The sequence below is a fragment of the Brachyistius frenatus genome, unplaced genomic scaffold (assembly GCF_029030835.1).
Source record: "Brachyistius frenatus isolate BFR_SWC_R1_liver_20210118 unplaced genomic scaffold, ASM2903083v1 Contig_148, whole genome shotgun sequence".
NCBI classification, from domain to species: domain Eukaryota; kingdom Metazoa; phylum Chordata; class Actinopteri; family Embiotocidae; genus Brachyistius; species Brachyistius frenatus.
In genome coordinates this window covers 745804-817179 of record NW_027210747.1, presented here as the reverse complement: position 1 = coordinate 817179, position 71376 = coordinate 745804, and the positions used below count along the sequence as shown (strand labels likewise).

General features: G+C 42.2%; 4 protein-coding genes and 1 long non-coding RNA gene across 12 annotated transcripts in view; 3 read left to right on the top strand and 2 right to left on the bottom strand.

The window, feature by feature from the left end:
- The first annotated feature begins 5698 nt into the window (after positions 1 to 5698).
- Positions 5699 to 6385, top strand: LOC138631076 (leptin-B-like). Its single transcript, XM_069715803.1, has 2 exons — positions 5699 to 5854; positions 6068 to 6385. Exons 1-2 carry the CDS (start codon positions 5699 to 5701, stop codon positions 6383 to 6385), a joined length of 474 nt encoding a protein of 157 aa, XP_069571904.1.
- Positions 6386 to 7946: 1561 nt separating this feature from the next.
- Positions 7947 to 11236, bottom strand: LOC138631072 (transmembrane protein 53-like). Its single transcript, XM_069715799.1, has 3 exons — positions 11060 to 11236; positions 9516 to 10138; positions 7947 to 8625 (listed from the first exon to the last, which is right to left on the bottom strand). Exons 1-3 carry the CDS (start codon positions 11083 to 11085, stop codon positions 8264 to 8266), a joined length of 1011 nt encoding a protein of 336 aa, XP_069571900.1. The 5' UTR covers positions 11086 to 11236; the 3' UTR covers positions 7947 to 8263.
- A 10644-nt stretch (positions 11237 to 21880) lies between these two features.
- On the top strand, positions 21881 to 46435 carry LOC138631051 (proline-rich transmembrane protein 4-like). 2 transcript variants are annotated; one of them, XM_069715765.1, is made up of 4 exons: positions 21881 to 21974; positions 27922 to 29051; positions 34797 to 34934; positions 43665 to 46435. In XM_069715765.1, exons 2-4 carry the CDS (start codon positions 28013 to 28015, stop codon positions 45719 to 45721), a joined length of 3234 nt encoding a protein of 1077 aa, XP_069571866.1. In that variant the 5' UTR covers positions 21881 to 21974; positions 27922 to 28012; the 3' UTR covers positions 45722 to 46435. The 2 variants fall into 2 exon arrangements, with proteins under 2 accessions (XP_069571866.1, XP_069571865.1); XM_069715764.1 differs by lacking the exons at positions 21881 to 21974; positions 34797 to 34934 and having other exon boundaries at positions 27930 to 29051.
- An 87-nt stretch (positions 46436 to 46522) lies between these two features.
- On the bottom strand, positions 46523 to 64392 carry LOC138631053 (inosine-5'-monophosphate dehydrogenase 1b). Of its 7 annotated transcripts, none has more exons than XM_069715769.1 (17): positions 63899 to 64392; positions 58619 to 58717; positions 58368 to 58448; positions 55018 to 55066; positions 53408 to 53509; positions 53232 to 53306; positions 52559 to 52765; positions 52359 to 52446; positions 52061 to 52260; positions 51515 to 51605; positions 51205 to 51300; positions 50512 to 50655; positions 50163 to 50307; positions 49927 to 50070; positions 49662 to 49745; positions 48417 to 48963; positions 46523 to 48370 (listed from the first exon to the last, which is right to left on the bottom strand). In XM_069715769.1, exons 1-16 carry the CDS (start codon positions 64117 to 64119, stop codon positions 48942 to 48944), a joined length of 1848 nt encoding a protein of 615 aa, XP_069571870.1. In that variant the 5' UTR covers positions 64120 to 64392; the 3' UTR covers positions 46523 to 48370; positions 48417 to 48941. The 7 variants fall into 7 exon arrangements, with proteins under 7 accessions (XP_069571870.1, XP_069571871.1, XP_069571876.1 ...); XM_069715770.1 differs by having other exon boundaries at positions 58368 to 58445; XM_069715775.1 differs by lacking the exon at positions 63899 to 64392 and adding an exon at positions 61018 to 61140.
- A 6640-nt stretch (positions 64393 to 71032) lies between these two features.
- Positions 71033 to 71376, top strand: part of LOC138631049 (uncharacterized) — a 1299-nt gene continuing 955 nt past the window's right edge. The window contains exon 1 of the long non-coding RNA XR_011311695.1: positions 71033 to 71288. This is a non-coding gene — a long non-coding RNA (uncharacterized lncRNA). The remainder of the gene's footprint in view (positions 71289 to 71376) is intronic.

Sequence of the window (71376 nt, the reverse complement as noted above, 5' to 3'; positions counted from 1 at the left end):
TTATCCAAACCAATGAGCCTTCACGATGTCGTTTTTGTGCGTCAAAACCCGAGGCACTTTTGGTGCACTGACGAGGCCACTTCACTTACACTAACCATGTGACTGCGTCGCTCAGGGAGTGTTTCTGCTGTGTGTGTTCAATATGGGACACTCTTGCCAGTATTGTGGTCAAATACTATTAGGAGCACATGTTAAGTGATATTATTGCAGATGGGTTTGTCCCTCATTGCAACGACACCGGCCATCTCTTTCCTTCGCAGCATCCTTTTACTCTTTTTCATCTGTTCCCCTGACTACTTCTGTGCTTCCGCAGTCGTACATGTTCAGTTTTATTATGTTGTATTTAAATTCACTCTCTTCTCTCCCCTTCAAAGCACCTGCTGCCATTTACAGGATTTTTGTTTTAAGGTGGACATTTCTACTCAAGTATTGTGCGTTGTTGAATAAAACTGAAATAAAATGAATTGTTGTTTTTAGGGCACTGACTGCTTATTTCAGTACTTTGTGTACGCTTTTGTGAGATTCATAAACTAAATATTTCTAAATATTAAAACTATCAATATGTGAACAAATGAAGACACTGTGATTTTTAACTTCACTAGATTTATCACTGATGGTTCAAATTCAGCTCCTTAAATATTAAACACAAAAACACCTTTTGTTTTTCTCTGTCTATTTTTAATCCTAAAAGATCACAGACAACTAATCCCACACTCAATCATCGACTCTTCCTGCCTTGTGGGTGGTTACAGTTTGACACAGACTCATAGGAGTGACATGTTTTTCAGTCGACTGGGTCCCTGCATCCATTAATTGACCTAACAAACCTCAGACTGACCTTCAGATAGGAGCTAGAGTTCCCAGTGAAATCACGGCCGTGGCCCGCAATTTGTGTGTCACACACCGCCCTGGGAAATAGGGCAGTGCCTCATTCATGTCATCAGACAGGAATGTGGGTTGGTGGATGCACTTTTGCTCCTCTTCCACATGTAATAAAGTCAATTAAATTGGTGACCAAAGACAAAAGGCAGTAAAGAGGGGCTTTTTTTTTTATTGTACAATATCTATTTCCAATACCAGTTGCTTCCTATCATTTGATACAAATTCAAATGTTTGGGCAGTGAATATGGGGCTTTTTTTCATGCCTTCATTGAGGAAAGATACAACAATTTTGTCTAATATTCTTTTAGTGATACATATTCATTAATAAAAACCACAAGTGGTGTGTATGAATTTAAATTTGGGCCATTAAGGAGCATATCAGCCAACGGATGAGTTAATGATTATTACTAATGAGTAGGAAAATAAGCACATTAAGCAGTAAAAGAGGATGAGCAAAATCGGCCAAGTTGCTACAAGATATACACTGAAAACTCAAAAAGCAGAAGAGAACTGATTAAAAAGGCTAAAGGAGAATGTATTCAAAGAAACCATGAGAAACCTCTGAGAAACACCGTATACTTGTTAGAAATGGAGGAAAATTCTAAATAAAATTCCCTAATAATTCAAGGTCTTAAATGCATCTGATGCCAAAGATTCCTTAACATTTAAAAGGAAATGAATAAGAAAGGAAGCATGCCATACATCGCCGAGACACAAATGCGCCACTATATAAATCTGTGGGTGAGTATAGCCCTCCAGAGGATGTCTTTAGAACTGCAAACAAGAACACACTGTGCACCTCCATCACAAAGAATAAGCAAAATACGGTTAAAAAAAAAAAGCTCTGAATCAAATTTAAAGAATGTTCGTGTTAGGTTTTAACTAGTCCCAGCTGGAAACAGACTTGGTTTATAACAGGTTTTTTTCAGTTACATTATCAAATCCATACAGGTAGTCTCCTCCCTATGATGTATTCAATGTCAAAATTACGGTAAAAAGCAGTGAACGTGAATAATTCAGGGCCTTATTTGGTGTTACATAATATGCCCTCTGAGGAGAAGTTTGCTATTCTTAGTTTTTGGCCTTTCAAAGATCTTGTCCCTATTTACATTTTTAGTCTCATTGTTTTTGCCAAGCACTGACATGTGTATTTTTTCAACCCAATGATGTCATTGAACTTAATTGCCAAAAGCCATCATGAAAGAGATTTCAACGAATTTGAGTTGACTCAGCAGAAAAAAAAAAACACGTTATTACAGTCATTTGTGCTGCTGGTAAGACTGCCAACGATATTGTTGTTTTTATTCAGACTGCTGGAGATGACGCAAAAAAGGAAATAAAGCACATCTATTAGTTCTAGTTGGTGGGTTTCATTACTTCAAAGATAATCTGTGTCCTTATATCAACAATATATTTAAAACATCATCATCAGCTCTTTGCCGTTGTAGGCATTTGTCTGATATCATTGCGCCCATATAGAGTAAAGTCAAATATACATTATCCAGTAGGGTTAAGTCAATAATAACATGTGCGGATACAGCACAAGAACGTGGTCACAGTGACAAGAGAAAATTACACAACTGTCATGGATTATGACTATGTAGCTTTGCTTCAGCTCTCTATCTGCACCATAAAGTCAATAAAGTTTTTCCACAAGTTATGATGGTGTCATTCCCCTAATTCAGACCTTTTGATCAGTGTTCTGGCGGGCCTTCTGAAAATATATCTATCATTCAAAGAGAGGTCAGTAGTTATGCAGATGAATAGATCCCTAAACTAGACGAAATCCTTGGGGTTTGTTAGCCCGTCTGTACATAATCGCACAGCAATCTATCCATTGTTTTGGAGATATTGGACCTAAGCGGTAGACCGGCCGACCAACAGTCAGGCATCTGAGCCATTCTGGTAGTATGGCTAACGTAGGCGAGTGAATCTACTTCGGTTTGAAATTGTGGGGGAAAAGTGATTCATAAAGAGCAGTATTCTCACAGGTTGAAATTTGGCTAGTTACACACATACAAGATATATACCAGACCAGACACAATCATTCTCATTAAAACCACAACTATTTCCTGTGCGCATGAGTCAGTTGGTCGAAAAAAAAAAAGGGGTGGACAGGAGTCGAAGTGCGTGGGCCGTGTCAGCTTACTGGAATTGACCAAAGCAGACTTTCCAATAAACCCCAGTTCCCATTTTTTTACCTCCCCATATCATCTACTTCAGTAACAAAGTATTTCCATCTGCGTTACGCAGTTCCTACAAAATAAAGGAGCGACGTTTTTGTGTGCAGGAATCCCAACATGAAGGCCAAAACATGTTTTCTTGGCAATCTACATTGTGATTATTATTGTGTCAACAAAACTCTTGACGATAATTCAAGTTCTGGGAATCTTGTGCCAACGAGTTGCCAACTACAGAACTGGGCCACAATTCCCACTGATTTTAAAGAGACTGATGCATAACAGCAGAGAAAACAAAGAGTTTGTGAGAGGAACAAGAATTAACAAACCAATTTACTGGAATACTTTATGACTCACAACAAAGGAAAGTGTAAATACTTTTTTTTTTTTTTTCAATCACCATAAAAAAAACAAATTATTCACACTTTCCTTTGTTAAGTTAGCTTGATATTTATCAGTAAATAAGTTAGATAACTAAGACATTGTTTTTAATTAGAGCTTAAAAAGCCAGCCTAGAAATAGATCAGTGTTAAGTATAATTTTTAACAACTTTATGTATCTACGTCTGACTGAAAGAGATCCAACCTGAAGGTCAACTTGTCTGCCAGGTTTAAACTTGCAATCCAACTAAGAATGAGTTTTGCAATTCCTTCTGCACAATAACAACAAGCACATAACCACAGCAGGGATTCCCTTCAAACCTCCAGCAAGCATGTCATGTCATTGACATGTCATGTCAACTCTTCCAAATATATATATGAGTGTTTTGGAATTTCTGCAAAGCATGCGCTTTTCTTTGTTATCATATATCATCTCTAAAAGTCCAGACCAGCTTATAAATTCGAGTGTTTGCATCTGTGTGGCTCGTGTTTGCCTTCATGCTTCTTCCTGATCAATTTAAGTTCTTGCCTCTGATTATAATTCACAAATGTCCTGGCTTTTAAATTCCAGCATTTTCACGCTGTCAAAATTAATGTCACTATATCAGAGCTAATTTCATTTAATGATGGCTCAGTTCCATCAAGTCTTATTGCATAATCCAAACTTTTGTTGAACTATTTTTAGCACATATATATGCCTTCTGCTAGCTCAGAAGTTGTTGTAGTTGTTTTCAGAAGCAAACTGAAAAAATAACATCAGCCTAAAATGATATTGTATTAGTTACAATAATATTACTATTATTGCTATCATTAACAACAACATCAGCAATGTAAGCTTAGCTACGCCAGTAAAAAAAAAAAAAAAAGGGTAGGCTACTCCAAGCTCATTTAAATGTGGTCAAATTCTAGGCTGAGCCGACAGCAAAAATGCTCTTCTGTAAGAGAGTGTTCGCAAAATGTGCTAAGTATAAGAATACGTCTCTACTTGACAGCACTTTGTAAAGAAGAACTGAGGAAGACTTAAAGCCAGATACTGCTTTTAAAGAGACTGATGCGTAACAGCAGAGAAAACAAAGAGTTTGTGAGAGGAACAAGAATTAACAAACCAATTTACTGGAATACTTTATGACTCACAACAAAGGACAGTGTAAACACATTCCTGAAACAGTTTTTTCTGTGGATAGGCCGAAGGAGCTTTGGGATGTTTCCTGTCTGGGTGTGTTGAAGGCCTGAGGTGATCAACCTGGATTATTTCAAGGTGCCTGCGCACAGGCAGTTTGATTTTACTGTCACGGTGTCACTGGTATGATTGGAGATCCTGTTGTCATGCACAAAGAGGGAATTCACATTAGGCGAAACATCGACTTAAGATAGACAGACAGACATTCCTGCTGTACGCAGCAAAATGGAGAATGTACTCTCCTCCACACCCACAATAACAACACAAGTCACGCGCTCAAACTGTCAAAAGCTTCGTGGTAGGAAAATGCAAAAAAAAATGCACAACCATTATGTTTCAATTTTTTTTTTTTTTTTTTGGTCATCGCCTTCAACAGCAACAATTCAAATATTGTGATTCCCAGAGTCTTCATTTAAAGTATGTTTCAGAAATAACAAGAGAATCCAGAGAGAACTGCTAAAGATGACTCGCAGGCTTCACTTTGAATTACAAGATGGCAAATTCCAGATGGCCTACTCATAAAATGTCGCAATAAATTCAACCTGTGCATAAAATAGCAATTATTTAGATATACCGTATTTCACCACTCTGAGTCAGTGTGATCCGTCTCTTTATTGGAATTTACTGTGAATTTCTTCCATAATCCAAGCATGTTGAGAAGTCCCCCCCACCCACCCACCCACCCCCGCCCCCACCTCCCAAAGGTCAGGCTCAGGTTTGAGCCGGGGGAGGAGAGAGAAGGGAAATAGACCCAGACTCAAGTTCAGGGCAGACTATTTAAGAGAAATGTGTCATCTCTGTCATTCAGTGTTACAGGAGCACAGCCACAAGTCCAAAAACACAGGTAAGAGATATGAAATTTTACACTAACAGAAACAATTAGGCGAGAGGAAGAAATAATTCAGGTTATACTTTTCTTTTTAAAATCAAGCAGAAAATACTTAAGCAAAGAATTATACCTTTATAAATATATGCAAGAGCTTTAAGGTAATGCTGTTGGAAATTGTGCAGATTTTTTTTGTACGTTTGTTTGTCTTTTCATAAATTAATAACGTATTTTTAATTTTTTTTTTAGGATGCACGTCCTTTTGGCCCTTCTTTATGTCTCCCTTATTGCAGCTCCTGAGTGCACAAGTCTACCCACAAAGGGAGACTCCATCAGAAGTACCACACACAACATATTAAACATTGCTAAGATCACCCTGATCCACATTGAGAAACTCAGGACAACGGTATGCACAATACTTATGTTAAACATAGTTTGCCAATTTTTTCTTTTTTTTCTTTCCAAGAACAAGTTTAACTTCAGAAAAAAAAATTCCCAGAACATGTATGTTGTAATGTAAAAATGTTTTTAAAATAAAGCATCCAAAGGCTTCTTTCTTCAAGAATAATTCATCCCACATCATCTTGATATACAGCTAACATGATGCACTTTTCCTCAGCTGCCGGCTCAGCAGATAGAAGTTACCACTCCTTCCATCGAGGGACTAACTGGCATCAGCCGTGACCTTGGACTTTTGACTAATGAACTGCAGAGCCCTTTTACGGAGCTTCTCAGCCAGATCCAAGCCGACGTCTCCAGCTTGGAGGGAAGGATGCGCTTCCTCGCCCTAACAATGGACTGTCTCGTCCAAGCCAGACCAAGAGCAGAGACCGGGGACAACGTGTTCCCCCACAGTGGCCTTTACCTGACGCTGACGAAGGTGCAGCGCTACCTGGAGAACCTTCTTCTCAACAACGACAAACTCAAGGTCTGCTGACAAATCCACACTAATCACATCTATGCCAAGTCTCGTCATTAAAGGCAAATATACAGAGGCTTATTTGCGCAAATAGCTCAGTGCAGTCATGGTTTATTATTTGTCTTCGCACATATTTTCAATGGACTTCTGTCACTGATTAAAAAAAAAAAAAAAAGCTTGCAAAAAGTTTTTACATTCATTTGCAACACTTGAGCATTTTTATATGTAATGCAACTGGCTTTTGAAGCATATATTTTACTGTTTACACTACAAAGATTTTATAAAGGTTTAAAAAATATTTGAAATGAAGAGAAAAGAGTTATACTGATTATAACCGGAAGTATATTTCAATATCTTTAATACAAAAAAAAAAAAAAAAAAAAAAGCTAAATAGATATAACAAGAAATGTTTCTTCCAGAATAGTTTACAGTTTAAATTGTGTTTTGATGTGGTGCAGACTCCATCAGAGGTCACGGCGGGAAAACTGAGGGAGACAGGCTTCCTCCGATTGGTTAACACTAGCAAGATTCAGGAGTTGGGTGTCTGTAGTAAGCCGACATGGTTGTGCTGCAGCTGGCAGATACAAATTTTAACTAAATTTCTTACAAAGTAAGGCTAAACTTTTTGCATGGGAATGCAATAGTTTAGCAGGAGCATTCTAGGGTGTGCAAGATTTGTTAAGAAAAATATTATTATATAGTATTTCGACTTTTTTTTTATAATAAACTGTGTAATAAATATTTTCGTAAATATGTGTTGTGTCAAAGTGGTTTTCTTCAATTATACGAGAACATTTGATTTTTACCATGGGTGTGTTACTTTGAAAAGAAATCTTTCTTTGAAAATTAAACTTTCTGCCACATAAAACTACGCTCCTCAAAGAAATTAAAACAGTAGATTTGAATTAAAGCTATAATATTCACATTCTTTAACAAACTTAAATTGAAACTTTAAAAAAAACTATAAAGTTGATACACAACCAGGCCTTTATTAACACATGTAAACCAAATGTATAAAAACAAATCAAATTCACATTCCCCAAGTAATCTTTTTCATCTTGAGGACACTCATTTTATCTTGGACCATCCAAAATCCATAAAGTGAGTTGTAAGTTGTTTTTTTGTTTGTTTTGATTTGGTAAAAAAAAAAAAAAAAAGATTTGTTTTGTTTTGTTGTAAAGTCCTTTTTTTCAGTGGGTCATTGTATGTGTAATGTGATGTTATTTTTCTGCTTCTGTTCTATCCTGTGCTGCTTTTGCGTTGCTTCTAATGCTCCTTTGGAATTCAATTCTCACAGATTATTGTATTCAGTTGTATTGTTGATGTTGTCATTTGTCGGTTTCTCGAGTTCTTCGCTTTAAATTCCACCTTTATGTTCTGACCGGTCTACATCATGGTGTCGCATCGTGTCTGTTCAAAATTGTTGCTGCCCGACCTTTGCACCCTCATAAACAAACAATATCCCACCATTCACGATGTAAATCTGATATATACAATCTATAAACCTTAGCGGTTTTCCGCTTAAATAAATAGAAAAATAATTATAATAGATGTGCTGTTGAAAAGAATGCAATTCACATTTCAGCTCAATTTTGTATTTGTTTTATTTCACAAATTGTGAAAAAAAAAAAACAGAACTCTGGTAAGTTTAACCAGTTTATTAACCCAAAACTGGTTAATAAACTTATTCATGTGCAGAGAAGTCATAACATCACAAAGGTGCCGCAATAATATTAAACGTAGCTTTTGCTGAAATAGACCATCGTTAAGAGGAGAGAAGAAAAAAAAAAGCAGTTGTCAAAACAATACTATTGATAACTCCACAGCCTACAAGATAAAATAATCACAATGCATTCTCTTTAAAATAATAACAGATCATGCATTCTTTGCAAGAATTTATTTGTTTGCTTTCAGGGAGGAAATAGGCATCGAGTTCAAGAAACGCTGCAGCGTGGAGATGTATTCTTCTGGGTGGCATCGCATGTGGGCCGCATGAATCGACTCCTTCCACCTCCTGCTCTCTACGGACATGCCCCTCTCCTCCCAGAAGTCACACATTTTTTCCAAGGCAGCAGGGTCAGACAATGCGTCGTTCTCACAGGAAAAGAAGAGGGCCGGTACAGTGACAGGGTTGTTGCGGAACACTTGAACGCCTCTCTCGTAGAAGTCGGCCGTGTGGGTTTTGAAAAGCCAGAAGTAAAGCATGGCGGTGGTTTTGACGACGCCTTCTAAACGTGGCACCAGAGTCTTGCCGAGGCCTGAATAACGACAAAAGGTTCGGTAGTTACTTTATAACGCTTTTATATACTTTATAAAACAACGAGGAGGTTTAGTATTCTATGATCAGGAGTAGATTTACATGTGTACAGTATACATACAATGCAGCTCCGTACAGGATATTAAACATCAGTAGTTAATAAGGGCAGAGAGAAAAAAATGTCTTTAGAGCAGCCAGTCTAGGAATACTGTATGGACAAAGTGGGCAGCTGCCATTGGGCCCCAGACATACAGGGGCCCCCAGAACGCCACTATATTAAACATCAATGACAATAACCTTCAACCTCTATGACCTGCTCCGCAGTGTTTGTCTGAAAGAGGGGCCCCATATGTCAAAATGCTATCTTCATTATTTGAAATGCATAATAATTTTTTTAATCAAATTACTATACATTTTTTTTCTTCCCAGAAACAAGTTGTTCTAGTATTTACTAACCACAAGGGTTTTCACAGACAGGCGAGGTAAAACCACGACCCTGACAGGTCGTCCTCCGGTGGAAGAATCTGAATACTTGATAACTTTCGCGTGATTTTGTTTGTGTTCTGCATTTGGTCAGATAAAACTACCTTTGTGAACATCAGATAAACTGTAAGAATTTGAACACTATTTTGTGCCATTTTTTTAGACCAACACGTCTTAAATGTTGTTTTTGTTTTTGTTTTTTTTAAACTGTAAATGTGACTGTATTAATGTAAAGACTGCTTGTTGTTCTGAGGCAGCTGACAAACGAGCTGCCACGAAGTTTTCCTGGACTGACAATCTGGAGCAGTAGGTCAGCTGGCCCGTGAGTTATTTAAAGATCTGACTTGCATGTTCAGCACAAAGGTAACCTGAGCCCCAGTTGGACCACCGTGGATCACTCTCACTCACCTATTGCCATTTCCTCCAGTGTGCCGACCACCAAGCTGTCGTAGATTTGCCCAATCACCCTGCGGGCCACCTCTGCATGTGCATTTGGTGCCTGTGCAATGTGGGTGAGTATCTGGGTGAAAGTGTAGCCGCCGATGGAGGAGGCATGGACCAGCAACGGCCTCCCTGAGAACGGAGGCTCCTCCAGAATATTCAAAATTTCCAGCCCGTAGTCGAGCCCCCATCGAGGCCACAGAAAGTGCATTACGCTGCTCTGGATGACGAGCACATCCATGCCACGGTCCAGGTAAAGGTCCCTGTACTTGGCCACTGCCCCCAGATGGGCGCCGAGGCAGGCAAAGAAAAGAAGGAGCGGACGGGAAGTGGAGGCAGAGTATGGCTGGTTTTGGGAGGAGACGGGTGTGTGCGAAGGCGACACCGAGAGCAGTGGAGAGGAGGAAACCTCTGCAGGAGACGGGTCGCCGGGCGGCAGGGCTGAGGGGGGAAGCGACGAGTCGGAGGTTTGAGAGTCTTTGGCAGGATACACCGGGGTGTAATAATAAATGATGCCATTGCTGATCGTTTTGAATATAAACTTCCCGCTGCTGACTTTTGTGGGTGTGGCTTTTGCAGCCCCGAAGAAACTGAAACAAAAGACAAGTCGGATTTTAAAAATGAATTATTCCCAAGAGAAAAGTGAAATTACATCAAAGTTGTGAGACGTTGTTTTTGTAACTGAAGACGTCCTCCCGAGACCCATTAAAGAATGGATATTGCAGTTATTTTTCTACGAGTCATGTTTACTGTTGGCGACAGTCATTGTATCCGTAAAGAGTATTGCATTGCGGGTTCTCTGAAGAATCAAACGGATTCTTATTATACATTTCTAGGAAACCCCATTTCTGAAATTAACTCTCTCTTTCTACTACACTTTACAAAAGAAAAGTTGTTGTTTTTTTAATTCATGTTACAAGAAAATAAATGGCTAAAAACCTGTAGGGTCTCTGAACCAAATGCCAACTCTCTTCCAACCTCGCACAAAGGTTTCCTGCAGGAAAGGGTGCTTAGATGAGAGCATCTTCTATTTTAGGCATTGCAAAAAAAAAAAAATATATATATATATATATATATATAATTCTATACTGTATGTTTTACTATTGCACTACCGTGTCCTAGTTGTATTAACTTTAGACTTTCTGATCTCGGTCTTTGTCATCATTTAATGTCTTCATTTAACTCGATTTTTGTTTTGTGTACTTTACAGGTGTTCACGCAGGCTGCAGGCTGCATACTGACAAAATGGAAGTACTGATTTCTTCAATATTCTTGTGCGTGTATTCGGTGGAAAATTCAGAATGGAGCGGACCTGTGAGGCGCTTTAATGCGTCACTTTCACCCGTCGCACTGAAAGGTGGAGATATTTCAATACATTACCGGGTCTCATGAGGACACCGCAAACCATTAAGCCTACGTGTATTTTTAAATTTTTTTTTTTTTTTTTTATTCCTAATGCAAAGCAGGTCACACGCAAGGAATTTCAAAGCAACGTTGTCATATCGTGTTACCCGGTGAAGAGGCCCAGGTTCCCCATGCCGACAGGCTAAAAAAAAAAAAAAAAAAGTGCCCTTGTTGTCCTCCCGGTTGTGTGAAGAAAGGACTGCAGCCGGTCGCTCAGATCTGCCGCGGTGCCGACTCAGGCAAAAGGATAAACCTGGATGTTGGATGAAGTGACGACCGAGAGAGACCGCCCCTGCTCCACCAGCTCTCGCGGCCCCTTTAAATCCCGCAGTCCCTTTAAATCCCGCAGTTCCCCGTGAACGCGCACACGTGATACGACGCTCGCTCCCGTCACGTGAAATTGAAATACCGCCGGCGGAGATCGCTCATAAAAACCAATGGTGCATCCGAAATGTGAAAGCCAGGAAATGTACGATTAACTGTAAGACTATTATGTATTAAACATTGTATTTAGGACTGACCTCTGCAACAAAAAAAAAAACCTCCTCTGGATGAGTTATTTATAGATCAGTACAGCTCACATGAGTGTTGCAGTGGCGATAATGCTGTCACAGGATCCACCACACCATGGAGCTAAATTAAGCAACATTAAAAAGGTCATTAAGTCATGTTTTTTCCGACCCTCTCATCAAACAAACTGCAAGACATTTCAGTGCCACAAGAGGGAGCCACACGCCTGCATTACTTCAAGGTGTGGAGCACTTTGAATGTGGTCAATACAACTTGTCTGATTGAGGTATTACTTTAAAAAAAAGAAAAAAAAAAAAGTTATTTTAATGCATTTCAGAGGCTCTGATGTCTGTGTTTGTAACTCTACATTTTAATTCAAAAGAAATACATTTTATTAGATAGGCTATAATCATTTTGAAAATTGAATACAGCAGCAGTTGTTTTTTTTTAAGCTTTACTTCTCCTCAAACCAAACAAATCTATCCAAGTTGTGACCCTGTGGACCATTTGCAGAAAATGGAACCAAATTTACTTCATGACACACGTGGGTCTTCAAATTTCATCCAATTTCATCAGACCGAAGTGTCAACAGCACAAATCCTATCAAATCGTCCGGGGGCACTGTCTCCTTCTGTAAACCCACATTATTGAAATCCTTGAAGACGGCAGCAGCTCAGACAGACATCAAATCTGTTCAATTCTGTTTACTGCATCTTATATTTCAAAGACGGGACCTTGTCCATCTACCTGGAAACTGCTCATCCAAACACACTTTAATCCAAAAGTCAAAGAAGCACTCGTCTTTCTGGGGACTTTGTTGGGGCCAGACGGGCTGGTTTTGAGTATTTCACAAACTGTGGAACGACTGAGATTTTCCACTCACAACCATCTCTAATGTTTACAGCATGTTCTGAAAAAGAAAAAAACACAAATGCCTTGTTGGCAGCGGAGGTGAGAGAGTAATGGCCCGACTGGTTCGTGCTGATAGACAGAAAGGCAACAGGAACTCAGCAACCACACCTTACTCGCATTTCTGAACGCCCAACACGTCAAACCTTGACGCCGACGGGCTGCAGCAGCAGGCGAACACACCTGGTGTCACTTCTGTCGGCTACGTACAGGACACCGAGGCTACAGAGGACAAAGGCTCACCGCAACCGGACAATGGAAGACTGGAAATTTATGTCCTGGTCTCGTGAGTCTGGATTCTCGCCATTCAGGGGGGGGTCATAATAAGGCGACAACAACATGAAAGCATGACTCAGTCCTGCTCACACGGGGCCACTTAAACACCGCAGTCTACCCGAGTATTGTCGCTGACCATGTCCACCCCTTTACGACCACCGTGTACCCATCTTCTAACGGCTACTTGTGACAAGAAAAGTAAAAGGTAAAAAGGGCTCAGTCCGTGTTACATTCTCATCTGTTATGATATTGGATTGTTATTGATACGTTAACATTTAAGGACCATCTTAATATTGTAGCCAACTAAAGTACAGCTAATTCTACTCATTTTATATACTTTCATGTGGCTCAACTTACTGCATTACAATACCTCGCACTTTATAGGCTTAACATGCAATATTATCAGAGTAGCACGTGACATATTTCCCTTGGAAATGTTGTGAACTTGAAGTAGTGTCAAAATAAAATACTTAAGTAAAATGAAAATGCATCAGATTTGTAATTAAATACGGTACTTGAGTAAATGTACAAAGTCTTTATTTGTTTGTTTTTAATACTGTAAACTAGCTTCAGTTTTTTTTTAGTTTTTTTTTTAGACAGCTATATAAGTAAAGTTTATTGCATTATTATCACATTACATTCTTCTATTTGAGTTATTTATTTCAACATTATCAGTAGTGACTGATATCATATAAGCTGATATCGGATTGTTTACAGCTGGTTTAGAAAGCTGAGAAATGCTAACCATGACATTTCACCTTAGCTGCTGGAAACTACCACCTGTGTCACGTTGTCTACACTGACAACAACACAAGAAACAAGAACAAGAAACATCTACCAATCTGGCACAGAAATGCAAGGTGCATCGTAATCCTTTTCAAGACCGCTGAAGTATTTTATCCTCCTTTAACCTCCAATTTTCCACTTTGAATTTCCCTTTAGAAGCATTTGGATAGAAATCTTCTCATCCCACACTGTCTGAAATCATCACACATGTCTTACGTATCCACTTGCTCTTTGTCTAGATTGTAATTCAGCCTGATTCTGAGAAACTTTGTTTACAAGAATTTAAAATAACCTTTTTGGGAATAAGGTTTGGCTACACGAGCTCCCAAGACTGTCCAGCTCGTGGTTCAACGCCTTTTAAGACACAATATAAACTTAAATCGGATTTATGTTTTCTGCATTAAGTTGTGTTCAAGTTAAATGTAGCTTGCAGTAAAAGGGAGCCGTGGTTGTCGTGACAGTGTCGTGTGTAGGCAACTGTAAAATGGCTGTCACATTTGTGATCCGATCTTTCCATTCTTGCCCAAAAAGGCAGCCGAGGCAGTTTTAGGTCATCACATCCTCTCCTGCCTTTTTTTTTTTTCTCTCTTACCCTGGATCTATTTTCCGCAGTCATTCCCCCAACATCTTTCCCCCAACACACACACACACACACACACACACACACACACACACACACACACACACACACACACACACACACACACACACACACACACACACACACACACACAGAAATATGTTATTATAAAAAAACAAAACCTGGTGATGTTTTAAATATAATATCCTTCAAAAACCTGTTTAAGCCTTTAAACTGCCTTTTACAAAACTGCTCTGTACTCAGATAGAAACTGGGATCCTATGACATAATAAAACAGCTGATCCATCTGAACACCTGCTATCTGTGGAAGCGTCTCCACAAATCTAAAAAGCAGCAGGTAGTCAATAAGAGAAAAGCTGTGATAATAAATATATCAAAACAAAGCAATGAAAATCTCGGAAACTGTCAGCTTTGAAACATTTGCGGTGTTTCTTTTTTTTGTCACTTTTGTGATTTTTATTTTACTGGTAATAAGGGAATAAGTCAAATGCAGCGGAGTGGGAAATACAAGTAAATAGAAAGCAAAATCCGAATGACAGAAATGACAGATTTATATTTGACACATTATGCATGCAGTGATGCTGATGATGAGAAACCTGGATGCTATTAAAATCCTGCATACAAACACCAAAATAATGTGAAAATCATCTGGTGGAAGAATAACATTATTTGCTTTTGGCCACTTTTGGTCACAGCTCTTTGATTTTCGTCAAACAAGTGAGAAAACAGTTTCCTATTTACACATTCAGCAGACATGGAGCACCATTGGCCGTTATGTCGAGTCATGTCCAAGATTTACTCTCTTCTGGCCCTGTTTAACGGTTAAACGTTCAACCACGTTCACAAAAGTCACTAACTTTGTCAGTTCACCGTTTAGTAGCGTACAGCGGCTTTATTAGCAGCTTGTTTGTTGAAAATAAATGTACCTGCTGTGGCTCAAAACAAGGAGGTTGATGAGAACGGCGAAGGTGAACCAAAACCAAAAAGTTATACAGGCCATAAAAACAAAACAAATTAGCTGAAAGAACTGCAGAATTGATTAATAATTCTCTACTGCAGAGACTCCTTTCACAGTACAGGTAGTGATTTGATCCATTGTTAATATAAAAAATATTGATGACTGCAGCTTTAATTCCTTCTTTGTGTACAAACATGTGTCTGCGTGCAACAGAAAAAGCCCGAGTTGCTTTCCCTGGCTCAGCACGGTCACTTTCAGGCTCAGTCAGGCAGAAAAATGGGTCCCACAAAAACATGACTGTGTCTGTGGCACCGTCAACGTTAGCTCCCCCCTTTCCACCCTGCACCTCTTATTACAGTCTTATGTCATCCTGTTAAACAGCCCCCCTCGTCCTTGCTGATTTTCTATACATCTTCCCTTCTCAAAAGTCTCCCTCCCAGGAAAAGAGGCTGCAGGGACCAGCCCCCTACAGCTGCTGTACAAACCCCCGGCCTTTCCCTTTTAGCATTGTTTCATCTTGGCCTCTATTGTCCGAGCAAAGAGAGAAAGTTGGGAGGGGAGGGAGAGCAGAGAAGAAAAAGAGAGAAAAGAGGGAAAAGAGGGGAGAATGTGCCCTCTCTGTTCTTTGAGCAGGAGGCGTCCACCCACATCAGGGTGTGGAAATTCCGCTGCAGCTTCCTGCCTTCTCTTTGAGCCTTTCCCCTTTCAGTCCTCTCACTCAGTCATCGGTTATATTTTCTCCTCGCATCATGTGCCTTTCCAGACTTTTCGTGCTTAGAATGAAATTACACCGAGCACTATCCGGGGAATGAAAACGCCGTCCACTTCAGGCCTGAATTTCCTCTTGGGTTTGTATGAGGCTAAATAATAAAAGCGTAATAAAAAATCCAAACTACAGAGTTAGGAGGGGAAATATAACCAGAACCAAGGACAGGAACTATGTGGAAGTTGTACTCGTGCGTGGAAGGCAAAGCAAATCATAACAAGCAAAACTGTCAGGAGTTGTGGTTTTATCTATCATTTTTTTCTTTAGTGGCATTAACATGTTTAGATTAAGTCTAAAAGGTTTCATCAGTGTGTCTTTAGCTGTAAAACTGTGAACTTAAACATGAGTTACTTATGAGTCCCTGATTTGGTCTAGTAGTAACTGCACATTATAAAAAAAAACTGAGAACCATCAGCATTCATCAGAGCGTTTTGAAACATTTAACTCCGTTTTGGTCTCCACCAATTTTGTCTTACATTAGGTGGTGCTGGAAGCTATAGGTTGACGAGGGATGCGAGTGACCCAAACCATTAAAGCTGTGGGCTGTAGAACCAAAACAATATGCTTAAAGAAGCTAAAATACTCCATAAGCCTGAGGGGAACAGCATACTTACTTTATTTTCTTATTAATTACAATGTCACTACTTTCCATTTCTAGTTGCGTTACATAACTCAAGGTTTCTATAACATATCGATCACAAAATTCTTTAAACCTTTTACGACATACATCTTTCCAAAAGCAAGGAAGCAGCAACACTGAAGCATATTCACTGATCATTTCTTCTCTCTCTTTCTCTCTTCCATTAGCTTCAACCTCTCACCCGTCTTTAGAGGTGTGATTTGCATTCATAACCAGCTTAAAGGCTGTTGTAGTGGATGTGTAACACCTGTCGTCTGAGGGAGGAGTTTTTTTTGTTTTTTTTTTTTTTTTTTTATCCCATCAATCTTCCTAATGGGTATGGAAACCATGTGAAATCCCCAGCAGGTGCACAGCACTGATGTATTAAACATACCATCATTGATTACAGATGGCAGCCCACATCTCACCGGACCCACACACACGAGCACCAAAATCCCATTTGAAGCTTCGAGGTGTCATTTCAAGTTTGAAACAGTCTGCCGTATTATTAACTTACAGGTGGTGAACCACGGGCACAGAGAATATTTACTGCTGATTGGTTGGCAAGTATGAGATTTGTTTTTCCAATAGGGTATGCAAGGTACATTAAACTGCAGGTAAGTATGGTAAAAGGGTTGATCTGACAACAAATTTTGAAAAAAAAAAAGTCACAATTTGAACAACAAATGGCCATGGAATAAGTTACAAAACACCATGAGGTGTGCTCATGAGGTGTGTTGGAAACTTCACTCTGGCATTCTTTGTCTTTGCCTGGTTTATCACTTTTTGACAATTAGGCACCCTGTTGTATATTTTGCCTTACTTAAAGCAGCTCTAACCTTAAATATATATATATATATATTTTAATATATATTGACAGTATATTGGTTCATATGACTGAGGCCACATCTTTAAACTTTATTGTTTCGGTTGACATTATTACATTATACTGTGGTAAATGCTGATTGGTTAAAGGCTGCCAGAACCGTTTCAAAATTAACCCGACGTCTCCATCCACTAGGATGCAATGAATGGAAACAATCCCCAATGGATCATAGCCAGACCCATATATATAAATATATATTCACCCAGTGAATTTGGATTTAATATGAAAATAGCCACAAAGTCAAAAAGATGGAAAAATAGTGAACAGATGTGAGACGAAAGGCGTAAGACTCCATTTCATGAATGCGCATATACAGGAAGGAACAAAGAAAGTGTGTGGCGGCTAAAAGCATAAACAAGAGAAGACACACATAGCAGCTTTGCAGCAGATGACCACAGCCTGCCGCTATCAAATTCACTCTAATAAAGTCAGCTGGTGAGCCGCATCACAATAAGTCCGAATGCATCTTTTAAACCGAGCACTCACGGTTCACAAATGCTTCATAAAAAGCACGCTACACAGGCCCGTGAAGGTGAATACGGCACATTATTTATACCGAAGGCCTCCCCCTGCATGTCAAGTAAATCCAGATGATCTGTCCACCAAGGTCATCTCTGATCCTCATCTAACAGCACTAATCAACCGTATCAAATCTGGAGGGGAAACTGTCCGAGAGCACATTTATAGGAACACACACGAGAACCTGCACGCGCACAAGCAATAGATCCTTCCTCTAGCGTGAGACTCGAAACGTTGTGTTGCATGTTAAGATTTTTCCCCCGTCAGATAGTCACTATGGATTTTTTTTTTAAGATCATATTCACATGTCTGTCGCCCTTTTATATATATATTATACCTATAAATACATATACACACACACACACGTGTATGAATTACAGCCTGCAGTATGAAAACTGCGAAACATAATTAACAAATATCCATAGTGTGTCAACATATGGTGGCAGGAAGGCATGAAGCTACACCCTGCAGACAGACACGTGCATATGAAAACATGCTGTCAATAATGTCTTCTTTTGAGGAAATATGGGGCCTTGACCTTGGTATTACCATGAAAACACAGTGAAAGGGGCCTGGGCAGGATCCATATAGATGGCAGAGTCAATAAAGTATTGAGTGTGACCATTGTTTTTTCCTTTTATTTTTCCCAGACAAAGAAACTTTCTTTGACCCTCACAATTAATTAACCATTGTCTGGCACTTTCTGTGAGACGGAGCCAGCGGACTATTTCAAGGAGAGGACATCAGTCTGGAGTCGCACACATACACCGACAGCACTGAAATCCACTGCCATTGGTCGCACTGATAACACAGGAATATGTATGTGTGAAAGGGCATGACGGTGTTGACAGAGGTTGTCTTAAATTGAAAGTGGAAGTGTTTTCAGTATTGCAGCAGACTGCTTTAATGACCTGTAGTAGCTGAATCCCTTGGAAAGAGATAACCCGTTTTAATCAGAACTAATGATTATTTGCTCTATGAATAAAACTGATTTGTTTTCACTACAAGTTGGAGAGAGGTTAAATAAAACATTAAAAAAAATTCCAGGCTGCAAAAATAACATTTTCAGATGTCTTGTTTTTTTTTTCTTGTCAAAGCCAAGCCAAAACATTTTTAATTTACTATTGTATAAAACAGGACAGTAGGACATCATTATGTTTCAGAGAATGCTTGACTGTGAATAACCGATGAATCACTTCAGCTCTAATTGCCATACACTTGTGTTTTCAACAAGATCCATAATAGTTTCAACAAAAAGTTTCATTTGAGGAGATATTTAGCATTTTCTTAAAGAACTGCATATGTACAAGGAGCAGCCAAAAAGTTCAGAGACTGCTCATGTTGCGCGCCAACAGACTCGCACCGTGACGTACAGCAGTGGGAAGCTGTTACCTCACGAGTAAGTATTCCAAATTACATCACTTGTTTTGGTGAAAACTGGTACGTGCGCATTTGGATTTCAGCATGGACTTGAGCAGAGAGTCGCATTCTCCTTTCAAGGGGGGCAGAACATCACCGTCCAAGACTGAAAAAGGTGCATCGTGTCAGCCGCGCAACCAGGCGGGTTTTCTTTGACATTTATGGGGTGAGGTGCCGGAAATTTGTCCCCCCAGAGCCAGAATGTCCACGCCCAGTTCTACTGTGACAGTCTGAGGCGTACGACGGAAAACATTCGCTGCAAAATCCCTGTTGTCTTCCCTCAGTTATGTCTTTATTTATATATGAATAAATAAAGACAAAGCAGAGACTCTTTCATTAAAAGAGAGACATCTGCTGTTGAAGCTGTCCTCGGGCACAGTTTAAAGATCAGCTTACCCTGTCCAACATCCACAACGTCTTAAGGCTGACATATTTAAATCTCACTGCTGTGAAGAAAAGCCTAAAGGCTGGAAAGAAGTGCTCATGTCTTTAGTACACAGTGCCTGGCACAAAGCTTGGCTTTAAAACCTTCTGTCCACTGTCTCTAAAATGTGCTGCTTTTATTACACAACAGTACATTTTGTTCAGTTAAGTATCCTGCAAAGCCTGAGATTGTTCATTTTGAGTCCCATTTAGTGTGGAAGATACTCATCTAATTCCTTACACATGACAGTATTAGCACATGACCCTCCTGACTACTTTTGAAGGTCAGAATGATAGACTATGTGTAAATCCAATTATTTTATATGAAAACACGAGTGCAATACATTCAAAGAAGAAAAGAAGCAGCTATGTAAGAAAACCAGTCTTTCATCTCAAAGGTGGAAAGAATAGCAAGGAGAATCAAGGTCAAATATGTTATTAAGACGATCTTGTGCGAGCCGGCGGGACTGAGGCGAGCGGCGGGGCTTCATCACAGGCGGGACCGCTCAGCTGAGCCGCCGTTCAGGAAATTATGTGTCCTTACTCTGGGACTTCGCTAATTGTTTCTGTATTTGGCAGATCCCTGGGGATCATCGAGGCAAAGGTTGAAGCACAACAGTGACACCTTGGATGTTTTCAGAGATACAGTAAGTAAGCGACGTCAGTTTTCAAAACAATGCTCCAAACTGGGCTAAAGGTGAGCTTCTCCTGGCGGAAACTCGGTTGGAGCCTGGACATGATGTTTGGTGTTCTATATTTAGGCCGGGATGCAAACTCAAGACAGATGGTTGAAAGGAAGACTTAAACTTGAAAACAACATGGATTTGAATTTTGTAGTTTTGGCAGCCTTGTATTTTTCGTATCGGACAATTAATGTCTAATCGCAGCATAACAGTGCCATCACAGGAAATGTGCATGATATGTAGCAGGGCAGATTGTGAGGGTTCACAAGTTGGTGTGGCGGATGGATATTTAGCCACTTTAAAAGTAGCAGATCACAGTTCAAGTCCCGACAAAGACCTGCAATGAATTTGAATTAGCAGTAAGACAGCAGAGGTAATTTAGTTGTTTAGTTTCCATAAACACAATCGTTACGACTCCTTTTCTTCCATTGTTACCATGTGTACATATTGCAAAAGTTTTAAAAGCATTGGACATAGAAATGTTGAATGTACAAATTTTGTGTTCTTCTCTAGTGATCGGGCTGAATTCTGGCCAGTTATTATTTTTTTTATTGTATAAGCTAAAGTTGTAAACATCAAATTAACTGTTGAGGTTTGGAAATGTGGCAAAATCGGAAAGGAAAAAAAAGAAAAAAGTCCAACATAGCAAGAAACGCAACACAGGGATAAAAGATTTTAAATGAAATTCTCAGTTAATAATTTGGAGGCGGGAATAAAGGCAAATATAATAGTGTCACCAAAACGAAGTATCTTGCACAAAAAGTTATAATCTGGCCAATCCTTTTGTTTGTTATAGTCTGTTTTATCTTCTACTCGTGTTTCTCGTCCAGTTGGACTTTGTTAAAGCAAAGTCGCTGTATACCGAGATGAGACTGTCCGGCCGAGAAAAAGCACGGCATCAGGTAAAGCTCCATTAAAGTGTCTTGTCAGTTGGAAGCAAAGGAGGAATAAGTGGTATGTTGTTACGGAGGAGGTCAGGGTGGTCGGACGGGTCAACTAAACGTCAAACTTTGACAGAAGCTGCTGTTTGCTTCGCGTCAGTCTTTTGCTGCTGCAACGTGATCACGCTCCAGTCGTATTGAAGTCGGATCGGATGATGGTTCAGTTTGTGTCGTTTTTGAGGGCACTGACAACTTCACGATTTCAACATATGCTTCGATTCCGCAGTCAAAAAGTCAACATCAGCGTGTGAGCTCCATCAAGGTCTAAATCTAGTGCTTAAAAACAGCTGCATTCAAATTTGACCAGCTTTCAGCCAGTCTGTGCTGTAAAAGCTTTGCGTTTCATTTTCAACATGTGTGTTTGCATAAACCGCTGTCAGCAGCCTGACTCTTGTTTCCCGGTGTCCGCGGCCGTGGGTGATCTCCGCTAATGAACAATTTGTTCAGTGAGGTGTGACCACAGGCATTGTGATGGTTAGCCGCGCAGTGCACTACTGATGCAATGAGCGAGCGAGATAGAGAGCAACTGAGGAAGGGAGAGGGAGAGAGAGAGGGAGGGAGAGAGAGAGAGAGAGAGAGAGCAGTGGGAGGAGGGAGGACTGGAACTCTATTCCACACAGGCTCAGAAAAACGGTCTCGCCTGCAGCACTCACACACTCACTCACACACACACACTCACTCACACACACCACTGGCTGTGGATTCTCCATCTTATTCCATCCGCAGGTAAGCAGCTGACATGTTTTCGCCAGTCTTTCTCTGGGCGTGTGTTTTAATCAGCTGGTGTCCGTCTAGAAAGAAGGGATGCGAGGGTCTGATTCCCATGTTCATGCTGTTACGCGCCGAGACACGCGCTGGAGCTCCAGTTATAGGTAAACACGCTGACAGCCGCAAACGCACAAACAGATTTGTGGTTGATGTTGGTGTATTCATACTAATTAACATCAGGGTTAAGGAGATCAGAGGGGAACAATTCCGGGGCTAAATCTTCTTACGTAGTGGAGAGAGTGTGTCATCTGGATAAACCCGACATTTAAAGACGTTAACGTCTGTAATTTTCATTCATATCCAGCTTCGATTACATAATTATGCATGTATCCCTGTTTACTGGGTCCGTTTTTTGCATCGGGGTGTACAGAATATATGCATGCATGTGCGTCTGTTTTGGTGTTAACACAGCAGCAAATGCTCTTGCAGGGATGGATCGTGCGTGCGTGTGTGTGTGTGTGTGTGTGTGTGTGTGTGTGTGTGTGTGTGTGTGTGTGTGTGTGTGTGTGTGTGTGTGTGTGTGTCTGCCCATTTGCATGTGAGAGCAGCACACACTCCGAACAAGCGGAACAGCAGAATCCAAAAGGTGCTCAAATCCCCGGGATTAGCGAGACGTCTTTGGCTTCAGCTGTCACCATGGCGAAGGCAGCCGGCGGAACGCCTGCGTTTGAGAGCGTCCGTCGTAATAAGCAGGTTCACCGCATTCATCAGCTCTCAGGATAACACGAGTATTAAGCCGGCACAATTAAGAGTCAGTCTCAAGCGCGGTGAAAATGTTTCAGGAGTGGTCAAAGTGGGGTTTTAAAGAGGCGGCGTGTGAGGATGCTCCAGGACCAAACTAAGGAGAATAAATGAGAAACGGGGGGGGAGGGGGGGGAGATGATGATACACTCAAGAAGTTTTCCCACAAAAATACAACGCGAGAAGACGTCAATAACGGCCCCGCTGATGTTCTGAGAAGGATTCTGCATGCGAGAGTTGGATCAATAAAATGACCTGAGGAAACGCTGCAGATCACAGCAGCAGGGAATTCATCTCGTCTGGAAATAGAATGACTCGGGATGGTCGTAAAGCCACCAGGACAAACGTAACCTCCTCATTCTGCTCATTCAGACACACGACCACGGGTCTAGCTACTCTTGGACAGAGAGCAGCTCTCACTGCGGTCAATAATGAGCGGGGACTATTGACTGGAGCTGGTTGCACAAATCTATCTGTGGATACGCTGCAGCTCACAAGTTAGCTCACAAGTTAGTTACGGCACATCGGATGCAGAAGATAAACTTGAGAATGATCCAAACACTGGAATAATACATTTGAACAGGTGTGGATTAAACGTAAAGCAGTGAATGCACGGGTGAAGAATCAGTCGCTTAAGTGCAGTTTTCGAAAACACAACGGCTGGCAGGCAGTTCGCCGAGCTTAGCGCAGCCTGGAAACAGAGGGAAAGTGTCTCTGTCCAAAACCTGCTTAGCAGCTCCTCCCAAGCTCACTAATTACCACATTATATTGCTTTTTTTTTTAGTTTTTTATGTATTATTTAGGCACCAGACTAGTTTCTGCGGTCTCGTCGACACTGTAAAGTTTGTTCAAATTCAACCTAACACAGTGGGGAAATCAATATTACTGCACATCGTATGTTAACGTGTGTGTGATACGAAAACACGATCCTTTCGAAATGATTTCACTCACCAATTAGCCCATTGATTCTTTTTAATAGCAATACTTATGTGGCATGTAATATCTAATCAATATTCACAGTAACATCTGGACATAGAACATATTGCAGTGCTGGAGGACAGTAAATACGATCTCAAACAGGAAATGAGAATGTTTAATTATTGAGGGTCTAAAGCCCCCATGAGGCAAATTTGTTATTAGTGATGTGCTAGATTAATACAGTTAGTTTGACTTGACATAAATACATTCAGATTGTTATTTTCACCTTAGTTGTTCCTTTTTAACCTTCTCTGACAAATTAAAGAACTACCTAGATTGATATATGGGTGCCTGCTGGGTACATTACGCTCACTTACACTTTGTAAAGCCATTAAAATGGAGAATAAATCTCTGCTGGCCAGTCAGAATGAATGTGTGCAGTATTGACGTCTGTGCGGAGCATCAAAGTCAGGAGAGGATAACGAGAAAAAAGTCATGAGTTTGCTCTTTGTGTTAAAGAGCCGGTGTCACAAATACAACGACCCAAACAGCATATAGGAGGATGCACATGTACTCCCATGCAAGCGCAGCCACATATAATTATGGAAATACTACTCCAGCAAAAACTACTGCTTGTAAATACGCACACCCACACAGAAACAACAAAAAGAAAAGAACTATCACAAACAAGAGTCGCCATTTGCAGGGAGGTATATGACTCCGTTGTCGTAGATGGTGTCATTGATCCTCAGACCTCGCCGTGGTTACAGCGGGTTTGTTAAATAGTAATGACTTTGGCCACAGTCAATTCGTCTCCATTTGGTACTCCTCTCAGTGTACAGCTTCTCCATTTCAATCACTCAGGAGACACACGTCTCTAATTCAGTCTATGTTTCTATTTCACCTCTTCTTTTATTAGCCTTCTCTCTGCTCTCCCTCTCCTGACACCTCCATTCTCAGAGACTTTACTTCCCTCTTTTTCTGTCATTAGCTTTACCACCGAGTCCTTATAATGATCATCCACAGAGAAATATGGTCCAGCAGATTGAGAACAAGATGGCTGATGGTCCTGAGAGGAGAGATTAAGTGGGTGCTTCTTGTGAGAACACACACACACACACACACGCACGCACACACACACACACGCGCACACACGCACGCACACACACACACACACACACACACACTAAATTGAAAGACAGGAGTCTGTTTACAGAGTTAATGAAAGAGGCTCTGGCAACAAACTAAAATGAGCATCGAGGAGACTGCCGCAGAGTTTACTCTCCTGGACTAACAATGCCACAACTGAACGTCAATATGGTGGTTTTGTCTCTGCTGCCCTTGTCTTTTCCTCTCTGCCCTTCTCCTCTCCCTCCATCTGTGCTCCATTGAGCACACTATAGTCCCAGCCCCCCCCCCTCCCCACCCCTTGTCTTTGTCAGAGGCAGTGAGACAAAAACGGCAGCAGAAATAATAGGAGGGACTTGTAAATTCCCCACAGACACTTTTTATAGTTGCTTGCTCTACTGCCTGTCAAACCAGACAATTCCTTCAGCGGGTATTTGATGTGGTGACAAGAAAGTTGAAGGCCTGATCTGCAATGACAGTAAAGTACAAACTGTGTGTAATTAATTAGAGACTCGTAGCGAATCAGGAAGTCAGCTTGATTGTTAGTTTGTTATTATTGAAATTGATTCATGTATTTGTGATTCTAAGTAACTTACAAACCGTTTTGTCAACATGTTAAAGCCGCTATTATTGATATGTTTGAATCAATAATTGATCGCGCATCTTTGTGTACGTGTAGGGTGTCGCTCGTAGTGATGAACCTATAAAGAATTACGACCTGACTGTGCAGTTCCCCTCGGCTTTAAAAAGAGAGATATGGAGAATCGTTTATTGTTTTGGTTTTCCAGTCTGTAAATTTGATGTTTCTATTCACTCTCTCCGCTCTCATCAGCGATGTTTTTGGCTGCAGCTCTGCAGTTATGATAAACCCACTGTATGATACTCAGCACTAAATTGTAGATGGACAAGGTCAGTAACTAGCAGTTGGACATGGCGGAGCATTTAGCAGCTTGAAAGTTGGTCATTTCTTTCAGGAATTAAAAGATAACAAAAGAGGGCTAAAAGGGAAGTCAACGTTAGATTATACATTTATTTATAACCCCAAATGTATGCTAATGTCGCTCGGTCGCTGCTGCATGTGCAAAAAGGCGAGGGATCGACAACAACTTCATCGCATTCACTTGAAAGGCGATGACACAGTCATGTGATTGAGCCAAAAACAAAGTCAGTAACTTGGGTTTAACAAAAGTGGATCAATATTTATGTTCGTTGGGAGATGCAGTGGGGATTGAGGAATATCACTTATTCTATAATAGTCTTTACCTTGCAGAGTGTACATGTATGGTTCAACAAATGATCGGCTAAAGAAAAATCCATTCGTAGGGGAATGTAATATTACAATCAAATCAGAGTCGCAGTCACTTCAACTAGTTTTCTGCAAGTGGAAGAATGAGGATTAATTAAGTAATCATTTTGCCCTCCATGAGCTTCCTCTTACCACATGACATGGTACTAAACGAAAGTGATACTGAAGTGAAATGTGAGAATGTTAACCAAACTAAATTATGCATATCCCCTGCTGCCTAAATAATTGATCATTTATGCATCAACTCAACAAAAGGGCAAACAGGGTTAAAACAAAAATTGCCCCAAGCTTCAACAAAACATGTTTCCCTTTTGCATTTATGATTACAGGCCTATCTGAAAGATTCTCCTGGCACAATATCTTGAAGAACCCAAGAGAGTGCGTATGCGTGGGTGTGTGTATCTCCGACAGAAAACTACATGTAGGCGAACAAGTACATAGCTGCGCTAACATGCAGAGTAGGGTCCAAACTCATCTACAATCATATCTCTGCACACGTGAAATGCGACTGTGTGCTGGTTGGACGGTGCGAGCTCGAGCAAACAGGCATCTAAAAACAACCTCTTTAGAAGCTGATTTTTATGGTGTTCAGTCAAAATGCTAAAACTGGGGAGTGTGTGGGAAGCGCTATGTTCGACCCCCTGGAAGTCAGTCTTCATATTATGTGAGCATCTGAACTGTGTATCCGGGAAGGTTTCATCCCTGCAGGCGGGAACATATTGGGAGATGGCTGGTCGAGTCTCGGATCTCCTGATTAGGGAAAACAAGCCTGAGACTCTCATAGCAGTTCATTATTGATCTCAAGTGTGAGTGTGCAAAACTAAATAGCAAGAACTTGAGAAAGTAAAGAGAGAGCTGGCACAGACTAGGAAGAAAGTGACTTGTAAATTAACTTGTCGGAGACGAGAAGAGATGCTGACAATGAAGATGAAGAGTGAAAGAACAGAATGAGGGCACGATAGAGAAGCTGGAGAGAGCTTCACTGTGGTGGCAGTTTTTCTGTGAATATTGATTCCTTTTTTCTTTTTTTTTCTGACTCCCACACAAACAGATTCTTCTCCATCCGCTTTAAAGAACAAATAAATCTGAGATTGAAAGAGAGCAAGGCCAAAGCTGGGAGTTGTTTGAGGGGAGGAGGGTGGGAGGGGGGGTGGGGTTAAGTACAGCTAAAGCATACAGGTTGTTGTTCTCACAGGGGAAAATTCCTTTGGTGCTCCAGCCTTTTCACTGAGGCAACAGGCTACTGACTTTGAACCATTCGGCGCTCAACAAAAGAATAAGAGGTCCCTCTATTCTTAGGCTGGCAAGCCGGACCCTAATTCTTCACCAACCTCCCCCAACCCAACTCTCACATTATTTCTTGACCACTCCTTGCTGAATAGGATACATATGGACGGAAGCTCTTTCTCTAATTGGTCAGTCTGTGCAGCAGCCCAACTGCAGCGACACAGTATGCATGTGAGCAACAGCATGACATAAATACTGACCACCACATCTAACAGAACACCACTAATTGTGGGGTGTCCATAATACTTAAGTTCTTGTTGTGATTTGTGGTGGCTGCCATTTTTTTTAGCCTGCTAACTTCAGCAGTCGCTTGTGATGGGTGGCACAGTTTCTATACTTGATTTACTTCACAGCTGAAAAGCAGGTCGCGCTCCGAGAAACTGAAGCTCGGCCTTCCAAAAATGTTTCGGCGAAAATAAAAATTAAACAGATGTAAATTCAATCAAGTTTTCATCGACTCAAATTTAGCTGTCCGAGGGTGGATGAAAAGTGTCACCAAGTGTCCTGTTTGTTCTTGTCTTCTAGGCCATTGAGCAGGCGAGCCGGACAAACCCGCCTCGGGGAGCAGGAGAATGGAGAAAAACATGTGACTGATCCATGCACCACTGTCGACAGCATGCTTCGCCTTCACCGGACCTTGGCTCTGTTCTTCTGGTATTTTCTGCTACTTAACAGGCAGGCTCTGGCTGATGAGGAGGCCCTCTGGGGAGTGACGCAGCTGAGTGAAAAATCACCTGAAAATAAAGCCAGCTTTTATCGGTGGACCCCTTCTCTGCCAAAGCTCCCTTCCCTTCCCTCGCTGCCGTTCCATATCCCTTTTTATTGGGGTTCGGAGAGTAAAGAGGAGGCTGCGTTGACCACAGCTGCCAAAGGCCTGGTAGAACCAATCGATCACTCGGGATCAGGAGAAGGGAGCGTTTCTGAAGCATCTCAACCACCCACCGCTTCGACTCAGGGGACCCTAAGCAGCGTGACAAAGATAAGAACTGAATCACTTCCCACAGGGACATCAGATTCTCCACACAGCAGCGAAGTCCAGAGCGACAATGATACTCTTGTGTCAGACTCCTACTCTCCCACAAGCAGCTCTATCAGAAACACTGTGTTCACCAGCACTGGTGCTCCGGAACAAAATGCAACACATACCCACCCACCACGGGGCACCACGCGAGCGGATGAATCCACGACGGGTGCCACCGCACGACACCTCCCAGAGGAACACAGCGTTTATCAGGAGGCTGAAGCTTTTTCAGAAATGATCTCCTCTACGATAGCACCAGAAACTACAGTTCCCACTGCCTTGACATGGGCATCAGCCCAAACCACGACAACAAACCCAGGACTAGTGGAGACCACAATGACCAGCAGGCTTCCCCCAGGGCCTGTTCCTAATCCTACCTCCTTTGAAACCACATTTGTTAGAGGACCACAAGACTTTGTTAGCACTACCCTCCATGCTGGAGAGGCCACAACGTCAGAAGCTCATCCCACTCAGAGCGAGGCTGACCTGGGCTTCTCGGAGGCCAGGTCGTCGGCGGCCGTGGAGGAGCAGCCGTGGGTGCACTCCACTGCCCAAGGGATCGATCATAAACTAGTCCTGGAATCCATAACGAGCACAACTCAGCGCCAAAGGGTTAACTTCCCAATAGCAGGAGGTAAGCAAAGTTAAACAAATCAATAATGCCTGAGCTCAATCAATAGATCAATAGATGTGATCAATCATGTGTAGGCAGGTCTTTAGTGCTCAATAGACAGTTGTCAAAGGGGTGCAGACAGTCTGGCTTGATCAATGACATTTCTGACACGGTAAGCAGTCAAAGGTCGATGATTTGCATAAAATCCTCATCCTGTCTAAACCCTGTCAAACAGTCACAAAGTACAAGTCTGGAATCAACATTAAAATAATTACACTGATGGGTTTTACAATCAAAATTTAGTTTACCGAGCTTGGAGTGAAGATGTTAAAGGTGCAGTTGATATTTTCTAAACTTACATGGCATTATTCAGGAGTCTAAGTGCCTCAGGAAGATGAATCCATGGACACATAAATCGAGCAACTCGGCCGCTGTCAGGAAAAAAAAAAAAAAAAAAATGGAACCATCTACAACAGAATGACAAATCTTTATTGTATTTCTAAGGTGGCTTCAAAGAAAGGAGAATAAATCACAAGCATCTGTTGAGCAAGATGTTGTGGGTGGTTAAAATGAGTTTTCCAGTGTTGTTATTTACTGGTCCAATTCATACCATAAGTAAATTATGAGTTTCACAGTTGCTACTAATAAGCAATTTGTACCACCCTATTTAAAAGAAATCTTTATATCCCACCAGCTTTGCCTTTAACCATCTATGATGAGTTTCCAATCAGCAGTTCCACTTCAACTTTAGTCATTACCTCAGAGAATGGAAGGAAAGAGTATTTCATTGAAATCTACTCGACGGGCGTTTTGTTCTCCGTCAGCCCGACAAGATAAAGAAGAGCTAAAGCAGCTACTGGTAGCCAGTAAGTTTCAAAAGACCCCGATACGACATTGAGGCGATACCTTCACATCCCGAACCCTTCCCCCAACACTGGTGTTTGGTGTCTGTATGCTTGATGAGTGTTCAGGGGGAGCTCCTCCTCCATGTACAGACACATTCATCATCTCGGGTCAAAGGTTTGCCCGGCAAATGATGGGTCGATTACTCTCGACCAGGGAGATTCAGCATCCATCTGCTAAAACCGTCACCGTTCGGTGGACGTATGCACGCACTGGTGTGCAAGCATCTATCGGTCATAATAATATTCTGCTGGAGCATATTGATGACAGTTTTTAACCAAGAAATGAAAATGTATTTTAGGCCGTAAATGATACACCGACAATAAGGCAAAGGGATATTAAAGCAAATAATCAAAACAAAACCCTGTTAATTGATATTCTTATTGAATTTTTTTTTTTTTTCAATCACATGTCGAGGCCTTCTGCAGTATCCTTTCTGCAGCTTTCTGAACATATAGCACAATATTCTGCTGCAGACATTCGCCGGGTTGTCACAGAATTGTGACCATGTGTAACTGCGAAATTCAAGGACTCTTCGTCCACGTTCAGAAGCTATATAGGAGCAATATATTCTGACAATATGTTGAAATTACAGTTATTTCGCGAGTTTGACAGTATTTTTTTCACGTTGGAAGGCAACCGTTCATGCTCTTGAATCTCGTATCTCCGAAACCGGTGGTTGTTATGTCTTGTCTGCAGCGATCAGTGTTGTGTCTGCACTTGTTTTCAGCTGTGCACTGTGTGCTGGCATACAGAAAAGAAAGGAGGGGGTTTCTGCTGAGTGGAGGAGGCGGGGCGGAGATATGGAGGGGGTGGGGGGAGTGTTCATGTATCAGTATTCTGAGCGCACACTCAGCGAAACACCGCCTCTCCTGTGGGACCGGCCGCTCGCCAGCCGCTGCTGCTCGTGGATGCTGAACATGCTTCTTGCCATTTAGCCTCCTCCCTCCCTCCCTCCCTCCCCCTTTTGCAATCTTTTCGTCTATGTCCAAACACAAATCCCTGTCACTTTGTTCCCATTGACAGACACCTCAACTACGGCTGCCATGAAGCCTGAAAGTGTCCCGACAGGGATGAGAGGAGCTTCTGGTCACTGGTGGAGGAATGGAAACCAATAGAAACGTTGCTTTTATGCCCCCTAGTAGTCCGCTTGGTGTCGTGTCAAACTGGAGTCTTGCCGTGTTTAATCGGGCACACCTTGCCAAAGGACACAGGTGGAGCACGACATGAAAATGAAAAGCGCGGCACCCCAGCATTATCATGCATTATCCCGATGTGAACACTCTATCCGTGTGCCGTGATTTTATTTTAAAGCCACACGGCGTGAATCATTTCACTGCTGGAGGTGTGGAACATCACCACCGAGAGGAACAAAAAAAAAAAGTGGGTGGGTCTTCATTGATCGAAACAGCATTTGCTACGTAGCATTGCCCTTGAGGAAACTGTCAGGAGTAAAAAAAATAAAAATAAATGACGCAGCGATGCTTTGCATCCGCGTCGAATCTTCTACCGAGAGACACGCCAACACGCGACTGCAAGGGCAATTATGGAAAGAGGGAGTAGAAAAAAAAGGGAGAGGAAATGTAGCTTTTCTTCAACCAGCTGTACATTTTCTTCCAAAAAGCTTTCCTTTATCCTTCTCATTCCTTCCCCTCCTCCCACCGCCTCCATTACTGTATGCAGCACTAATAGACAGCGGCGAGACGAGACCCTGAGCACACTCCATTAATACCTGCAAGGATATATTGTCTCTGTGACCCGAGCACTGTGCCAAACAGCTAAAGCGTGGCCAGCGACAGATTAATCGATTATGGAAATGGATTTACACACACACACACACACACACACACACACACACACACACACACACACACACACACACACACACACACACACACACACACACACACACACACACACACAGAGCATGTGACGTGCATATCTGATGCCTCTTTATCGATTTTACATGGAAAATGGGCTTTAATGCAAATAGAGGACACTGCTGTTGCTTTAATATTATGCTAAACTTCTCATCATAAGTCCTTTTACCAGACTGGTTTGTTTGCAGAAAAATAAACTGATATATGGAAATATCATACAACAATGAGGATTATTTCATACCGTAATTCAGACTGACTTTAAAAGTAGGTCTGTCAAATAAAATAAAAGCTCTGACGTCCTTAGTAACGATCTCGAACATGGACCAAATTGGCAACAACATGATGCAATTTTCTGCAAGTAGAGGCAAAATGAAATATGAGCGACTGGATTTCAGTCATGATATTCCTACACATCTAATTATGAGTATCTGATGCGCCTCTGCACTGCAACTCCGTCCCAACCCTATTCTCGCTATCACGCTCAGCTCAGTGTATTTGTTACAAACCCCACGCGGATATTCTTTTCATAAACTCACTAAGGACTGACACAGATTAGCGGTGTCATGAAACCCAACGTCATCTTTTGTTTATCATTTCTGGAAGCTGAAGATAATGGGAGGCTTCTGAAAAATCATACACTGCGTGATCAGAGCCACATCAGTAGGGGGCGGCAATTCATCTCTGGGTGAAATCTAAGTTCTATGATCCGGGTGCACGTAAAGATAACGATCAATTCACAGCTTGTGGTTAAGAAGACAAGTTCTTGTCTTTTCTCCGGCTTTGGAACGATTGATCAGACTTGAAGGTCACGAACACCAAAGTAAATTATACATGTACTAATTAGGTAGATGCTAAAATAATAATTCAGCATTAATGTAGAAGGCTGAGCTGCAAACGTGGATGGAGTCTATTTATCGCTCGCCTTCCTCTCTCTCATCCTTTCGTGTGTATTTTGCTCTTTCAGCAGTCTCTGTAAGTAACTCGTCATCAGTAATTTTGCTGAAGTGATGAGTTCCACTGAGTGAGTGAGTGAGTGAGTGAGTGAGTGAGTGAGTGAGTGAGTGAGTGAGTGAGTGAGTGAGTGAGTGAGTGAGTGAGTGAGTGAGTGAGTGAGTGAGTGAGTGAGTGAGTGAGTGGAGTGGAGTGGAGTGAGTGAGTGAGTGAGTGAGCGACTGTTTTCCCTCCTTATCTCATTTGCAGAAGATCATATTAAGTGTTGTAATTTGATCTTTTGCTCCAGGCACCTTCAGCGCTGTGTGCAGTGATCTGTGTACAAACAGGCTGAAAGTTTCTCCTTATAAACAGCTGACCTTAAGCCACATTTTTAACTAAACTATAGAAAGTTCCAGGATAAAAGGAATAATAAGCAAAAATTACACCTAGCAGATCAGCATTGGGATACATTGGGATATTGCACCATTGAAAGAACCCACGCTGGAAAGAGGGGTACTAAGAAGAACACATTAAGATAGAAGCTCATGAAGGTCAAATATATCAGTGCTGTAAACTCAGTTGTTTTTATATTTTATTTTAAGTGCCCTGCCTGGAGTTTTTCACGCTTCATACTCCGTCACCTGACTTCATCCATTGCTACCGTCATTATTACTACAAACACAAGACGTCACAATAAACATAAATACAGGTCGTTTTAACACCCTCCAGCAATCAAGTAATGCTGTCGTTTCCGTTATGGCAATGGCTGAAGTAACACATGGAAGAAAGTTTAGTCACATGTCAATATTTTAAATGAAATTGTTCCGATACAGATGGACAGCAGAGTATCAACAGTCAGTCACTGCAGATGTGCATTCTCGTGTTCATGCCATCAGAAACAATTGAAAGCAAAATATTACTCCCCAAAACAGCGGACTTCATTTTTGATTTACCAAGAGATCTGACGTTCAAGTGGAAGACTTGACTCGACTTTGAATGGACTCAGACGTGCTCCAAATAACATTTGTGGCGCGTCACACTGGATGTGCAGGTACGTTAATCCCCGCTCCTCATTACTCTCCGTCTCCTTTGGCTAAGAGCGCTCTCGCTGTGCGCAAGTCAACAGTTCAAGAAAGTGAAGAGAGCAGATTTGTCTTTGGAGGCTGTTAAAACCTACAATTGACTCAAGTGCTGTGAACATGACCTAGATTATTTTCTAAGATAGTAGCTAACATTGCCTCGTGGCCTTTATGAATTTTTTTTACCCCACTCATTACTACCCTCCTCACTATTCTTACGTCTTGGTATCTTTATTAATATTGATTCTGAAGTCACAATCTCAAGCAGTATCTGGTGTCTCTCGCTCCATCACAGACTCAACTCATCAGTGTGTGCCCCCCCCCCCCCCCGCCCAACAGATTCATTTAGACAACCCTGTCATTAACGACTTCTGTACTGTGTTGTAAACAGAATTCCTGTGTGGTGGCTGACAGTGAAAACATATTTTGTGAGTGAACTAAGCCGAAGGGAAAAGAGAATGAGATGCTCCTGTCACGTAGCTATTAATTCATTATTCTCTCCATCTCTTGCCATCTGTGTTGCATCGCTTTTTTCTCTCTTTGAGCTCTTTATGAAATGTTTTCTTTTTTTTTATTTATTTTTTTAACTCCACTAAGAAGTCATCTGTATATGCGATGGAGCAGGATGTCCACACCCATGCACATACACACAAGGATGCCAATGTAATTAGACCACAGAGGTCCGGTCTACTGTTCTATGGATGACTGGCTACAACTAAGTGGATGATGGGACACTCAATGACAGAACTGGGTTAAGAAATATAGTCCTTCCGTTTACGACACTGTTGAGCCTCAGATGCGCTGTGAACAGAGAACAGCCAGGGTCAAACTTTCTTTTGGCCAGTTCCAGATTTCCTAATCTGTTTTTTTTTCCCTCGGACCACTGTGGAGCTACGGCGTTGCGCAAAATTAAATTGTTATCCTGAACGCTTTGAGATCACTCGGAGGTTAAACTGCGTGCGTCTTTTCAGAGCTGCCAGGAATAGAGGATCGCGAGGATGAGGAAGGTGCGGCCCCTTCGTCTGCAGACGGGGACTCCGACACGAGTCCGGCAGACATTTCCACGCCACCCGCCGAGCTGCTAACAACACCCCTGCCACATAGCACAGGTGAGCAAACACATCCCTCCAGATGTAAGCAAACGCCACAACTTACTTCAAAATCCAATCCCTTTTAAGCATCCACACTGCCACACTGTTAGTGATAACGAAAAAAAGACTACGTGCTGTTTGTTTCATAAGCCGTCCTGTAGCCGTTTCAATATCTGTAAATCTGTCAGAGAAACAATTACCCTGCATCCTTTGCCTGAAGCTGCTAATTGCTTCCAATGGGAGGAGAAAAACTGCTCTTTCAAAGCTGTGATTTTAGAGAACTCCTGAGAACAGAAGACGGGGAACAATGCCCACACATTAAACAAATATTTCTCTGTGCTGACTCTCAGACAAATAATCACAGATAAAATAACAACAGCTCTCATCAAACAAAACTGAAAACACACAGAAGCACTGATTCTGGTTGCCAGTGACTGCAGAGCACTCAAACATGAAGAGATGCTGCTGCTTTAGTAACTAAAGAGTACCTTTATTTATTCTGTTTAGCCATCTATTCACGCCTGGGTGTCATACGGGTCTTATTATCCATGGGACTTATTTCCTAGTTAGAAATGAAACAAACAAACGCATCGAGTAAAAAAGAATGTAGATAGTAAAATGAAAAGTAATCAAGACCAGCAATATTTTATATTTTTTCGTCCCATCCACCAGTTTGTTTTTTTTAATGCACTTTTTCAGTTTGTGGAAACAGTGAAAATGAAATAAAGACCTTGTATACGTGCTTAGGCTTGATGAGATAGAAAGGTTGGCGTCATCGATGTCAATTCAATCAGACTCTGCGGATAAATCATGATGTAGAAAGCGTGTGATGAAACGTTCACTGAGGCTTCTGCTTTAATATGGGATAAAAAAAAAATTTAAATTTAAAAAAAAATGCAGCAGATGAAAAATTAAACCGTTACATCGTTTTAAGTTGCTCTTTAAATTACGTGGCTCGTCTTCTGCAGCGGTTTATTGGCACCGTGCTGGAAAATGTATACAACCAGCTGTTTATCCTGACGAATCAACACCTAATGGTACATAAAAATACGCTTTAACTTCCATTTTCTTTTGCGGGAATTCAGTTATAATATTTTGCTACGTTTGGAAACCTTCTGTCAAATCCGATGAGACGACAACACCGCCTAACTTCAAACCCATCCTGTCTGTGCGGGGGCTATTTTCAGCACTGGATTATGGTCTAGTGATCGTTCACGGCAACAGGAAGGAGTATGTGGAACAGGCTCAAAATTTATTTTAGTGCTCATCATCCCTGCGAGGAAAGAACATGTCACCCAAGGCAACAGTGTTGGTCTTTGAAGTACTTTACGGCACAGAAGAAAAGGAGAAGAATACACGTTAGTGGCATCTATTTACTGTTGATCGTTTTATGGCAACTGTTGACAAGATTAAAAAAATATATATATACGATATCACAGGTCTTACGTTTTGATTAAATCACTAAAGACTCTCATAATCCAACGGATAAATATGGTACGAAAAATAAATATAAAATCCTCTACGATGTGTACAAGTCCATCATGAAGAAGCTGAATCTGGTCAAACGCGTTTTAACAGATCCACGCTCGGCCCAGTTCACAGGGGCAGATGTAACCCACATTACCTCGCCCAGAATAGCAGATGTTTTCAAGTGGTTTTCAAAAATAGACCCGTCAAAATGTGCCACGCGCTGATGGTGGGACGCTACGGGGCAGTTTAGTTTGGCGTGTCACGAGTAAGTAAGTCAAACAATAATGTTACTAGCGCGCGTGTGTGTGTGTGTGTGTGTGTGTGTGTGTGTGTGTGTGTGTGTGTGTGTGTGTGTGTGTGTGTGTGTGTGTGTGTGTGTGATCTCCCGAAAGCAAAAATCTGTCGCTGAACATAAAGGCTGCACATAAACACATTTACAGATATCATACAAACTATAACAGTTGCTTTAATGGATCCAGAGCAGGTGTCCTATCAAACTGTTCAAGAAGTAGGTAAAAACCTCCCAACACACACACACACACACACACACACACACACACACACACACACACACACACACACACACACACACACACACAACGGGCTCCTCCTCATCAGTTTGCGCAATCTCACTTCTCCAAGGGCGCTCACTAAATTGCTTTTTCTGAGCTGAGCCAAACAGAAAATGAAGGCCATCAGATGAAAACGACACGGAGCTCCTCGGTTTCGCGATGCAGAAACAACCTGCAGCCAATTAAAGACGAGGGCGAGGTTGTTTTAGTCAACGTAACGTCAGACAAATCATTCAGCCTCATCACCTCGGCCGGTTCACCATGTTAGGTGCCTCTAGGTGAGACCTTTCAAGATGTATTTGCATGACTGACAGAAATGAGGACATATATGTGCATTAACAGCGTTTGCTTACCGATTTCTTTTTGGCTATCGGCACTTATCACCTGACTGTAATGTCTTAAGGCAGCTCTGAGATCTTGATTTCTCTTAAAGTAATGTTAATAACTAGGCTACATATTATCTGCCGCCACGCAAGGCCAGGCCAGGCAAGTTTTATTTTTTTTATAGCACATTTCAACAACAAGGCCATTCAAAGTGCTTCACATAAAACCATTAAAAGCGTCAAAACATCAGGCAAAAGAAAAGGACATTTAAAAACCCATTACGGGAGAGTTTTAATGTGTCGATCAAATGAAGCCCTGATGCGCTTTTTCTTTTTCCAGCTGTGCAGGTGTGATTTGGCTACAGAGTCAGTCGCGTGTGGGATATCCCACCACTTTAGTTCAGACTTGAATATCCCCAAAAACTACAGGATGACGTCTGACAAATACATCCCGAGTCCACAGAGAATGAATCCTATAAAAAAAAAAATCTCCATCACGGGCTAGATTTTCTTAACACGGAGCAAAAGAGGAAGCGCACAAGTCTCGTGTTCTCTCGGTCAACTTGGAGCACCTTTCCAAACCTTCGCTTTTCCTACTGTCACAATTTATATATATATATATATATCCACCGTGAAAAACGATTCACAAGCAACAAGGCAAAGTCGTAAAAACAGCCTGAAGAAACCACGCACCTGCAGAAAGCTGCGCAAACAGCAGCAAACAACTTAAGTGCACAAAAACAGGCAGCACAGTCGGGACCACGCGTGTAAACAACATCTTACCCGTGATGTTTGTTATCCACGTTGGCCGGTTATCTTTCAGTGAGCGCGTGGAGCCTTGCATGCTAATGAGGTGTCAAACCATCCAGCCGACTGCCGTCAAAACGCCTCACCGGCACCTACTGGAGCACGCCAACAATTGGTGCGTCTGAATAGTCCAATTTGCTCAGGAAGGTTCCTAAAGTGAGTGACGTGACCCGGAAGTAAATAAGTGGCAGCCATATTATTATAAGAGCTGTTTGAATTCTCAAAGTGCTTAGGAAAGGAGCTCCAACGCTTCCTTTCCTATCTCCTTTTGACATAGGATATACCGGGCCGTCCTACATGAAAGGATAGGAGACCACGGAGTCCCACGATTCCAGGACTGAATATCAGGATATTCACACATTTCAGCACCAGCTTGGTTCATAAAGCTGACCAAGAGCAAAAAATATATATATATATCAGTTTGCTTCCTTCAGTTGTGGAAGGTTCACGCAGATCATCCTGAAATCACGGAACACATTTCATGTATAGTTTAGCCTGTTTCACGTCGCTCTCTTGGCGCTTTGTTGCTCTACAATTTTAAATTTTTACGAACAGAAATCTCCATAAAAACAAAACTTTACGAAGTTTAATTTGTTGCGTCCAGCCATTGGTAGGAGTCTTTCCTCTGAGATCCGCTGTTGTGCCCCGTGCGTAAATGCGCACAACTCTGGCTGCGGACTCGCTTGTATGGATCCTGCTGCTGAAGCTATGCAGTTTTAGGTCGTTCTTGTCTAATGTAATTGTATTCATGAATCTGCCCGACACGGAGAGCAGATGGATCTAAAAGGAGGCTTAATGACAATATGAATCAACTTTCTTCACGTCGGACAGGTGAGCTGTCTCGCAGACTCAGTTTATCAGCTGCAGGTAAATTATTGATCCTCAGCGAGGCTGAGTATTAATAACAGCTGTTGGGAATATTTTTGTTACCGTTTGTAAAAGTCGGATCTGTTTACTAAACTCCGACATATTTTCCAGTCACGTCAAATGTTTTATTACGTAGAGATTCCGGTTTCAGTCTCACAGCGGGAGATTTGCAGTATTATTGTGCGTATAGAGGCGCTCCCGTAACTAACGTGACCTATCTGATCAATAAGGTAGACTAACCACCCAAAATGTGGAAATAAGTATCACAGCAACAATAAAAACATGTTATTGTGATATTGTGCTCCGTGACTTTATGAGTGAAGATGTCCATGTTTGAAACAACACGGTGATACACACTGGACAAAGTGTCCAAGGTGCGCTTTTTGCAATTCATCTTCTGAAAGTTGTAGTTTCACCGGTCATTAACATCCGCCGTGGCATAATTAGGTAGCCTAGTGTAAATGGAGTCGGATTGTCTGAGCACGGCGGTTCTCTTCTCCTAAATCCTTTATGAATTCTCCCTCTCATCTTTCCTTGATCTCATGACGTTTTCCACTTAGCTGCAGATCAAGCAATCAGAGCAAAATTATAGTCCCTTCAGATGATCCAATCTAGCGCCACCACATTGTAGTGTAGCATTCAGCTCACATCACCCCCCCCCCCCTCCTCCAGCTCCAGTTAGTACAGTCTCAGAGCTACTGGCTTGTTTCAACATGTCATTTCAACAGACAGCAACCGTTCTCATCTTTGTTCAATGTTAAATTCAAACTGAAATTTATTTTAAAGATAATATTTTGTAGTCTTTGTTAGTTATGACCTCTCCGTTGGTGTCCACAGAATATCTTTCTCAGTCTGTGTCGGTCTGCAGCAGATGTGTCAACTGTCCCTAACACGAGAGACTCGTTCCCACAGGAATGCTTCAGATGACCGAGCAGCACGCAGTGGAACGTAACGCTCTGATCCTTCCTTGCACTGCAGCCACCACCACATACCGAACCCCGTGCAGGCCGCTCAGCGGGCCCGGCAGCTCGAATGTGACGCTTATTGACATGAGCGAGGCCACAATACATATGGCACTAATCCAACACAGGTCACGTTTTCCACTCGCCACTGACTCTTTGGCATCCAAGTCCATCGCCCTGGAAAGTCCACAAATGGACAGACAAGTCATCAACGTAACGCCATCCTGAACCCCACCTACTTTATCAGTGGCCCCCACATTTAAAATGCCTGCTGCTGTGTGTTTGTTTTACACTCGAGCCACATTTCCCATGCAGCTGCTGTCTGTTATGATAAGAGGATTTCACGCATTTTGTACTGATTCAGTTTGAACAAACAAAGGCTCCATCATTATCAGTACAGTGCTGCAAGTAATGATTATTGTTGTCATTGATTTATCTGTACATTTTTTCGCCGTGTAGCGAGGGATTGTAATGAAGGTCAGGAGGTCCGTCTACCACTTTGGCCCAGACTGAAATGACTCTTGAATGGATTTCCATGAAATGTGTTGTGGCAGCCCTATTCGGGGCCTGTTGGCTTGCACCTTCTTTGTTCTGGCCCACCGTGACTTTCAACAAGCTCGTGCTCACTCTCCTTGAAGTGCTGTAAAATCATAAAGGTAATGACCACGAAGCGCTAACTCTGTGCAGCTAAAAAGTACATCCTATGAGTTTTACGATAAATGTGAAGCATAGTGCTGTTAAGCTTCCCTATTAAATTACTTTGGCCTCATTAAGGGTATTCTCGCTCTCTCTCCTGCTTACGTTCATCTGCTGCGCTGCCGGCCAAGATGAGAGATAAACGCAGCGGCACACCGACAAGAGACAACTTACGATAAGCAAATTGGCAAGATGACTGTTTTTGACAATAATTTCTGCAAAATAATACAATTATTGTTGTAATTATTATGCAATGTTGGTTTTTTTTGGATTGAGAAAGATAATTTTCTGTAAAATATATTAGGGCTGCATTTAAATTAAAAGTACTTTTACGTAAAAGAAACATTTATTTAACTGTGGAGCTAATAAATACGTAATCATTTTTCTTTCACTCATGACTTAAGCGGTTAATTTTCTCTCATTTATCCACTTGATTAATATTGTTTGGGGAGTATTTCAATTAAAAACAATATACTGGACGCTGCAGTTCGGTCTCTCCTTTCTGGCAAATTAAATGTCAGCGTGGAACACGATGTTTAGTCCATTTGCTTAACTGACTAAATGGCTGCACAGCGTGTTCTTTCCTGGCAGAGCAGAATGGTTGGATGAGCGCGTGGCACCTATCTGATGCTCACACGTCTATCTAACTTCTCTTCTATGCCACATCTGCACGTAACAATACAGTACAATAAAAAGCTGACAGGTTCATTATGAGGAAAGAGGCATAAAGGAGCTGTCTCGGCAGCATTTGCTATTTGAGAGTCATCGGGCCTGAATTAAAAAACAGTGCCTCAGCGCAAAAACAAAGCCTGACAAAATATCGATTCTCGGTTTGTTTGTTTTTAGTCCTGTTGAGGAAATGATTAAGCTTCGTGTAAAACCGCTGCATCACACCGACAAATGCACGGGCGGCAGGCGGAGGCCGTATTTCCTCGAGCTCGACGTTTTCATTACAACCTGGGACTGTGATTCAGCTCTGAGGTCAGAGGGCAAGTGAGCGAAATGATGAAGACCAACAGCAAGTTGAAGGCAGAGAGGAGCTGAAGCTGATGTTAAAGCACTCGTGGAAATCTTCTCCAGCTGGTGAGGATCTGGGGCAGAAAGAGAGCGTGGCTTTCTTCACGAGGGAAACTTTAAAAACGCGAGTAAACGCACAAATACGCGCTCCAAAATGGGCACACAGACACCGACTGTACGAGAAACACAATCAAACCGATCTGAGTGAGAGGGTTTAGACATCTCGGCGTCATTACAATAATATCGGAGCTGTAAAACCATTCCCCCCCCCCAAAAAAAAAACTGGACATACAGTATTAAATGTGATAGAAATATCAGCTGGAAACATGAACTTGAAAAAGACCAGCAAAAGCAGGAACCTTAAGACATGGGAAGAGACTTGTAAAATTCAGGGCAGCCAAAGAGAACAGCAGCGTCCGCTCAAGAAAACTGTCCCAGTTTAAAAATAACAAACCCACCTATGGGAGTTTCCATCGTTTTTGAAGGCAGCTGTTGGAGGGACATCATAAACAAAAGAGCGAATTAGGGGACCAGGACAGGGTGGGATGGGAAACACAAGAACACAACCTACAAAAGACACGCGGGAACGTCTTGAAACAAAAACGCTAAACCACACAAACTCCGCTTTTAGTTTTATTTCAGACACAAACTCGACGTCTTTAATGTAGAAGATTTAGGGGTTTTGTGGCACTGATGTGTGCACATTTATGTTTTTAAACTGGCACATAACATGACCACCAGATATAAAGTATTGTCCGGGTATCGCTGGGTGCATTTTAACCTCCGTGCTTCACTGTTTTAAGACAAAAGTTACGGCAGCGCTTTGCGTCTGCACAAAAACAAATTTCCAATCAATAAAAGCGTCATTAAAATGATTGTAAAATGTATTTCCACGTGTACACTTCACTAAACCTGCCTGCCATGTGATTTAGTGCGCTGTCAGTTCATCCCGCTTGTCTGTCCCGGTCCCTGCGGTCCTTTATAGCACCTGGCTCTTTATGGACGAGTTATTGTCTCTGATAAGCCTGCAGCGAAGTGACTGATGAGCCTGTGTGTATGTAAATCACTGAGATGCAGCGAGAAGCTGCGTCTCCTCTGTTGCACTGGAATACCTTTTCTTTGTAAGGCCGCTTAAGCTGCCGTTGTCAGTGAAGGTCTCGCTCTGGTGTTTTGTTTTCTGCGGTGAAAAGCCAGCGTGCACGAGGTGACGTTGACGTTTAATTCAAAAAGAAAGACGCTCCAGGACGAGAAGTTTAGAGATGCGGAGACCGGGAGATTGAAAAGTGTTTTGTCTTCTTGCCCATCTGTGAGGCGTTACGCTATTTTCAGTGAACTGCGAACGTCCCATTCAAGTCGTTCTCCAGTAACTTAACCACATGAACACGCACGGCGTTGATGGGCTTTGCAGGCGTGTCTGTGAATTTCACACAGACGCGTATACACACGGTTACTCCTTAATATCCGAAGCTGAACTCACTTCCTTTGTAGTGCTAAAACATGTCTGACACAATCATAATTAACTACACTTGCATGGAAACTCCAGATGGCTTACGTAATGCAAGAGAAACTCTGTGGTTGTGAGTGGGCTGATCTCACCCACACACACGCACACACACACACACACACACACACACACACACACACACACACACACACACACACACACACACACACACACACACACACACACACACACAAGCCTCTTTTAGTCCTAGCTCAGTTTGAAGTTGCCTTCTTACAAGTTTTTAAATAAGGATTTGCCCATTAGAGAGAGAACAGCACTCTCTCCCCATCCTGGATCAGAGAAAATGTGTTTTCCAGCTTGGATAGTTTGAACATTGATTTAATTATTCTGTCTATTCTCATGAGTGGAAGATGAGCATGCTGTTAAGTAATATAAAAGTAAATCTTTTGCCATCTCCAGGCTGTTCTTGTTCTATTCCTTTACAATGACTCATTCATTATTAATCTTGTTTATCCCACCAGCTATTCAAAGCCAGTTTGATCAAAAATGATGTTCTACTTTCTTTCCAGACGTCCCCCCAGAAACTTCACACATTCCTCCGTACACCGAGGACTGGATGTCCAACCCGGAGGACAGCGAGGGCACCTTCCTGCCAGACTGCAACAAAGAACGCACCGGGATCTGCAACCTCTCCGACACCTGGGACTCCCCGATGTCCTCGGTCGTCAAGACCACGCAAAACACCACTGCCACGAACCAGTCAAACGACCTCTTCCTGAACCCGGCTCCACCCATGCTGGTGCCCCTGTACACGGACTGGAACAGTGCCATGGCAGCCTGGGGCCTGGCCTGGGAGGCGCATGTTTACGGCGCTGGCTGCGTCTTCGCCATGCTGACAATAGCCTCGGCGCTCAACCTGCTCTGCTTGCCCCTGCGATGCCCGTCTGGTTGTGGTTACTTCGCTCTGGTCAGCCTGTTTCTTCTCGCCGCTGGTGGTACCAGATCCTTCTCACTCCTGTACGATGCCTACGGCCACCAGGACCTCCTACCCTCCACGGAGGCCTCGCTGATGCTCTACGAAGCACCTTTTCCGTGCCTCACCGCAGCGTTCGGTCTGGTCTTCCTTCTCCTCTCCATGCGCTCCCGGATGCAGCTGTCCTACTCGGCCTTCCAGAGACCGTGTTTCCTGGCCTGCCTGGTTGTCCTGCACTTTGCTGCCGCGTTTGGTCCGGTGACATTACTGAAGTCCTATCAGCGAAAGCCTCCCCTGTGCCTCTCTCTTTCGCTGATCTCCCGCGGAGCCTTCGTTGCCCTGGCAACCTTTCTCTCCTCTGCCTACTTTGTGTTCTACATCTACGTGCGGGCAGACTCAAAGCACATCTACCACCTGAACAACACGTCTCCAACACCTGCTGAGCGCTACAACCGCTGCCCTTTTGCCGAGAGCCGGGACTGGGACCGCGCAGCCGTCACCGTCTGTGTTTCAGCACTGTTTTGTTTAGCGTGCGCAGGACTTCAGTTGTATGCAATGCTGAATGCTCTGGGTGTCGCGGGTGGAGAGGAGGTGTTCCACCCGTGGCCGTGGTGGATTTTTCAGTTTAGCTGCAGGCTTTGTGAGCTCGGGGTTTGTCTCACCTTGGCCTTGGTGGTTGCACAACCAGTCTACTGTTCTGACCACCTTCCAGCCGCTGGAAGCTGCTGGACTGAGCTGTTGGCGTCCAAGTCGCCCATCCTGCCGGGGAGCTACCAGTGGACGCTGAGCCAGCACGAGAAGCTCGCCATCGTTGACACCGTCGGGCTCGGAGAGACAGAGAGCCTTCCTCTCTACACCCTGATGGACGAGAGGCTCGGCAGCAGCCTGAACGGCCTGGACCTCCTCTACCACAGCAACCGGGCCCTGGCGTACCGAGACCTGGACTTAGATTTGGACTTACGGGGTTCCGAAAAACCCGAGGATGCAGGAGATAGAGAGCAGTCGGGTGGATCCTCGTTTACCAGCGACTCCACCGCAGACCTACGACCGCCGTCGCCCATTAACCTGCGTCGCAGCATCGACGAGGCGCTCTTCAGCGACGCCCTCTTTCCCATGAGCCTCTTCAGCCCAGCTAGGCTTATTCGCTGCAGTGACATATCCGTAAACAACCACTGGACTCTTCCCATCACCGGCCACTGTGATCCTCTCTCAGCTGACCCCGGCCTTTATCGAACCTCTTCCTGCGTGGAGATGGCCTCCCAACCCCAGCCGCCGTGCGCCCAGCCTCAAGGGGACGTTGCTGAAGGTGCGCCGCGATCTCCCTCCCCGTGCTCTTCCTCCAGCTGTTCGTCACCCGAACAGTGGCGGGAAAGCTCTTCCTCCTGCTCCCTCTACCGAACCTCTCTCGGAAGCTCGTCGTTGGTCCTCTGCCCGAGCCCGGAGAGACACGCGAGGCAGCTCCAAGGGAGCGCGGGCTACGCGGCGTCTTCTGGCCACAGCGACCCACACAGGCACTATCAAACACTGGGGGCGGCCTCACAGGAGAGCCTGGACATGTCAACTGAGACAGACCGATCCGTGCAGGACGAATTCATCAGTGTTTGCAGACAAATCGATGCTTTGAGCATCTGCAGCGAGACTATTGATCTATAAAGGGGAGTCTGGTCAGACGAGCGGTATGCTGAGGACTCGAGAAGGTCGTCCGCTTCACGCGGCGAGTTGACCGTCGAGGATTTTTACGGACTATTTGATAGTGCATGGTAGCTTTGCATACACCATACAGGACTAATAGCTGCCAATGTCAAGTTTTTGGAAGTTTCATGAGCTTTCTTATGTGGTCATTAGTGAATGTCGGTGAGGTCGAAGTGCCAAGAATGTCAAAAGCCAAAAGGTAATTTGTAACTTTTACATGTTTGATAACGGCTGGTGAGGTTTGATACAGTCAGATTAATAGTAACATTTTACTGAGTGGTGACTTAACAAAAACTGATTTGTACAAATGTTTTTGTTTTTTTATTGCATTCCAACATTCCAATAGCTAGTACTGTGACCTACTTAAGCACTTATTAAACACTACTGAAGTCGTACCCTTTTAAATGCTGAATATCATTATTAAATCTCACATTGACTGACTGGGATTCAAATGCAGTTTGTCAAACTATAAACTCTCCATGTCAATATGCCACACGTCTTTACTTGCAGTTATGGTGCAGCAGTGCCCTCCTCTGGTGAAAAAAGCACACTACATTTATCACGTGCTTCTATATATAACAATCCAGACAGCATCTTCTATGACCGGCTTACTAATTTATTTATGGTTAAATATAACTTTGATCAACAAAATGTTTAATAAAGTTTGTTTTATAATATTTGGCTTCTTTTTCTTGAGGTTCAAAGTGACGTGCGACGATATGACTCCAACTCGTGGTCAAAAAAAACAAAACAGTAGTCCGTAGTTTTATTTATTTATTATTCTTCTTTACCATATTGAACAGCAAAAGCAATGTTCCTCTGTTGAGTGTTTAACTGTAAACATGTTCTGAAGTGATATTCCTCAAAAATCCCCTCATGGATTCACTAAATACTGAGTCTTTTCTGTCCATCTAAAAAAGGCCTTTCTCACTGTTTTGGTTGTTGGGTTGCAGAAGTTACCGCTGCGTTATGGCAACTGCAGTGAAGCTGAAATTATACAAAAGAGCAACACTTAAAAAAAATAAAAGTCATGTATCAATATATTTGTGCTTCTTAGATGGACTAACAGGACTCAGTACTTGACAAGCAAGACATTTTAAAAACCTGAATTACCTTTAAAGGTGGAAAACTGACGGCAAGCATCAATCACTTCCAACTGAATATAGGTATATATTTCTCCATATAATTTCATGTACATTTTTTCTTGCAATTTCAATCAAGTTGCAAAAATATTCGTCAGTCAAGTGAACCCTGTGCCGGGTAATGTATGATAGCGTGTTAAGAGAAAGCAACCGAATTCTTACAATCTGGGACATTTTATTTAAAAAATAAAGAAAAGAAAGAAAAAAAAAACCATCTGGCAAAAAGGACATCCAGTATGAAAATGTTGGAAAAACCTACTCCTACATAAGCTGAATGATAACAAACACAGTGATACAAAGTAAGAAAAAGGAGGCGAGGAGGTGTGTAGCAGTATTTGAATGTATTTTCACTGAGCTGTCATGTGCAGCCTTCATCTATCCCTGTTTCAAGGCATACCTCTGGTGAACCATAAAAAAAAAAGAAGTCCGAAACAAAATAAACTCATTACAGAGAACCTATGCCACAATAAGAAAGCGCAGGAAGGAACAAGTGAAAAAGTAACAAGCAACCTGTTGCACCAATTTTGGTTTGTAAGTTACAAAAGAAGAGAGTCAAAAGGAAGTGTAAATACACCTGGCAGTATGTATGCAATTAAAGCAGAATATAAATACAGCCGTGTCTGGCTTAGTGAAAAAACAAACATGCATATAAAAAAAAAAAAAAAACTTCATGCTCCATTTAAAGCACCCAAGACTATACAGGTTTATTATTATAAAGTTGTTTTATCTAAAACTATTCAAATTACGGGCAAATAAAAGGTCATTCTCATAATTAGGAATTCTTTTTCATTTGAGACATTTGAGTTGGTTTCTCTTCGAAACATACCTGATCTTCATCGTTTGGTCCCTTGCATGCTCAACATCAACATCGGATCAATACGCGCCACGATGGGACTCTGGATATTTGGCTCAGTATGTCTTCGAGGGGGTAAATGAATGTGCACTGATTGCAGGCGACACTGGAGGATCCGAAGCTGACGGGATAACTGCCGTGGCCAATAACTCGTACGTTAGATTCCACGATACACCGAGTAAACGTGATGTACTATAACGGAAGCAGCTACTCTTCCAAGTAGCATATGTCGGTGTTGAGTAGGTAATGCAAACAAACCAAAAAAGAAATAAGAAATAAAAGACATTAAATAAAAAAAAAAAGGGGTTGCTGTGATTGACTGGCACACTGCACATAGAGAAACAAGTTCATGTTTGTACTAGTGTGTGTAACAACTGGGTTGTGTGAGACTTCCGACAGCGATCTTGCTGGTAAGCGTGGATTTTCCCCCCCCCCAACAAAAAACCAAAAAGTTACTGATGGGATCTGAACCCTGGCTGATTTAGACTCTCTAATATTAACAGGGCAAATAAACACAGCGCACCTTCACTTTGTCCCAATGCACATATTAACCTACGTCACACACTTGGACACGCACACACACTCACTCACTACTATCAACACGCACACTCACTACTATCAACACGCACACACATTCACACACACTCACACACATTCACACACACACTCACTACTATCAACACGCACACGCGCGCGCACACACACACACACTTACACACACACACGCACACTCACAACTATCAACACGCACACTCACTCACTCACTACTACCAACACGTGCACACTCTCACTACTATCAACTTGCGCGCGCACACACACACACGCACTACTATCAACGCGTGCGCACACACACACACACGGGATTGGGCTGCATACTAAAGATACAGGTGTGTATGTCATTCCAAAAACCCTGATGCGCCACATCTTGAGTGCAAAAAAAAAATCCAAGGTGTTCAGAGAGTCGGGTGTCAAGTTTGAAGGTTCTCACTTCGCTACGATGCCCCCCCCCCCCCCGTCCTCCACAAAATCAGAGCGAGACTAAACCGTGGATACGACACAGGGGGAGGGCAGAGAGGGTGTAGAGGGTGGTGCGTGCTTTAGCAGAAGTGTCGATTGAACATTTGGTCACTGTTAGATTGGGTAATGTCGCGGGCACCGCCGGTCTGCCGATTCTCCACCCACCTTTTCAGTAAAGCCGCTTCTCGTAACTGTGGAGGCAAAAAAATAAATAATATGAAAAGCAAAATCACCAGTTGGTCGAATATGAAGCAAGCTTGATGCTAAAACGTCACTAATTCAGTTTTAAATGAGGACGTTTCTCAACTGGTCTCATCGTTTCCACTCGTCACCCAGCTGAAACCAACCGGCAGGTCTCATCAAATGTTAAGAATCTAAAATGAGCCCGAAATATGAAACAAGAAAAGGAGACTTATCTTGAATTAAATAGACTTATTAAGTAGACTTATCTAATCCTAAACCCATTTACAGGTGCTCCACAAGTTTTGGACGTTATTGTCATGACAACGCTGGCAGCAAACGGCTACAGCATCGGTGCTGCCTCAGGTAGCGGCAGAGATTCTGTAGACGGCAAAATAACAGTTTGACTTTTTTTTTTTAAATAAAACTTGACAGGTATTCCACTCTTGCTGCTAGCTGGGCTAACGCGGGTGGAAATTGAATGAGCCGGTATTTATTGCTGCGTTGTCCTCTTCTGTGTTGCAGCTCTAAAGCTGGAAGCATTTTCACTGCACGGTCTGGCTTGCTAATGTCGGCACATAAACGGGGAGTGCAGTAATACACTGGAGCCGAGCTGATTCTCGCAGCGTGACGATTAAAAAAAACAAAAAAAACAAACATCTGCGAGTCAACAAAAGGAAGCAAACTGCTGTGTGACGAGTGTACGTACGAGTGGAGTCCATGAACGCCTCCCTCCACCTGTGCGGACATGGTCCGCTTCTCAAACTTGAGCTCTCCGGAGTACATCATGGATCTGAGAATCACAGACACACTGTCAAAATACGGTGCGTGTAAAAGTTAACATCTGGATTATAATCACTGACACACACACACACACACACACACACACACACACACACACACACACACACACACACACACACACACACACACACACACACACACACACACACACACACACACACACCACTCACCGGAGGACAGAGAGACTCTTTGCCCCGATGTCCTGGCAGCCATGTTGGATACCTGCTATCAGGTAAGGTACAAACTTGTGGATGGAGCCTTTGTCCTGGACTGAGCCCGACACTCCCTGGGCTACCTTCACCTTGTCGCCCTCACTGCGGATAAGACATCGCCCCGTTAATATTCAACCAAACTCAATCACAGCATTGTAATAGCTGCATGCGGCTTTTCACGGACTCCCACGTACCTAAAATAGCGCTTCTGGCTGCTCGTGCTTTTCTCCATGGCGTCCAGGGAGCCCATGCCACGGTATTTCTTCAGCCGCACACCGTCTGAGAAGAAGTACTCTCCGGGAGCTTCGGTGGTTGCCGCTAGCAACGAGCCCATCATAACTGGAGAGGGAGATGGGAGTGAATTAAACTCTTGTGTTCTTGTATTTCCCAACCTGACCTCCGCACTGCTGTGATAAGGAGCTTTTGTTGTGATGTTTGGATATCTCTGAGGGTAACAAGCCGTATGAAACCCTAAGAAGAAGATAAGCACCCCTCCACATCACAATGCTACAACATTCGGTGTCACAATCGCTCCAATCTCACCAGTCGATGCTCCGAGGGACAGAGCCTTCACCACATGGCCCACAGTCTGAATGCCACCGTCAGCGATGACTGGCACCCCGAAGCGCCTGGCGTACTCTGCTACCTTGTACACGGAGGTCCCCTGGGGCCGCCCACATGCCATGACTAGAAGGTGAGAACAAATATGTGACACGACTGCCGTGGGGGAAAAAAATATATATATATATAATATATATATATTAAAAAAAATGCAGGTGATGCAGAGCAGAACGTGTGACAGAAGTGATCTGCCAAAACGATTCACCGACAGAGCTACTTTGTGTTTTTTACACTGCAAAACGTCTCTTCTATTCCTTTTTGGTAAATGGGACCCAGTCTGAACACGAGAGACGGGTCCCCATGGCAACACAGGACGGAGGCCTTGGCAAATCACCATGACAACAAGGAGTGGTCTCGGGGTACGTGTTCTCGCTCGCCACCGATATTTGACGAGACTGTAGTTCGTAGCCAAGTAAAGAACAGATACAGCAAGCACTGATGAAGATTTATTCTTTTACTTAAATTGAAGTTCTCGAATTGGAGATACATGATTGTAATACTTTTTTTTTTTTTTTTTTTTTCAACCCACAGGTATGAATTCAACATTTAAATTCAGTATTTCTGGCACTGTGCGTTCAGGATACGGTTGTGAGTAAGAAGGGGGGGGTCCTGTACCTTCCTGTGTGATGCAGATGGAGCCGCAGCCCATGCCAACCCTCAGAGCATCCACACCAGCATCGATCAGGTTCTTGGCCTGTGCTGCCGTCACCACTGTAGGAAGGGAGGAGGAATAAGAATAAAAAAAGGTCAGTTCTCTGCAAATTTTAATTACACTCTGTTAACACAAAAGCTTCCCAAAAAAAACAGCACGGAGAGTTCTGTGTAATGAATGAATATCCTTTGATCTTTTATATTTCCTGACACATACTCATTAATGAACCACAACATCAGTTTACCAAAGCGTTTCCTTTTTCTACAAACTCACCATTTCCTCCCGCCACTTGTAAGTCTTGATACTTCTGTTTAATGTAGTTTATCATGTTGATCTGATACACAGAGTTTCCTTGTGAAGAGTCCTAGAAATACAAAAAAACATTACTGTTATAATTACAATCATAATGGAGCATAAAGTACAGTCATCTCAAAAAAACTAATACAATCTCATGCAGAGTACATATAGGAAGAAAAAAAAGTTGTATTTCTAGGAAGTTTATTTGAGACAATTTACATTTTAAACACCCTCATTTTAGGATTGAAGTATATTTAAACTTATATAATCAACAAGAAGCACTTTGATTGTCATATGTAGGGTCCTGTGGTGTAAGTAAGAAGTTACGGTTATAAAACAACATGTCTCCGAGTCACAAGCTAACACACAGTAGCTTTATGACAATGTCATGCAAAACTATCGACCATAGTGGTGGAACGTAAAAGCACAAAGTAAAAGTATGTTCTTGAACGTCTTGTCATATTCAAATATTTTACACTTTCCCCAAAGTTTCATCTTTTTCAGAACATTAAAACCACCCACCAGAACGACGACATCCACTCCAGCCTGCACCAGCAGGTCCAGTCTGTATTTGTCGTCGTCCCTGGTGCCGATGGCGGCGCCGCACAGCAGCTGTTTGCGCGAGTCTTTGGAGGCGAGGGGGTAGTCCCTGTTCTTCTTCAGATCCGTCCTGGCGATGATGGCCACCAGCTCGTCATTATCATTTACAATGGGCAGCTTGCCTGGTTACGAAGAGAGTGAAAGTCAGGTTATTCAATTGCAACGACAGATTAGACTCGACATAGAAACCACTGCTGTCACATGCGCACTTTTTATTTACCTTTTTTGCTGCGCTGCAGAATATCATTGGCTTCTTTCAGAGTGACACCTGCTGGAGCCACAACCAGCTCCTCCCTCTTAGTCATAGCCTGAGAGATCACAGCATGATTTCAGTGACTGATGGCAGTGCAGACACTTTTAAACTGATGGACTTAAAAAAATAAAAAAAAAAAAATAAAAAAATAAAAAAAACATACACACCTCCTCCAGAGGTTTGTCATGGTCTTTCTCGGAAAGGAAGTCAATGTCTCTGGAGGTGACAATGCCCACCAGTTTGCTGCCCATTTTTCCCGTCTCTGTGACGGGAATACCAGAGAAACCGTGTCTTACTTTGGCCTCAAACACATCCCCGACTGTGTGGCGTGGACTCATAACAACTGGGTCCGTGATAAAACCCTGTTCAAATCGCTGGAAAACCAAACAACAAGAACAAAAACAAAAACCACAATTATTATCATTGTAATTTTTTGTTATTATTACTGTATCTGTGTAAAGCAGCAAAAAACTCAAAACACCACACGCACACATGAAATACAACAGCAAATGAACAGCAATACACAAAACACGACAAATCATCAATAAAAGTGACATAAAAAAACAACAACACACGCAGAAGGGAGACAGTTACCATATCCTATACAGGGACAAAATAACAAGAAAAGTCACAGGTTTGATTCAAGTGAGAGTTAAATGAACCTAGTTAAGGTTAGTTACTTCAGTCCCTTAGATTTGTACAGGCATGAGAGAGGGATGATGATGACAGCAACAAGACAACAACAATGGCAACCCTACTACTGCTAAATATAACACAAAACACTGATTTTGTTTAACGTAAAATACACTGAACATTTAGTAAACATTAATCATAATTTACCTTAACCTTGCGGACCTCGTTGGCCTGAAATTCTGGTGTGCAGTTGTGGTGAATGATGCCAATGCCTCCCATTAGCTGCCATATAAATTTTTTTTTAAAAAAATGACAATTAGACTTTACAATTAAGTAATTCAAAGAAACCTGTGCTTTTCCTTTAAATTTCTGGAGCTTCTTACCGCCATTGCAATAGCCATGGCCGACTCTGTGACCGTGTCCATGGGGGAGGAGATGAGAGGGGTTTTCAATGTGATCTTCCTGGTCAGTGCTGATGTCAGGTCCTGAGAGACAAAATTAAGAGACGAAGTGTTGACATTTTGCACACGATCCACCAGGGGGCAGAGTGAACTCGGGGGTTGTACTGCCAAGCACTCCACTGTTCTTTCTGCATGCTGCCAATGCTTTTAAATCTGACACCAAACAAGCTCAACTTTCAGGAAGCCAATGGGGTCAATTTAAGGAGACTTTTGTATGATTGGTGTACGTTACAAGAGCTCCTTTTAAGCGAAAACAGTACACAATTTTAGCTTTGGGTGTGTCACCAAGAGTTCATCTGTGAAATTAAATTAAATACACGGTTCATCTACAAAGCTGTCCTTCCTCTCACTCAGGCCCAGAAACCTGACACCGTCTGGAAAAATGGTAATGACACACACTACAGTATCTCTAACAGCCAAATTTACTTTCACTTATCACTGATCCTCACAACAGCTTGCACATTTTGTTTTCCTCCACTTGGGAGAGTGAAAATAATGACATTCCTCGCACATGGGAAACCAACAAACGGTGTCCAAGCATCGCTCTTTATCTAAGACAGACGTAAACTATGGAGGCTGCCTGCTGGGATTTCTCAGGGGTTCATGGCAAAGGCAAAAGAAAATTTACCTAACACTGCTTCTCCATTTGGAGAGAACAACTGCACTAACCTGCTAAATTCAAATGGGGGTTAAAGGAGCGTGTCGGGAACATCACGACCCCAGACATGTCCCACAACAGACGCTGCCCCCTCGTCGGCCTTCCAAAACCTCACTCAGCGCAGGCAAATCAACAAGGATTCAGAGTTGTGACGAGGGCCAGATGAGTAAGCGTTTGTGTTATTCAAGCTTGAATAGGCCCACTATCCAGTGAAAAAAGTAGGGCAGACGGAGAGTCTGCGGAGACAACTAACCCATAACAACATGGCAGGAAGGCGAGAATGACACACCCGCTTTAATTCCAAACGAAACAGAGCACGATTATAGATACATTAAATTAAAACCCTCGAGACGGACAAAGCAGAGGTGAGGGATTTCACCTAAAGCCCCGAGATTAAATCCGCCATCATCTGCCGAGAGAGACGGATAGGCAACCAAGCAGACACAAATGTAAACACGAGGGTGAGGCGGCGGCCAGTGGGCAACCAAAAATAGCAGGCGGGCAAGGGAGAAGAAATCATGCAGAGGCTTTCAAATGGGCAAAAACAACACTATTTATGTAAGAGCTGCAATTACAAAAACAGAGCTGAGGTCTGGAGTGGAGAGGTTTATTTAAAGAAAAAAAAAAGAAAAAAAAAGAGAGACTCCACTGTAATAAAGTTGATGGTGTAGGAAATGGCTCTGCCTAAAATGGTCTGTCTGCTGACGGTGTCACTTGTATGTTTATCATCACAATGGGTGGAGAAGAGACTGGAGAAATGATTGGCTCGCCCAATGCAAATATCACACTTAATCGTGACTGTCTTCTGAAACAACAGACCCTGAGTACCCTTTTGTACTCTCAAACACGCCCGGGTGTGTGCGCGAGTACTCACCACTTCATCCGAGGTAAAGTCAATGAAGCCAGGTAAGATCAGGAAGTCACTGAAAGACATAAACAAAATGCAAAGTGAGGGCCGGGAACGGCTGCAACTTAGTGACCCTGTGAGGTCTAAATCATCACTTCAGGATGTAGAGTTCATTATGTTTAAACCAACATAGAAAAAAAAAAAAAAAAAAATCAAGAAAAAGCACAGGACTGGAGATATTTCACAGGTGTTTGATTGGCTCAAAGAAAATAGGGTGAACTGAAAAGTGAACACGAGAGTACTATTGGAAAAGATGGGCAAACAACACAGATGTGAATGTAAAAATGTCTGAGCTTAAATTATTCAAGGGTGTGAATGAACTTCTGATTGGACTCATGAGCCAGGATCAAAGCTTAGTTAAATATTTGTCTGTTTTTTAGTTGATGAATCAGGATTACTTTCTTTTGTGTAACATTTTTATCAAGGACAATACCATAGTTTAAACTTTAAATCCTATTGTTGGATGCTCTTCTGTGTGTCTTTATGGTTCCCAGAAAACTACAAAGTGGGACAGTGGCTCAGTAAAAAGTGCACTAAGTGCAGCTGGGTCAATCTTGTACTTGGTAAAAAGCTTCAGTTGACGTCTTTTGGTTTTTTTTAAGCTCTTGGGCTGTAAAAAAAAAAAAAAAAAAAACAATAAGAGGTAGGAGGAGATGTGTGGCTCAGCCAGAGCTCCACACAGGAATGGTGTGTTTTGTTTCCAGCCAGACTCTGTATGTATTTTATGGGTTTTTGCAGATGGGTGTGAAAACAGGGAAGGGGGGGGGAGAAAAACAGAGAAGCTTTATGTGGCAAATAAGAGTTCGGAGGAAACTGTGGAGAAGGAATAAGTGAAAACAGGTAAACGGTGAGCACCACTGGTGGACATAACGTGTTAAAATGTGAATGGGGGAGGAGGGAGGGAGGTGAAGGTCCGATCTGCTGACCGATCACACTCATCTCCTCTGTTTCGGTGTGAGAGAGAGAGAGAGAGAGAGAGAGAGAGAGAGAGAGAGAGAGAGAGAGAGAGAGAGAGAGAGAGAGAGAGAGAGAGAGAGAGAGAGGGGCTGAGAAAGGTCTGAAATAGAGACGGGACACCGAAAGGGGGGAGTCCCGTTTGCATCCCCTCGCTTTGGAGCGCAAACACCCAAAAAACATCAAGCAGGGACGCACATCTGCCAGCATTTAGCCGGAGCCGCAAACCTCAGCTGCAGCACACAAGACTGCACCTACTGACTCAGGGTCAGCAGTGAGCCGGAGCTCGCTGCGATGGTTTTGAATACTAAAGAAAACACCGGCTTGGTCGTACCCTCATTATGGTTTTCATTTGAATGTTAAATGTAGACAAATGCACGATGCTAAGTGGGAGTGTTTCAAAGTAAAAACCAACTGGCCTTCACCTGCCGCTTCATGTCCTCGACATGAAAAGAGACTCCGCAGCATTGTGTGCCCACACCTGACGAACATCAAACCCATCGGAGAGCGGGGCACCCGGAGCGTTAGAAATGCAGCATCAAGTTTACCAAGGTGAATCTCTGTTGGTAACACCTTATTTCACTACACTTCGCAGCAGGAATGCATTTGCCACTGCTTGCCTCTCTGTCGTACGTATAACAAATCATGAAGTCATGTTTTGTAACATGCCAACCCTTCACCTGAGTTCATAATCTACTGTAACGTGAAGTAATTTACCCGTAAGGCTTTTAAAATAAGCGTGATTGGATTTTGTGGTAATTAAAAGGCACGATTACAATTCATGAGGGGCGTTACAGCTTCAGACAGTGTGGACTCGCACAAACTCCACAGGCTAACTGTACAGTTGTGTGATAAGACCGCATAGCTTTAATCATACTGTTCAGTTCAGGCCCTCAGTCTTGTTGTGAATGGCAGCGACCTCATATTTACCCACATTACCCATATTTGCCAACACCCTAGGGTTTGTGTGAGAAAGTGGCATTGGATTACAGGGATCTTCTCTAGATTATTTTTATAGCGTCCACACACAAGTCTTATGATGACCTGTTGAAAGCGCCATCGATAGACAGTCTATATTCAGGAAAACAGTCCTTGTACACCTGCACTTCCAAGGTCATTTCGGGGAAGTAGACAGATACGGAGTGCGACAGTAGATTTGACCAAAACATTTCTGTGCCTGCTTGTAGGTCACAATAGTGGAGGGAGTTGTTTCTCTCAGGGCTGTTGCTGTCTGCCTGTGTTTGTGTCTCGCGTTCTTTTTTTCCGCTACCGAGAGAAAACTGGCAAAGATAACTTCAATCTACCTCAATCAAATGTAACGATAAACTCTTCTGCTGCTGCATTTGTCACACTTAAGGTAAAAGGAAGTTGAAACTGAGGACTGAAGGAGAGTTCTTCATCCTCAGACCAGCCCCGTCCGCCCCCTGTTCCCACTATATCCTCCTGAAATTCACATGATGTCAGTTTAGGCGATCATGTGTGCGACCTTTCCTTCAGACGTGATGCACTTGATTACAATGCACACAAACATCTTGGTGTTCTCTGCTAAATTAGTCTCTGCAAAGCAGGAGTTAGAAAAGAAAGAAAAAAAAAAAAAAAAAAAAAGGAAACGTAAGGACTTTCAGCTGATGAAACCTTCCAACCACACGCTAATACATTAACTAATGGTTCTTTGGGGAATGCTGAGAAGGCATTTTAAGCATTGATTGTAGTGGTTGTGAGGACCTGTGGTAGATGTATTTAAGAGGTAGAGTCTTGCGAGGGATTTAGGAGACATTTTTTTGAAGAGTAAATAAATAGCAAGAAACTGCACGCTTCTCGGAGCCAAACAACCACAATCCTTCAACTTCTGGTTATGGAAATAAGAGGGTGATTACAGGCGTTAATAAAAAAAAAAAAAATTTAAATCCTTTCGCTCATAATGCACGGTGAGTTGATCTATAAAAGTGGGTGTCAGAGTGCTCAGCAGAGGAGAGTGAGGTTATGGAGGAGGTGAGAAATTTGTGATTAATTAGTGCTTTTATCAAAACAAAGTATTTGTGAGAAAAGGGCACGAGCTGTTCCGTCATGCCTCCTGCATTTACAGGACAGGTCGTGCACTTTTATGATTAGTGGAAGTTTATAATGCAAGTTATGTCCACTGGAAGCAAATTTCATCCCCCATGAACGAGATCAAGTCAAGTGTTCAAACAAGCTCTTTGCACTCATGCGCTTTAGTTCATGACAACAGATTGAGATTTTGTCGGTTGTTCAAGTTCAAGTAAGGCTGCTTTAGAAGGACAATCATTTGCTTCCCCCGTATGAATTCACTATTTGGAGAGACAGAGGATTTTTAACAATTTGAAAACGACTGTTTTACTCACTTGTAAGTCAACCCATCTCCTTTAGAGCACAGCTCTTCAGCCGTTTGACCATCGGAGACAACACACTGTTGGTCAGATCTGCTGGTTCAAAATGCGTTGGCCATTACAAAGCACTGGTGCGTAACACTTCACTCACCATTTCGCACAGGTGAGGTTTTAAAAATAAGGAAACCTTACTTTGAAATTACTTCATTACTTTAAAGCAACAAAAAGAAAAGAGAAATCTAAGTTTGTGTTGGAGGGAAACTTACTTGTACGTGAGGCCATCTCCAATGGAGAAGAGCTGCTGAGCAGAGAGTCCATCTTCAGGGACGTAGCCCGTGCCACCGCTGATTAAGTAATCCGCCATGCTGCAAAATGATAAGAGAGAGGCAGCTTCAATCAACCCAGCACTCAACATAAAGATGCTTATCGACAGATGGCGTAATGATGCTCTGCAAGAGCACTAGACATCCACTTTGCAGGCAGGGCTTTGGTGACCTTCTCACAGGAAGACATAACCATAGCAACATCAACATCCCCCGCCAGCCTTCAGGCCAGTGCGCCTGCGTGTCAGGTGCAAAATGCATCCGTTTCCGCCATAAATAATCCTGCAATAAACTTTCTGTCCATTTTTTTTTTTTTTTTTTTAAGCAACAACCGCACACTAATCACGACGAAATCGACCACTGTTATAATAAAAGATCGACACAACGTCATAATCACGAACCGCAAACACGCCACGGTAGAAATCCGACCGTGATTTCGTGCACGATTTTTGTGAGAGATATTATTTATAACGCGGAGGCGGATAAATCGCTGCATTTTAATTACTTATTGCCAAAATTTGCATCAGGATATGACTGGCGGCAGATGACAACGTGAAACGGCCCACACACGACCGCGTGAGGAACAAAAACATGGCCGGCTGACCCACTAACATCAAACTGAACCTCTCCAGAAAAATCCTACTTTATTTATTATTATTATTTGTTTTAAATAAATGGATGGATGCCATTAAAAGCGCATTAAATTGCCCCGAGAACACCGTAACGCTCAAATAAAAGCCTCTCCTCGTCCACGTCGACTGGCCCGGTGACCTACATTACGTCATGAGCAGCTGGCAAAACATTTAGCTGCTCGCGCTGCACTTAACAGAATATAAATCATGACGTAGTGTTTCAGACCCGTCTTTGTTGTTTCTGGAGAGATGCGGCGACGCAGCATCCGCGCTGCCGCTCATCCGTGGTGTAATAATATCCGCGATAGCTCCATCCATGTTAGCCTCCTCCTCCCTTCCTCCCCCCCCAAAAAAAAAAATTAAATAAAAAATAAAAAAAATACCGAAATCCCCGGTTAACTGCGTTTATACCGTCATCTCAACACCTACGCACGTCGGCACTATTTGTGTTAAAGTCACCACCCATTTGCCAAATATATGTTTAGAGGATTAATGCGGGAATAACAGGCGAAGCAACAGTAAAAAAAAAAAAAAAAAAAAAAAAAAACTGTTATCTTACCACGTGTTGTCAGTGCTTAAAACCGTGTCGATTTAAAGGTGCGGTGCTTTTTTTTTTTTTTTTAAATAATAAATCATCTAAAAAAAAAAATGCTCTATCCCATATTACACCTTTCTGGAAGCAGAGGCAATGCTTTTTTTTATTATTATTATTATTTTTGGCGTCGTTTTAAAGCGAGTTTTTAATGGTGTTGCGTTCACAGGTCGGGCTTCCTACCTTCTGGTACACACGAGCGCCTGCAGATTAATAGAGACCATATCTTATCATCTCCACACACACACACACACACAATAAGAAAGGTGGTTTACTCCCATCTTAAATTAATAATTAAAAGTTAATAACCCAACAGCGCAGTTCAAGACGAAAAGCAATCAACTGCAGTTATTTCAGCAGACGACACGTTAAATAAACATCCGTTTACATAGCCACCACAATAACTTGGGGTTGTTCAATCGGGATCAGCTTGAAGTAATAACACAAGATAGTGTTTTCACAAACAGCTGATGACGAGCACTAAACCAACCAACATCCAGTGATGCGTTAAAACTCTACATTCACTCAGACCTCGTCTCTCTTGTTATTATACGTGTCGTATAATAATGGCCGCAAATAATTCCAGCTGGTGCATGAATATAATTATGAATAATAAGACGAATAAATGCACATGCAACTGAATTGCATGCACACCAGACACGAGCTGCGACCACACTTACGTTACTTGCAGACATGTGGGCGCAACCGTTAGCATTTAGCATTAGCAGTTTCACAATTGTTCGGCGTCACCGAAACAAACAAACAAAAAAAAAAAGGCTCTTTAAGATTTGAAGGCGTTTAAAATTTTAAAAAAAATCCGTCTAGGAGCGAGCAAGCAAGCGTTTTTAGGCTGCGTGGCTTCTCTCTCCCCCCCCCTCCCCAAACATCGTTTCCTGGGTTCGTTAGCTTTGTGCCCACGTTGACCGAAAGGAAGCAACTTTCCAGCTGCGGCGCAAAAACAAATCGGGTCCGAAAGCGACGTCGCCGTTTACCTCGAGACGGAAACACGCCGGTCGTCCTCGGCTCCAAGGCTCTTTTTTTTGTTTTGTTTTGTTGTTGTTTTAAAAAAAAAAAAATAAAAAAAATTTTACAAAAATTTACACAAAAAAAAAAAGTACCGGTCTCGGCAGTGAAGTGACTCAGGAGAAGTGATCGCCCTGTCGCTGTCTGCAGACGGTGCGTGTTTGGTGTTATGTGCGAGCGGCGGCGGCGGCGTCACATCCCCTCACGACCTCGAGGCGAGATTTAACCCGCTGCATCCTGCTTGGCGTGAAATCAGAGACCCGGCAGGGTGATGACGTGTGCAGCCACGTGTGGCTCACAATGACGTTTACGTGTATATATATATATATTAAAAAAAAAAAAAAAATGCTGCCGGACCGGTGGGCTCTCAGAAAACAGGCCCGTAGGTAAAGATGCCAATGATGATGATGATGATATGGACTTTTAAAGGGAAGATTCACCACTTTTTTTTTTTTTTTTTTGGTGTGGATGTCCACTTAGTTGTTGATGGTAAATGGGAGTTGAAGTAGTAAGTGCCTGCATGTACCAGGATGCATTGCATTGCAAGCCTCAAAAGATCCGGTCCTTAAATTGCACCCACTGGACAACCACAAAAAAAATAAAATAAGAAGAAGCAGGCAATATTGTTTGCATAAGGTGGGACGACTAAAACTTTCAAGCATCGTAAAGCAAGCGAGGCATCAGCAACATCATAAATGGCCCACGCTTTAAGGTCACTGCAGCAAAAAAATAAATAAAAAAAATGCTGTTTCTGTTGGTATTGGTGGACAGTTTGAGCAAAGGTACCACAGGCCGCTGTTTGCTCTCAGCAAGTCCATTTTCTGCATTGTCCCCACTCCCGCAGTCAGAATCCAAACGGCTGAATATTTGAGTCAGCCAAAACACTCAAAATTGTATTTTAACACCCTCCTTTGGGAAATTATTTTCACTGTTGGAAACGTAGCGACGACAACAAGGTTTGGTTTTGGTGCAACATCCACAGCACTCCCTGACGTAATACCTGTGGTTTCTCCGGCCATCGACTACGTCACTGTGCACGTTAAATAACGAAGCAGGTGCCGAAAGAACCACAGATTTCCCAGCTGCTTCACACAGACATTTACTCGGGAATTTGTCACTTAAATTGACCTCATTTACCATCAACAACTTGGTCATTTACAGAAAAAGTGATGAATTTGACCTTTAATGCTGTAACAAATATATGTTGAAACAAGAATAGGTTCAGTTCTTCTTTTTTTTTCTCGTCAGCAGTGTTTATTGTAATCTGCCCTCACATGTTTTTTGCTTAACATGATGGTGCAGATACAGTGCTTGGCAGAATTAGGTAGACATAGAGGCCTAGTTGGTGAACCGAGATAGTGTCTGTGCATGACTTTTAACAGTTTCAATTGTAGTAACATGTAAATGATGTAAACTGAATTAAGTCCACTGAAAATCGAATGACTGCCATATTTTATTCATATGATAAACACATATCCTGTCCTACAACAGACTGTAGCTCAGGCTGGCTAAGATGACATAAGGAAGTGATGTCTGCGACTTACTTGAGATCGAACACGTCCCTTTTCTCATATCAAGGAACGCAAATGTGGATCAAATTCACTTTCCTTCTTTGTTCTAATTCGTAGTTGCAAAGACAAAAATCTGTTAAGGAAAGAAATTTCAACCAGTAGAAGAGGAAAAGAGTTATATTTTTTTAATGCTGATTTAATTAGTGGTTGGAAGAAATCTGCTCAGAAATAGACACGTCTCTTTTATGACTGCAGGAGACAGGACAGAGAGAGTCGAACACTGAAGTGCACATACAGCTACGTACTGTCCGTCTGCGGCATGCAGGATGTGCACATTCACATCACTTCACGGTGGGTCAGCATGTCGATCTCATCGTCAAGCTGCTGGCAGCCTGATTGTCTGGCGTGAGTTGCTGACCACCACAACAAAAATCCCTGTCGCTTTCGCACAACTAAATACAAATGTAGACTGTCAGTATCTATTATTGCCTCAGCTTCATGGCTCAGAAAGGGCAGAAGGGATTGTTTTACTACCAATAAACGTTTCATCACATGGTCAGTAATTTGTTACATGTTCATGATTTTAACAACATGTATTATTAAATGTATTCCAGACAACCAGAAGTCCAGAAGACTGAGCTGTGATCACTTTAAACAGATCCACAGAATATGTAACTCTTTTTGTGTATTATTCTTGGAGAGATGCATCTCAGATATTAAATAAAAATAGAGAACCCAATTGGATTCACAGTCTGCGCTTGTTCTAAATTAATCTTAGGTGAAGGGTGCTAAATATGTCTGCCAAGATGACTCAGGATGATCTGTATCTCACTCTCTCTCTATGTCAAATTAAATGTGGGTCATGGCAGATGTGGGTCAGTGGTTCCTTTATGCACTGTAGCTATTCTGAGCGCTTGATTCAGCCTTGTTTATGCTCCCTGCAGCACGCCGTTCACTCCTGCCTTGATGGTGCATCACAGAATTTTGTACGAAGGGCAGAAGGGCCGGGTTAAAAATAGCACCTGACGATTCAAGATAAGCCTTTTTTGTTTTTGTTCCGTTCCGTGGCTGTTCATGGCCTTCAAACCCCCCCCCCCAAAAAAATGAAGTCTGTCATTCAAAGCAAGGCATTTGACCTCGAGGGCATTTGCAAACTGATCTGATGCAAGTGTGTGAGGACATGTAAACGGATCCAATACCATGAAGTTCATTTACACTTAGTGAAATGGGGACAGAGCCCACGTCATCATTTTAGTTTAAAGTGGCACTGTTGGTGAAAAGTCCAAACATTTGACTATTTACACTTTATTTTTTTGCTGAATTCTCACACTTGCAGTGAAGAAAGTAATTCTGCAGCAGACTACAAAAACCTTTTGTGACATATTCTGGCACTTTAAAGTAAAAACAGATGCATATCAACCAAAATACTGTTTGATTGAAGGTGTTTCATTTTCCAGTGACTCACCTCTCTGGGCCCAGACCGGCCTGGATCCGTGTGGCGCTGTACCGCTGGGCTGCAGTTTCATGTCCATGGCCGTGTGAGCTTTGCCGGACGTAATGCTCCCCTTCCCGGGATGAAATACTGGTACGTGAGGGCTGAGTGTCCCCTAGGAGTCTCCGACAGTCCACCTGCTGGCTCTCTCTCACTCCCTCTCCAAAGTGCTCATACCCAAATCCCTCCATCATCTGTCCAAGGTCAGACTCTGAATCCGGTGGCCCTTTAGCCTCGTGGTGCAGCCAGTATCAGCAACACTTTCTTGCTTATAAAACTGAATTTCAGAGAAGATATCCAGCAGCTGAAGGTCGCATTTGAGCCAAAACAGGGAAGACTTGATTTCTTAAAACCCTGAATTCATATGAACATCATCACCCAAGTTTACTTAAAGCTGAGGAGTTACAATTTGCAAAACGTGCAAATCCTCCATTTGTTTCCAAACACTCTTATCTGAATTCCAGTGTCTGCTCTGTTTACTCTGCTGCTGCACTCCAATGAAAGGTGTTCCCACAGAGAGAAAAACAGCCAAACGTCTGTCAGTCTACTCCGTCTGCCCGAGCACAGGATGCACCTGCCTACAAAAAGGCACCAGCCACCTCGAGGCGTGTCAGTAGAGGGCGTCACCTAGGAGATTCTCCCACTGAGAGGGTGTCACCGTGGAAATAATGCCAGCAGCAGAGCGTTGTTGTGGAGAGGCTGTTGTGCTGATGTCTTCGAAATTGTCTGTCGTGAAGGCAGAGGGCAACGAGAAGGGTGGAAGAGCACAGGACAGCCACCGTACTGTGCCTCTGTGTGGGATAAAGCAGTCATTGCCTTGAGCCGGTGAATGCAAGTTGAATGGAGTGAGTGGTACTGTCCTGCTGAGTGCTCCATGAGGCTCTCTTTACGTTTCTCGATGTATGGGTTAATCCTGCTTTCTATCAGGGGAACCGCAACATTTCCACAAAGAGGATTTCAGAATTAGAGTGAGCAGCACTAGAGGGGACGAGCTCTGCAAAGAGAGCAACACATTTCTACAGCTCAAACATCAACATCATCTCTGCGGTGTGTTATTTGTCTCAGAGGGCTCGACCAACACCAAATACATCCAGAAAACATCACATTTCTGAAAGTATGTGACACAGAGCAGTGTTGTTGTTTTTTTTTATTTCACAATCCGGACTTAAATTTAGCTCCTCACATGAGGATCAATGGGTTTGATTTTTATTGCTATTTAGTAAACAGCTCTGGTGTAATCACTCTTCTTCTCAACTTCGTTCATTAAGTTTTTTTTGACAACACACTTATGTAAAAAATTTTAAACAAAAATTACTCCTACATTGTTAGGTATTATATTCATAGAGAAAAAGCCATTATGTTCAACGCAGAATAATTACTTAAATGGTGTAATATAAAAGGACATAGCTAACAGCAATAGAAAACAAAAACTAATACAAAACGTACATGTTTGTCATCATATGAAAATTACAAATAAATTCACATAATCTAGAACAGGGATAAAAAACAAATTCTATTTCAAACCCACCTAAGGTACTTTCATGTAATTAAAGCTATTACTCAATAACAGCAAACACCAATCCCTCAATTTATGTAAAAAAAAAAAAAAAAAGGTCCCCAGGATTTTCTTAATTTAGGAAGTTATTTATAGTACACCTATTTTTCCTTCCACTTTAGCAAAATAAAAGATGTCAAAGTCAGAGACCGAGGCCAGACGTACAGTCTAACACAACACATATTTGTACTTTGGCACTGCTGAGTAAAGATTGCACCAAAGTGTGAGAGTTACATAATCGCTCTAAATAATTTCAAGCATTTTGTTCCCAAAAGAATATCTCACATGGCTGCAAGGGTGTCTGCGATACATGTGGTGGGATGTGGACATAAAATGTATGAAATTGGACATGTTGTTTTAGTTGTTGTGCTCTTTCTTGTACAATTGAAAGGATTCCCCTCCCCCACACACACACACACACACACACACACACACACACACACACACACACACACACACACACACACACACACACACACACACACACACACACACACACACACACACACACACACACACACACACACACACACACACACACACATACATCCAGGCACTCACTCTCCTCAAAAGGATCACCTCCAGGTGACTGACTGTTTGTGACAGTTTGTGTGACGGTAAGATGGAAAATCCTCTTAGCCTGCTGTTGGGAGGCTCTAGTAAGTTCCCTACTTACAACTCACACACATCTCTAACACATGTTGGCAGGAACCCCGCACTCACAAAACGCACACAACAAATCAGGAAGCTGACTTTTAGCAAGAAGGAAGTATTATTAAAACAGATTGATTTAAATATTAAAGGAAGCCTCTTTGATATATGGTAATATATGGTATTAAAGGGTTCGAGTCACATGCAAAAGAACTGGAAGACCCCACTCTTAATTTCACATGTGCATGTCCTCAGGTGGTGCTTCCTCATTCAATTACATTTAGCATAATGAACGTCATGTGCGCAGCGTGGACAGTCATTGACAGGCTGAGACAAATCAGAGTCATAAGATTTAACACACGAGTAACTATTCTCAACAGAAGAGTGCTGCACGTGTGTGTGTGTGTGTGTGTGTGTGTGTGTGTGTGTGTGTGTGTGTGTGTGTGTGTGTGTGTGTGTGTGTGTGTGTGTGTGTGTGTGTGTGTGTGTGTGTGTGTGTGTGTGTGTGTGTGCGCGCGCGCGTGCGAGTGGCCACTGAGGACATCATCTCTCAAATGATCCGAATTAATTTCACATCCGACAACTTTAAATGGAGCACAGGCCCTTTTTTTTTTTTTTTTTAAACAACTACAGCTGAAGAGTTAATTAAATGTTACTTCTCTTCCATCCTTTAATGGCTTTATATAACAGATGTTATATTCTGTACGATACTTAATTACAAATTCCCTTTCATCAACTCCACTCTACCTCTTTTCTGCTCTGTGCGATTCTGTGCTAGGTTATGTTTACAATAATACAACATATATATATGCCATATCATATTAATTATATATAGGTCATATTATCAACTATTAATCCTAAGGGGTAGACGAAAGGCTGTGTTTGTGAATGAAGGTGTAGACGAAAGGTTGTGAATGAAGGTGTAGACGAAAGGTGGTGAATGAAGGTGTAGACAACAGGGTGTGGTTGTGAATGTGTGAATGAGAGTGAAAGTACTGTGCCAAACCAAAAGGTCACAGGGGGAGGTCTGCAACCTGTGGGGTCACATACTGCTGTTCTTTGAGGCATAAACAGGAACAGACGGCTGTCTGGAGGACTCCAGGGTGTGAAGGAAGACAACCACCACCTCCACCAACCAACAAAGGATACATCAATACACATGACTTTTTGGTGTCTGGACTATAAGAAGACTAGGTGAGGGAAAGTCAGGAGGTCAGACTTCGTGAACTGACACATACTGTGTTGCGGTCAGGGAAACATAGTCTGGACCCAGAGCTCTGTAAACTGATTATTCTGTTGCTGTTAAATAAATATCTTGAAGCCTGACATATTCTCCTATTGCCTCATTAAAGAACACGCAGGACTGGGGGCTGACACATATTGGCTTTGTACTAGCAGGAGCCCAAGTCCAACAGCTCACATCTTAAGAAAAATAAAAAATTATAAAATATTTTCTTTTCCCTTTCCTACACAGTCTGTCTGTCCACACTCGTATTGTAGTGCAGACGTTGAATGAATACTCGTGTGTTCACATGCTTGACCAATAAACTCATGATTCTGATAGAACACAGAGTCGTAGCCATGAAAGTAGACAAATGTTTCAAGGATGGATTTTGCTGCAAGTAAGCTGTATACTCTAAAATGTGGATGCTTCACACACATCTATAACTAGGCCGCACGGATCTATACAGTCACCACAGTTTCAAGGAGGCTGCCCAGGATTAGTGTCACCTATTCAATATCTGACCAAATACAGTAACAATCTCCCCATTCCGGTCCTCAAATAAGGCATCCCGGTCTCTTGATGAGGTCACAGTGACCTTCAACCTTTGACCAACAATACCTAATAAGTTCATCTTTGGGACGAAGCGAACATTTGTGCCAAGTTTGAAGATAATTCCCTCAAAACGTTTTGGAGACATCACGTTGGCGACAATGGGACAAACAACCCCAAAACATAAAAGTATAAAACGATCCCAAAAAGCCAGAACCCTAACATGAAAGCAAAAATCAACCATACAACTTGTCTGTCAGTAAATGCGAGCCTAAATGAGTGAAAAGACTAAATGAAAGAAATATTTTAGACTGCTCATGTTGCTGTGGGTGAGGTGCAACGGTCTTTACCAAGAATTAAACCTTTCTAATAGATGTTTTTACAGAGCAGAGCTTCTGTTGTGAAGGGTTGCTGTTTGTTAAAGTGTCCTGGTTAGTCATGACTGTCTGGACAGTTGGCCTTTTCTTTTCTGTTTTTAAATGTAAGCATAAAAACACAAGTGTAAATATGAATGATGGCTGGATTCACTTCAGTTGTTTCAGTTTCAGGTCTTTGATGCTATCAGTGACCCCTTTACTTTTCTTTCCACAAAAATCTGCTGTGAAAGGCAAACCGTGATAAAGAATAATAATGTCCGACTAAATATGATAAAGTCTAATCTACAGTAAGTGTTTAAGATAAGCTGTTGACTTCTACCTCTTATTAAAATGTTGTAACTTGAGAAGCCCTTCAAACCAGAAGTCGTGTAGGATTGTTGTCTTTGCTCCTAACTGTGAGGCACTGCCATCTAGTGAGTGTAACATTTTGTTGCATCAGACATGTTAGAATTTCCTATGAATCCCCATAGGGTAGTAAATTCTTCAGTTTTAATCATCACAACAACTAGACAGCTGCTGTGTCATATAACTAAGGACTTCCCACTGATTCACAGTCTGCTTATCTCTCTGCACTGTTTTGACAGGCTCCACCAACCTTTCTGTCTTTATGCCAAATTGGAAGAAATATACTGTATGATTCCCTCTCCTTGTGAGTCAGCTGTTTTACATCTAGGCACTGAAACGAGAACCAAAAAGATTTATTGTGTGTATTTAGATGAGTAATCTGAACTATTGGTTGACTTTCAGTTGCTGCTGAGGACAAACAAAATTCGGGTAGTTTGGTAGAGTACAGAGGATCAACTGGAGGAGTGACGTGGAGCACTGCTGGACACCTCTCTTTGAGGGTGTACATGTATTTGCTCCTTCTTGCAAGAATAAATGTCCGGTATGTTTGATTTTGAACCAAGCCTCTGAGTAATTTTTCTGACAATATGTTTGTGATCTTTTATAATTAACTGCAGCTCCTTTTAGGTTAGGTTAGGTTAGGTAGTTACTTTATTAAGCCTCGAGGGGAAGTTTTTTTTCTCGCTACAGCAGCATACAGAAGCAACAAGATAATAATAGAACAATAGAAAGCAATAAAATAGCAGTACAATGATAAAATATAGATATAAAATATAAAATACACAGTGTATACAGTAGAGTATATATCTATATATATTATATCCAATTTAATTGGACATGTTCCTATTTCCTCCTGTCTGTAATGTGGGAATCCTTTACAGTTTTAAATGTCACATTGTCTTGTACAACTAAAGATAAATATGTGGCCATTTTAAGGTCAAACGGGTCACATTTTGATCCAGTGATTTTTACAGTGCAGACTCCGTAAAACGCAACTCATCTTTTTTTTAACCACAGGAAATCATAAGACTCGAAACTCAACTGAGGCAACATTACAAAGTATCAACTCACAAAGGAAAGGATTTACATTGTCTTTTGTCTGAGTCTGAGATTTGTTTTTATTATTTACTTTACATTTTATTTGACTCATAATTTAAAGTTGTCTCATAAAACTTTAAATTGCACAAAATTTTGATCCAAGAAGATGTTAACTTTGAAGTAGGGAATATAAACCAGCCCTTGTTTAATTGATTAGATTGTGCCTCAGGAGGAGGGATGTCATAGCTGTTACATAATAATATAAGAACAAAGTATATCATTTTTCTCTGCTTGAATGGGGAATTTTTGAGTAAACGTCATGACTCCATCTGCCATGTGAATAAAGTGGAAATCCCAACATTTTAAACAGCTCTGAGTGAGCTCACTGAAAATAGGTGTGTGCGTGTGCATGTGCGTCAGATGAAAAGGCAGTATGAATACTGTCCATGAATGTTGCTCTCTCTTTTGTTGTGAGTAGGTGAGGACATACAGCAAATATGTTGCTTCACGCTTTCCTTTTGTCTCCACATGTTGATCCAACAGTTGAAACCGTAGCGTATAATGACAAGATCACAAATAAAGAAGTGGAAACATGTATTTCCTGTAAAATCATCCCACTCTTCATCGTATCGGTCGGCTTGGTTCCAAGTAAAATGTTTGTCATCTGGACAGAGTTTTTTTTTTTTTTTTTTATCAGGTATCAAAATAGATGCAGCAGAACCACAGACATCTTTTTTCATTATTATTATTATTATTATTATTATTATTATTATTATTATTAAGGAGCAGCCTACAGAATATGCTTAAATCTCTCTAAATCTATCCCTCCATCAAAAATATCAGGCCCTAAAATGACAGTTTGTATTTTTATAGTGTAGATCACAACTTTTACATTATAATGTCTCATAAATCTACTGTTGGTAACAATAAAGTCAATGTGTTTTACCAACAGGTGGCAGTCTACCAAGAATACTATGCTTCTATATGCACTTGTAAATCTATATCTGCTCTGGACAATGCTGACAAAAACTAACTTCTGACCCACCATTACCCTCTATTTTATGCATGATATGCTTGGAAATAGGCTTTGGGAAATAGCGTGTACACTGAGTATAATTGATACATTATGTAGGCAATATTACTTTTAGTTGCCTTCAAGCAGTTTATTATCTGGTCAGATTCATCTCGGACTCGTGAACTGTGTGTACAGATATTAAAAGCAACGCCACTTATTGAAATGCTGTTTAAATATGAAACGTGTCATCGAAAATAAAATGCCGGGTGTCTGGAAACCCCAGAAGTCTCCTGCGGTCATCTGTTTCAAGATACCGGAAACTGCCTGCCTCTGCTGACTTGACGTCACCAGTTCACGATCATATGGCAGCATCGCGGGGCACAGCGGAGCAGACAGCAGCAGACAGCATCTTCATGGTTCCAGCTCCGGTGGGATGAGGAGTTTATCTGCGCCCAAAGAAACAGAAAGGGGTCTGTGATTACTGATCGATAAATATACCTGAGGTTGTCTTTTCTTTGAGGCTGCCGGGTTTGTTGCTTCAGCGCACGGCTACGAGAAGGAAAGAAAGAAAAAGGAAACACAGACGCTGCAGACCAGTTCAGCCTCTGGTATGTTATTGTGCCACCGAAACTCTTCTTCTAGTTTTTTGTTTTATCGCCTGTTGATAAAAGACTGAAAAGCAGGGCTTATTCTCAC

Bases quoted from the DNA above. Each gene is read 5' to 3' on its own strand.
- LOC138631076 (XM_069715803.1), top strand. From the start codon at position 5,699: ATGCACGTCCTTTTGGCCCTTCTTTATGTCTCCCTTATTGCAGCTCCT. The intron at 5,855-6,067 runs GTATGCACAATA...ACTTTTCCTCAG, and splicing joins TTGAGAAACTCAGGACAACG to CTGCCGGCTCAGCAGATAGA.
- LOC138631072 (XM_069715799.1), bottom strand. From the start codon at position 11,085: ATGGGGAACCTGGGCCTCTTCACCGG. The intron at 10,139-11,059 runs GTAACACGATAT...CTTTTGTTTCAG, and splicing joins AACCTGGGCCTCTTCACCGG to TTTCTTCGGGGCTGCAAAAG. The intron at 8,626-9,515 runs GTGAGTGAGAGT...GTCGTTATTCAG, and splicing joins ACTGGAGGAAATGGCAATAG to GCCTCGGCAAGACTCTGGTG.
- LOC138631051 (XM_069715765.1), top strand. From the start codon at position 28,013: ATGCTTCGCCTTCACCGGACCTTGGCTCTGTTCTTCTGGTATTTTCTG. The intron at 29,052-34,796 runs GTAAGCAAAGTT...GCGTCTTTTCAG, and splicing joins TAACTTCCCAATAGCAGGAG to AGCTGCCAGGAATAGAGGAT. The intron at 34,935-43,664 runs GTGAGCAAACAC...CTTTCTTTCCAG, and splicing joins ACCCCTGCCACATAGCACAG to ACGTCCCCCCAGAAACTTCA.
- LOC138631053 (XM_069715769.1), bottom strand. From the start codon at position 64,119: ATGATGGAGGGATTTGGGTATGAGCACTTTGGAGAGGGAGTGAGAGAG. The intron at 50,071-50,162 runs GTACGTGGGAGT...TCTTATCCGCAG, and splicing joins AGCCAGAAGCGCTATTTTAG to TGAGGGCGACAAGGTGAAGG. The intron at 48,964-49,661 runs GTACGTACACTC...TTGCCTCCACAG, and splicing joins GGCGTTCATGGACTCCACTC to TTACGAGAAGCGGCTTTACT.